This window comes from Felis catus, chromosome A1 (assembly GCF_018350175.1).
Source record: "Felis catus isolate Fca126 chromosome A1, F.catus_Fca126_mat1.0, whole genome shotgun sequence".
NCBI classification, from domain to species: domain Eukaryota; kingdom Metazoa; phylum Chordata; class Mammalia; order Carnivora; family Felidae; genus Felis; species Felis catus.
Window position 1 is genome coordinate 70,380,970 of NC_058368.1, and position 60,948 is coordinate 70,441,917.

General features: G+C 41.7%; 2 long non-coding RNA genes across 3 annotated transcripts in view; one reads left to right on the forward strand and one right to left on the reverse strand.

Annotated features, from left to right (window-relative positions):
• LOC123384796 overlaps positions 1–1,360 on the forward strand; it is a 3,426-nt gene extending 2,066 nt beyond the window's left edge. The window contains exon 3 of the long non-coding RNA XR_006596381.1: positions 578–1,360. This is a non-coding gene — a long non-coding RNA (uncharacterized LOC123384796). The remainder of the gene's footprint in view (positions 1–577) is intronic.
• Positions 1,361–23,379: 22,019 nt separating this feature from the next.
• On the reverse strand, positions 23,380–60,085 carry LOC111560153. Of its 2 annotated transcripts, none has more exons than XR_002741802.2 (3): positions 59,749–60,085; positions 49,247–49,367; positions 23,380–23,479 (listed from the first exon to the last, which is right to left on the reverse strand). It is a non-coding gene; the product is annotated as an uncharacterized LOC111560153 (long non-coding RNA). The 2 variants fall into 2 exon arrangements; XR_002741799.2 differs by lacking the exon at positions 23,380–23,479 and adding an exon at positions 44,418–44,528.
• Between the last annotated feature and the right edge of the window lie 863 nt (positions 60,086–60,948).

The window sequence follows — 60,948 nt, forward strand, 5'->3', positions numbered from 1 at the left end:
TGCCTCTCTCTCTCTCTCTCTCTCAATAATAAATAAATGTTTAAAAAAACAAAACAAAAAAACAGCAAAAGCATGCAAGGTTATGGGGTTTTCTTTTTTTTCTTTCTTCCCCTTTTTGTTTTAAGAGACATATAAATAAAGAAAAGAACAGGGGTGCCTGGGTGGCTCAGTCGGTTAAGCGTCCAACTTTGGCTTAGGTTATGATCTCACAGTTTGTGATTTCGAGACCCACAAGGGGCTCTGTGCTGACAGCTGGGAGCCTGGAGCCTGCTTCAGATTCTGTGTCTCCCTCTCACTCTGCTCCTCCCCTACTCATGCTCCGTCTCAAAAATAAATAAATGTTTTTAAAAAATTTTTAAGAAAAAAAGAAAAGAACATGTCCAGAAAGTGAGGAGTTCCCCAAACCTTCTCCTAATTTCATCCTATATCAGTTCTGAATTCTTTGCTTGCTTACTAATTCAATAGATTCTAGAGCAGGCAGATTTTCATTTAGGAAACAGAGGATGATGTGTAAGGTGCTGACAGTAGTCACTAACAATGTCTAATCAAGTGCAAATTCTTTTTTTTTTTTTTTAAGATTTTATTTTTAAGTAATCTCTACACCCAACCTGGGGCTCAAACTCACAAGCCCAATATCAAGAGACTCATCCTCTATTCACTGAGCCAGCCAAGTGCCCTTCAAGTGCAAGTTCTAATAGAGAAGGAGGCATGGAACATGTGAACTAGGAATATCGATTTTCCCAGCAACCCAGAGCTGAGCCTTTATTTCCTGATGAAGTGTGTCATTAACAAATGGGACATTTCTTATGTTTAAGTTTGAGCAGAAACTTGTTCCTTCTGTTACGCGTTGAATTGTGTCCCCTAAAAAGACATATTGGAGTCCTAACACTGGTACCTGTGAATGTGACCTTAATTTGCAAATAGGATCTTTGTGGATGGCATCAAGTTAAAATGAGGTCATACTGGGGGTGCCTGCCTGGCACAGTTGGTAAGAGCATGGGACTCTTGATCCCAGGGTCTTGAGTTTGAGCCCCACGTTGGGTGTAAAGCCTACTAAAAAAAAAAAGAGGGAGGTCATACTGGCATACTGGATACTGGACCAATGTGACTGGTGCCCTTTTGAGAAGAGAAGAGACACAGACACACAAGCAGAAGGCCCTGTGACAAAAAGAGGCAGCGATTGGAATGATGCATCTACACGCCAAGGAATGCCGAAGATTGTTGGCAACCACCAGAAGCTGGATGGAACAAAGAAGGATTCTTCCCTTGAGCCTTTGGTGGAGCAGAGTGAGCCTACTGACACCTAGACTTTAGATTTCTAGCCTCCTGTGAGAGAATAAATTCTGCTGTGCTAAACTAAGCTACCCAGTTTATGATACTTCACTACAGCAACCTTGGAAACTAACATACTTACCAAAGGCTATTTTTTTTTTAAGTCTCCACCAGAGCGGACTTAGAATTATCTAAGTTTTTACTGCATCAACTCTCATGAGAAGTGTCACACCTTTCTAGGAGAACGAGCATCACCTCCAGGCAAGGGTACTGCATGGATTGGAGATAGGTGGTGTTTAAGGTGTGTTAAGGTATGTTTAAGGTGTTAAGGTGTTTAAGATATAGCCATCTATTTTAGCTTGAGGGAGTAACCCATCACTAGTTTTCCAAAACTATAAGAAGAAAGCTTTCCTTTCTATTGAGGATGATACTAGTAGGTAATGGAGATGAAATATAATTGCAGCCAGTTTTGGAAATGTGCATATAAATGACTGGGCCTCACCCAAGTACTTATAGTTCAAGCATTAGCCATCTTTTACTGATAACTTCTTACTGCATCATTTCCTTGTTAGGTTTGCTTTTAGGATTTGTATGTGTCTTAATGATGCATAATTAGTTTAAAATCTTTTCCAGGTAAATCTTGAAAGAACATATCTGTTTTTAGTGTACATAAAAAGTATCCTGTAAAGAGTTGCCAGTCCTGTGGATTGTAGCATCCAAGGAAGTAGGAAGGGGGCTTTCATTTTTTTATTTTATCCTTGCATTGACTGAATTTTTAAAATTAAGCATCTGTGACTGTTGTACTTTTTTTTTTCTTACTAAAGCTGGACATTTTCTTTTACCAAATATGTTGAACTCTGTTATATACAAGGCACTACTAGAGATCAGTATAATAATAAAATTATGAGGGGCACCTAGGTGGCTCAGTCAGTTAAGCATCTGACTTAAGCTCAGGTCATGATCTCGCCGTTTGTGGGTTCGAGCCCCGCATCAGGCTCTGTGCTGACTGCTCAGAGCCTGGAGCCTGCTTCAGATTCTCTGTGTCCCTCACTCTCTGCCCCTCCCCTGCTCACATTTGGTGTCTCTCTCTCTCTCTCTCTCTCTCTCTCTCTCTCAAAAATAAACATTAAAAAAAATTTTTAGGGGCGTCTGGGTGGCTCAGTTGGTAAAGTGTCTGACATTAGTTCAGGTCATGATCTCACAGTTCATGGGTTTGAGCCCCATATTGGTCTCTGCACTGACAGCTCAGAGCCTGGAACCTGCTTCGGATTCTGTGTTTCCCTCTCTCTCTGCCCCTCGCTTTCTCATGCTGTCTCTCTCTTTCTCTCTCAAGAATAATAAACATTTAAAAAATGTTAAATATTTAAAATTTTTAAAATTATGAAGTTAGTGAAAAGACAGTTTTTTATTGTGTCAAAATGTTCATAATGTACCCTTAAAAGAGTATCGTTCAATATCCTTTCAAATGAAGTCATTATTACCATACCTAGTTGTTTTCTATATTTATTATAATCATTAATTATAATTCAACTGTTTTAGACTATAGCATAGAGCATCATTTCATGTTATGTTTGAACTGTTCTTTTTATAATAAATTGTTGCTTTGCTACAAAACTAATAATAAAGAGGGACTAATAATTTAGCTTGGAAAAAGAGAAGATACCTGTTTTAAAATAGAATTTGGGGGCGCCTGGGTGGCGCAGTCGGTTAAGCATCCGACTTCAGCCAGGTCACGATCTCGCAGTCCGTGAGTTCGAGCCCCGCGTCGGGCTCTGGGCTGATGGCTCAGAGCCTGGAGCCTGCTTCTGATTCTGCGTCTCCCTCTCTCTCTGCCCCTCCCCCGTTCATGCTCTGTCTCTCTCTGTCCCAAAAATAAATAAATGTTGAAAAAAAATTTAAAAAAAAATTATAAAATAGAGTTTGTTGGGGCGCCTGAGTGGCTTAGTGGGTAAGTGTCCGACTGCAGCCCAGGTTATGATCTTGTGGTCCATGAGTTCGAGACCTGCATCAGGCTCTGTGCTGACAACTCAGACCCTGGAGCCTGCTTCAGATTCTGTGTCTCCCTCTCTCTCTGCTCCTCCTCCACTCACACTCTGTCTTGTCTCTCTCTCTCAAAAATAAATAAACATTAAAAAAAAATTTTTTAAATAGAATTTGTTACCAGCCAGATTCATTCTATTCACCTTTCTTTAAAGGACAGCATTGATAGTTTGCCATTATTTTTCTAGGACAGAGAATCCAAATTGCATTTAAAAAAAAAAGATTGCAGAAATCATTTCAAGAGATGATATTATCTGACTTCCATCTAAATCCCCAAATACTCTATTAACACTCTTCAGGGAATAATGTATCAAAATATGGGTTTTCCAAAGTTTGGAAAACTATTAACCATTTATTACCCTGAGATTGTGAGGAAAATGCCAGGTCCTACCCTAGACCTTTATAATAAACAACCAGAAATTAATCTAGTCTAGGTTCAGCACTCTTCTAGCCCAGTCTAAATATGGGGGGTGGGGGGTGGGGGGGGTAACCTGATGATTTCAGAGAAATGGAGACTTTGTCCTCAAGCATTTAGAGCTTCATTTTCTCTCCAGAAATAAAATAGCTCAGAAAAAATGAAGAGTCACAGTTCATTATCAGCTCTTCCCAATTTACTGTACCTCATATTACAGGAAGTGGTGGATAATAAAGCAAAATTCCACTAGAATGAACTTGTCTCATTTCTGAACTTCTGGGACTGGTCTGACTGGTGGGGAAGACTCACAGTGCTGGGGGACCTGGATGCATACCCTACCATGTGTTCATTATTCCAGTGTGGGAGCACTTTACAGACTGGCAACACCAGTAAATATCAAGGCTGCAGCTTCTTACACACTGGAGTTTAATGAAATGGGCTTCCTAGCTCTTTGAAGACAATCAGAGTTGTGAGTTTGGCTCAGTTTTGTCCAATAACACAAAGGATAAACCATGGGAAAACACTAGAGAAGACGGAAGAAAGAAAGAGTGAAGAGGAATTTCCATATATCAAATCAGAAAATACAGATATTTTACATAAGAGATGGGAAAAAGAACCTAGCACAGACCAGTCTGATTAGTAGAGTCATATTTGTCAAACTACCCAAGACGGTGTCCATTTGCAACCAAATACAGTAAAACCTTGGATTGTGAGTAACTTGTTCTGCAAGTGTTCCACAAGATAAGCAAACATTTCTTTTTTTTTTTTTTTTTTTTTTAAAGATTTTTTTTTCAACGTTTTTTATTTATTTTTGGGACAGAGAGAGACAGAGCATGAACGGGGGAGGGGCAGAGAGAGAGGGAGACACAGAATTGGAAACAGGCTCCAGGCTCCGAGCCATCAGCCCAGAGCCTGACGCGGGGCTCGAACTCACGGACCGCGAGATCATGACCTGGCTGAAGTCGGACGCTTAACCGACTGCGCCGCCCAGGCGCCCCTGTAAGCAAACATTTCTGATAAATTTTAACTTGACAAATTAGCCGTGTCTTACAATACGAGTAGTGCATGACGCTGAACATCACATGATCACAACTGAGCCAATGGTTCTTCTCTCTCTCTCTCTGTCTCTCTCCCTCTCTCTGCAGGATTGTGAATGATCATCTCTCATGTTGGATGCTTGGTCTCAGGCCACGGTGTTTGGCAGTAATCAGTGATTTTTCAGAACGTTGGAAGGTGCCCCCAACTGGCGCTAGTGTATTTTTTGTCACTTCAAAGCACTTATGCACAGTCCTTTGCTTTTCCATACAAGAGTAAGCTTAGGAATGCTTTGCTTCACTCTGGGTCAGACTGTCTGCAGATAGAGATCCTTTCCTCTGCTGCCTTATTGCCAGTTACATTAAATACAGTTTGTGACGAGAATTTATTAATACTGTGCTGTAGTCAACATCCATGCAAGCGTGTACAATGGCCCCCGTGCAGAAAAAGATTCCATTGAACCGACAGCAGTGATTCCATTAGTGGTCCATTAGTGGTGAAAGTGGTCCTACCCAATAACCCTCCTCTCTCTTGTCTCCCTCACACCAGCCATGAAGTTTTTCAAAGGTTAAGTACAAGTTAATTTGTTTATTTTTCTTTAAAAAAATGTTTTAGTGATTACAATACTGTAATATAATGCAAATACAAATAATAAAGAAAATACAAAATATAATGTTTATTTATTTTTGAGAGAGAGAGAGAGACAGAGTGTGAGCAGGGGAGGGGCAGAGAGAGAGGGAGACAGAATCTGAAGCAGGCTCCAGGCTCTGAGCTGTCAGCACAGAGCCCGATGCAGGGCTCAAACCCACAAATGGCAAGATGAGGACCTGAGCTAAAGTTGGACACTTAACCCATGAGCCACCCCAGGCACCTCTGTCATCATTTTTATGTGAATACTTTTGGGTTATGGAACGAATCATCTGAGTTTCCATTATTTTTTATGGGGAAATCCACTTTGGTATACAAGTGCTTTGGATTACAAGCATGTTTCCGAAATTAATTATGCTTGCAAACCAAGGTTTTACTATTTTTGTATTCAGCTGATTGCATCCCGTGACCCCAGTAACTATGGTAAGTACAGTGGTGTTGTTCCAAAAGAAAATGTGACCAAATATTTTTATCTTAGCACTTGTTTTTTGTTTTAATTTTATTTTTAAGTAATCTCTATTCCAAACTTGGGGCTCAAACTCACAACCCCAAGATCAAGAGTCACACGCTTCACCAATCGAGCCAGCCCACCACTTGTATTTTTAGTATATGTGCTGCCGAAGCGAGCATTACCACTTGTATTTTTAAATGTTTAAACCACACTTATTGTAAAGTGGTGTCATTCAACATGGTAGTTTCCCGAACAGTAGACCCAGTAACAGCTCTGGCACCTCCCGTAGTTTCTCTTTATAAAATTCTGAACCCACAAATTCTTCCCCGTTATGTAGCACTGTGAGAGTATGGAGTAAAACACTGACTTAGCTCTCAGTGTCACAACCGAACTTCTTGTCCTCGCCTGTCCTCCTCCCCGCAAAAACTGCAGGCTGCTGGAAGTGGTAACCAGCATTTTCTCCTCACTTACCTTGACACCCCAACCTCAATATTTCTGCCACCCAACAAACAGAGAAAAAAATATCCAGCTGCATCAACATCCCTTTTGAATAAATGAAAATTTGTCATTAAAGACGAAGGAATAGTTGAGCTATAATACAGAATGAAAATATAAGGAATTGTTAGTAAAATAATTCTATTGTATTAACTTATGTAGATTGTTTTTTCAAGTCATTGATCTGGGTTAGAGAAAGGGGCAACCATGTGGGATTTCTTGGTTCATATTTTTTCCTTTTATCCTATTTTGACTTTTTAGTCTTCTCAGTCATTGAAATACTGCTTAGATCATTTAGAATGATCTGTCGTTTTCTTACACCAAAATACAAATTGTTTACTCTTTTTATTGTCGTGTGTATGGAATAGTCTTAACATGATAATTAGACATATCATTAGGAAACAACTATTTCTAGAGCACTTTACATTTATCCTCATCTTTTGTTAATTGACACAAATTTATTCAGTCAACAATATTTATTGAGCATCTACTATGGGCTAGGTACAATTCTAAGCACTGAATATATAACACGATTTTTTTCAGATTGAAATTTCTGCCCTTGTGGAGCTTATATTCTAGTGCAGGAGACAGTCAGTATGGAAGTCGAATAAGGAAAAGGTAGAATACTTTGATAAGGGCAAGTACCAAGTAATTATGGGGCACCTGGGTGGCTCAGTCGCTTAAGCGTCCGACTCTTGGTTTCAGCTCAGGTCATGATCTCACAGTTCGTGAGTTCGAGCCCCACACTGGGCTCTGTGCTGACAGCGTGGAGCCTGCTTGGGATTCTCCCTCTGCCCCTCCCCCATTTGGTCTGTCTCTCTCTCAAAAAAAATAAAAAAAAAATTTAAAGCAATAGAGGGACTAAATGATCAACTATTATTAGCTGATAATTATGAATGTTTCAAGAACTTGCCAGAGCAGTTTACTTTACACACAAAGAGGGTCTAGATGGTGAAATGAAACTACCTATCCCAAGGCTAAGGAGATATTTGCATCACCAACTTCTCTCTCTTTTTCTCTTTGAATCATCCGCAGATTTTTGTCCTCTTTTAACTGCTCACCACCGGCAGTTTTGCTTTTATTTGTAAACATTGTTGGATAATCTACAAAGATTAAGTGAAATCAAAAGAGCAAATTGTTTGTCTGTTCATTTCATTTTTTGGTCTGTAACGTGTAGACCAGGATACAATTAATATCCTTTGTAGGGTTTGTGTTTCAAAACTTAAGCTGGTCGTGTCATCATTTAATAAAAGAGAGTTGGTGGCCACCTAAGTGGCTCAGTTGGTTAAGCGCCTGACTTCAGCCCAGGTCATGATCTCACGGCTCCTGAGTTCGAGCCCTGCAGCCAGTGAGTTCGAGCCCCACAGTGGGCTCTGTGCTGACAGCTCAGAGCCTGGAGCCTGCTTCAGATTCTGTGTCTCCCTCGCTCTCTGCCCCACCCCACCCCCGTTTGCACTCTGTCTCTCTCTCTCTCTCTCTCAAAAATGAATAAACATTAAAAAAAAGAAAAAGAATTTAAAATAAAAGAGAGTTGGTGACTGATGTTGAGTGCAACTGTCTTTAATGTCATCGAATATCAACAACTTGCTATTGTAGATATAATCACATAATGACCATATATAATAACAGTAAATGCATAACCATTAGTTTGGATTAAAAGTGCTGCTGTTGAAGCCATTCTGATCTTATCAAATGAATTCCCATAATATTCCTGCAAGATGAGTAAGTTAAAGTTCACGTCACAGATGAAGTGTATCTACACAAATAGGGATGTATCGCTAAGTAACTTCTTATCTCTTCAGACAGGGTAAAACAGGACTTGGGTATCAAAGGCTATATCTGAGGAAGTAACTAGAATTCTGTCCTCAGTTATTTCCATTGTAGGTATGGCTTTTCAATGAACCAATACAGCAGAAATCAGGCAGGAATTCTGCATAAGTTTTAAGAGTCCACCTGAATTGACCAGCTGAAATAGGATCCAAAAGCCAGTTTCCTTTGAAAAAGATTGATTTGGCACAATTTACACAATTTTTAAAAAACATAGTAAGAATAAAAATGCAGAGTTTAAACAGATGGGGAGACATCTTCAACAACAAAATAAGTGACAGTCGGGGAAAATTGAACTTAGAAAAGGATATGTCTCTTAAAAGTACACCACTTCTCACTGAAGAAAAATGTTGATCTCTAAATCCCTTTTTCAGGCTTGGGCTCCAGAAGAACATGAGCCAGGGTAAATAGCGGAAGAGCAAAACCCAAGGGAATCTGGTGTGGCACCCCCTGCATTGCACCCGGAGGAAACCTTAAGGCAGAATCCCCTTTTCACTTGGGAAAAAGCCTCGGTGTCTAAAAGGGCAATGATTCTGTTGAGGACTGGCTACATAATTTGCAGAGCCCAGTGGAAAATGAAAGTGTGGAGCCTCTGTTCAAAAAGAATTTCAGAGTCCAGGGACCCTTCTAAGCACAGTCCTGGAGGCCCCCTTCACCATCCGCCATTAACCTTTAAATGATCCCAGGGCGTAGGGAGATGCTCAGAATTACCATGCAATGGCCAGAGAAGACAATGTTCAATGTTTTAGCAACAGGTGTGGTACCAGCTGTACTAGCTTTCATGTCAGCCAGACGTTACACAAATGGATTTTAAAAGTCTTCCAGCACAGGGAAGAATAAATACATGCGCAGAATAGATCCTCTTGACTAATAGGATAGATAAATGTATGTCTATAAAGTAAATTCTAAAATGGAAATAAACAAGAAACCACAAATCTGAGATCTTGAAAAATTAAAAATAGAACTACCCTATGATCCGTCAACTCCACCTCTGGGTAAATATCCAAAAGAATTGAAAACAGGGTTTCAAAGTGGTATTTGTACCCTGAAGTTCATAGCAGAATTATTCACGATAGCCAAAAGGTGGAAACAACTCAAAGGTCCAGTGATAGACGAATGGATAAACAGAATGTGCTATATCCACACAACAGAATATTCAGCCTTTAAGAAAGAAGGAAATTCTGACACAGGTAACATGAATAAACCTTGAGGACATTATGTTAAATGAACCACTCAAAGAAGGCAAGTATTGTATAATTCCACTTTATGAGATGTGTAGAGTGGTCAAATTCACAGAAACAGAAAGTAGGATGGTAGTTGCCAGGAACTGAAGTGAAGAGTAAGGAATTAACAAGTAATTGTTGAGTAAGCGTTGAACAAGTACAGAGTTTCAGTTTGGAAAGATGAGAAGAGTTCTGGAGATGGATGGTGGTGATGGTGTACAATAGTGTGACTGCACTTAATGCCACTGACCTGTGTGTTTTAAATGTTTAAGATGGTACATTTTATGTTATGTATATGTTGCCACAATTTGTGTGTGTGTGTGTGTGTGTGTGTGTGTGTGTGTGTGTGTGTAAAGCTTACAGAATTTCAAGAAGTACTTTTTTAGAAAAAGAATACAAAATGATAAATATATTGGGCACAAACATGGATATTTAGTAGCAGAAAAATCACACAGATTATAATTTTTAAAGATACTAAGTACCACAAACACCACAAAATTCAGAAAAATAACAACGTTTCAACTTAATTAACTTCCTCCTGCGTCTCTAGAATGCTTTTTTTTTCCTACGCTTTTGTCAGCATACACTCTGATAGTGTCTTCAAAAGACAATGATTTTGTGATATATTTTATAGTGAGGACAGAAGGAAAATTCAGTCTTCTCTTAAGCATCCTTCATTGAAATCCGTTTATCCTTGATGATTTAGAGAAGTCCTTTTCAACTTTGCAATTAGTTGTTAGTCACATCTTAGAACTCTCTTGGATCTCATCAGATTTGGAGGAAGCACTGATGAGTTTCTTCCATATATACTCTATAAGATCTCAGGGTATTTTGAGGGGTTTTTCTGTGTCAATGTCTTTGAACTGACAATCTTCAATAGCCGGCCTGTCATTGGTGACCTCATTATATTGGAGTATTAAGAGTATGCTCTCCTCCTTATCAATGTCAAAATTTCATGTTTGATCCATAAAAATTTACAATTCTTTTCTAATGAGTTCATATAATTCACAGCTCTTCATTAATCCGATTTCCAAACAATCCAAGTGCCATTTATTTCTCTTGATAGAATGTCCCCTCCTCATAGCGAATGACTGGATTCAATACGATCTGAACGTTTTGTGTTAAGCTTTCCTTCTCAATGTCAGAATAACTTCTATTGACTTAATCACTCATCTTAACTGTTTAGGTTCATATTCCATTAATTTTTAGCTGAAATTTTTCTCATTTTTTAAATAAATTAGTTTAAGGAACATAAAATAAGCTACCCTTTATATACATCTAAATAGTTTATAGTTGCTCGTGTGTTTTTATTGAAATGTTCTAAAACATCTTTCTTTTGTTGTTGTTGTTGTTTATTTATTTATTTTGAGAGGGAGTATGCGTGAATGGGGGTGAGTCAGAGAAAGAGAAAGAATCCCAAGCGGCCCAAACCCATAAACCATGAGATTATGACCTGAGCTGAAATCAAGAGTCAGATGCTGAACCACCTGAGCCACCCAGATGCCCCTAAAACATCTTTCTAAATTGAAGTTAATATGGTGTATCCCCAACTCAACATTCCCTTAGCAAATCCCAAAACGACCCGCAAAGGAAGCCGAGGTGGAAAGACATAAGTGGGCTTAACGGGCTGCAGTTAAGTATCCTACTTGCACAAGTTTTGTAAAAACTTAAGACCAGATGAGCACGATGCTAGGACCTTCCCAAGGCCTTGGAAGGGGCAGTGCGCAGAGGGGCCCTGAAGCTTAGGCAAACCCTCTTCTGCCACCAGTCCCAATAGAAGGTGCTTCTAGAAGTAATGTCCAGAGAACAAAGTCAGCAGTTTGCCAATTGTTGTGCCACAGTTGAATTTATCTTGTTTCGTGACAGCCTCCTATCAGACTCCAGTTCCTCCTGCTAGAATTGGGTGTGATGAGGAATTCTTTGTTTCTTCCTATCCCTCCCCCTCCTTCTCTTGCTGGCTGCTTTTCCACTCCTCTTGCATTCTGGGAGATCATGCTCTGGATCCCTGCTGTCGCTGACAGGTTTCATTAGCCTGATGGAAATGTTTCTCCTCCTCAGGCCCTCTTTTGGCAACTGCCGAATTTCTCTCATCCTGTCAGTGTGGCGAGTCTCAGCTCAGGTCCACGCTGACCCCGAGCAGCCGCGGTGATGTCTGTGTGATGCAGTGTGTGGTAGTCAGTGAAAATCCAACCATGGGCCATGCCCTTCAGTTCACGCAAAGAAAGAGTATGTTTTGACCAATGAAAATAACAATACAACTTCAAATGCCCTGCATTGTATCTCTATTCTTTGACTACTCTTTGCTCCTCACATGTCTCTGAAATCACAAGAATAAACTGAAGATTCAGCAGCCTCCGGGCTTTAAAATGTGGTGACAGCCAAGCCGTCAGGTGCATTATCAATGCCTCATAATTACAGCTTTCCGCATATGAAAAATAGAATTACACTTTCAATGCCAGGAATGATAGTTTCAAAAGGCAGTCTGCTCATGGAAGAACATTATTCTCTCCCTAGCTTCCACAGGCCTCCTAAGCCGATGCTCTGAACACTTTCTGGAGAAAAATGAGCACACTGCCTTTTGCTAATGTGAAGTAGCAGGAATCAAACACTATACAACTTGGGGGAAGGCTTCCTGAGTCACATTATCCTCAACTGTAAAAAGGAGAGGATTGCTAAGATCCCTCCGCCTCCAATATTTGAATTCCATACTGCTCTATTGATGCCTCAAGGTTCATCTTTTCTTCCTTCCTTCCTTCCTTCCTTCCTTCCTTCCTTCCTTCCTTCCTCCTTTCTTTTTCTTTCCTTTCTGCCTATGGGCTTGATCTTTCACTTTCTATATTTACATACCACAGTAGGCAAAAAAAATTAAAGACCAAGTTCCATCAGGTGTAGACCTATTTCAACAAAAAGGCTTGGAAATAGGAAATCCCAGCCCATGGTCATAGTCCTAGGCCTCAGTTTTTGTGGAACCTTAAGGCAATAATTACTGCTCAGTCTTTGCTGTAGTCTAAAGCAGGAGTCCCCCAGATTTTTTTGTGAAGGACCAGGTAGTAAGTGTTTTAGGCTTTGTAGGCCACACAGTCTCTGCTGTAACTTTGACATTGTATTGCTAAAACTGCCATAGACAATATGTAAATTAGTGAGCATGGCTGTATTCCAGCAAAACTTTATTTATGTACTCAGATATTTGAATTTTATATAATTTTCATTTGATGTGAAATACTACTTTTCTTTTTAAAAATTTGAAAACATAAAATCCATTCCAAGTTTACAGGCTGTACAAACACACGTGGCAGTACAGATTTCAAATCTAATTTCATCTAAATTAATGTAACCTAAATTACAGCTACTGCTTTTGCAGAAATTGACAAGCTAACCCTAAACTCATATGGAAATTCAAGGGCTCCAGAATAACCAAAATAATCTTGAAAACAACAAAGCAGGAAGATTCATATTTCCCAATTTCAAAACACACTACTACAAAGTTACAGTAAACAAGGCTATGTGGTATTGGCATAGCCAATGGATAAACACATTGGATGGATAAACACATTGCCAAAAAAAAAAAAAAAAAATTACAGACCACTATTCCTAATTAATACAGATGTAAGAAATCTTTAAAAATATCAGTAAAGAGAACCAGAGACACCATGACAAATTGAGGTCTATTCCAAGGGTACAAGACTGGTTCAATATCCAAAAATTGATCACTGTAATCTGTCATATTAACATAATAAAAGAAAAATCACATGATAGTACCAACTGATACAAAAAAAAAGTGGCAAAGTCAACACTTATTCATGATTAAAAAAAAAAAAAACCTCTCAGAAAAATATAAATATAAGGGAGCTTCCTCAACTTGATGAAGAGCATCTACAAAAAAGCTACTGCTAACATTATACGTAGAAGACTGAATGTTGTCTTTATAAAGTTGGGAACAAGGCAAGGATGCCTACTCTTAGCACTTCATTCAACATGGTTCTGGTTGCTCTCGGCCAGTGCAATAAGGCAAGAAAAGGAAATAAAAGTCATATAAATGAAAAAGGAAGAAACAAAACTATCCCTGCCTGCTTTGTATTTCATAATTGTCTTCATATAAAATCACAAGGAACCTACAAATATACTCTTAGAATAAGTAAGTTTGGTAAGGTCTCAGAATGCAAGATAAATATACAAAATCATTTGTATTGCTGTATACCTGCAATGAAAACATAGATACCAAAACTAAAATACAGAACTATTTACAATTGCCCGAAAAAGATATAACACTTAAATATAAATCTAGTAGGACATGTGCAGGTTTATGCTGAAGACTACACAATGCTGGTGAAAGAAACCACCTATCTAAATAAATGTGTTTATAGAATAGAAGACCAAACATAGTAAAGATGTCAGTTCTCCCCAAATTGATATATATGGCTAATAAAATTCCTATTAAAAAAACCAGCAAGAGTTTTTGTACCTATAGATGAGATTATTTTAGAATTTAAATAGAAATGCAAGGGAGGGGTGCCTGGGTGACTCAGTCAATTAAGCATCCAACTGTTGATTTCAGCTCAGGTCATGATCTCACGGCTCATGAAATCAAATCCTGTGTCAAGCTCTGTGCTGATAGCACCAAGCCTACCTGGGATTCTCTCTCTCTCTCTCTCTCTCTCTCTCTCTCTCTTTCTGCCCCTCCCCTGCTCATGTACGTGCTCGTTCTCTCTAAATAAATAAATTAAAAAAAAAGAAAAAGAAAAGAAAAAGAAATGGAAGGAAACCAGAATAACTAAAACTATTTTGAAAAAAGAGGAATAAAACGGGAGGAATCAGCCTACCCAACTTTTAGACTTACATAGCAGCACGATATAGTAATTGAGACTGTGTAGAACTGGGGGAAGAGAGACAAAAAGATCAGTGAAATGGAATCAACCCAGAAATAGGCCCACACAAACATGCCCGACTGATTTTTGACAGAAGTGCAAAAGCAATTCAATGGAAAGATAGTCTTTTCAACAAACAGTACTGGAGCAAGAAGTTGGACACCATCAAAAGTGAACCTCGTTCTCAGTCTCATACCTTATCTAAAATTAACTCAAAATGAATCAAAGACATAAATGTAAAACATAAAACTATTAAAAGCTTAGAAAAAAACATGAGAGAAAATCTTTGGGATCTAAGACTGGGCACAGAGTTCACATACTTGACATCAAAAGTGTGATACATATAAGGAAAATTTCATAAATTGGACTTCACTTGCTGACACTTTCTTGATAGGATCTGGTATCATGAATGTTTTCTGATAATAGCAGGACTCATATTCTCCCTGAAGTTGGACCTTAAATGGCTTACTGACTAAATATCATGGATTTCAGTTGTCCAGTTGTTCAACTAGAAATGACCAATGTCATGTATTTGAAGATAATGACCATCACTGTGAACACTTTGTCAATAATTTTAAGACAGATTTGCATTTCAGAGTTATAAAAATATTAAGGTGGGGGAATGTGCAATTCTGTAGATCCTATTGCTGTTTGGGTCTAGTGTGCCCTTTTCAAAGCATGATGAGTGATATGAATGAATTGAAGGTCCTTTAGGGGATCCGGTAGTAGAATATTTTACCATACCCACATTCAGTTGTTCAGGGAGTGCTCCATCTTGTAAATAGAGAAGGTATGTAGTCTTCCATAAAACACTTACTAATTAACCAATTAACTAATAAAAGTGCTGCTTGAGTCCAAGATACAATTACAAATAATTGTGTGTAACAAATATAAATACAAATAAATGTGTATTTTACATATACATTATCATTATTCACTTACAGGGTTGTGATTTCTTCATTTGGGGTTGCTATTATAGTGAACTTGTTAAAGAGAGAAATACTTTAGTTTTATCTCTTTAAACACACTTGGTTAAAATCAACCCTGGGACCTAGTCCTTTCAATACTCAATTATCTGCAGTTCATCAAGCATTCGTTGACCTTTGAAGCTGGTATGTAATAGATTCTAGCCACTTCCAGAAATGAAGAGAAAAAAAAGATGTACAACCAGCCCTACAGGAGGTGGTAATGGATTTTGCAGAGAGGTGGGACAGTCCTTCCCCTGCTCCTCCTCACCTCTTCAAAACTAGCTCCTGTTGGCCTGAAATGCTGTTTACTTCTTTAAGCAATGCCATTTGCCTGTAAGACATCTCAGTTTCCTAATGCTATAACTTTTACAACTTCTATTTATTAAAAGTTCACTGTGTACCAACCCCTCAGCTGGGTGTTTTACAGGTAAAGTGCACGTAACCCAAAAAAAGGGTTATCGTGATTTAGTTCAAGAAACAGTTTTCTAACTTAGTAACTATTTATGTGCAAGACCCTGGGAGACTAGGATAGTTGTTCTTAAGAGGAGCTATGCCAGGGGCACCTGGGTGGCTCAGTCAGTTGAGCCTACTTAGGTCATGATCTCGCGGTCTGAGTTTGAGCCGCGTTGGGCTCTGTGCTGACAGCTCAGAGCCTGGAGCCTGCTTTGGATTCTGTGTCTCCCTCTCTCTGTGATCCTCCCCCGTTCATGCTCGCGCTGTCTCTCTCTCTCTCTCTCTCTCTCTCTCTCTCTCTCTCTCTCTCTCTCTCTCTCGCTGTCAAAGATAAATAAACATTTTTTAAAAAGTTTAAACAGGAGCTATGCCAGCTCTTGAAGGGCTTTTTGGGAAATCATGGAGTGTTGAGTTTGTTTGTACATTTTGACAGAAGGATTGGGGCTGCCATTGGCATTTTGAAGTCAGGAGCCAGGGATGCTAGGTTCAGAGCTGTGCCACATAGGTGTTAATGTTTGTACCAAACCAAAGCACTCAGCAAGGTTTGTAATTATCTAAGCCCAGACTCTAACTCTATTTTCCATATAAACAGCAAGGTAATTTTTTAATCTTATTTTTTAAATTAACATTAACATGATTTTTGAGGGTATATAGTTTTAAAACATATGTAGGTTTTCATATGCTTATTTGCTATCTGCATGTATCCTCTTTAGTGAAGTGTTCAAGTCTTTTGTGCATGTGTAAGTTGGGTTTTTCATTTTCTTACTGTTGAGTTTTGAGAGTTCTTTATATATTCTGGGTAGAGGTCCTTCATTGGATGTGTGATTAGAAAATATTTTTTCCAATTGTGTAGGTTATCTTTTCATCTCTTAATAGTGTCATTCATAGAATTTTGATGAAGTCTAATTTACTAACTTTTTCTTTAATGGATTATGTTTTTAATGTCATGTAAAAGAACTCTGCCTAACTCCAAATCACAAAGATCATTATACAAGTTCCCTTCTAGGATTTTCATAGTTTTGTGTTTTATATTTAGATTTATAATCCATTTTGAGCTAATTTTTGTATAAGTTGTGAGGTTTAGGCTGAGTCTTTCTCTCTTTCTTTCTTTCTTTGCTTTTCTTTTCTTTCTTTCTTTCTTTCTTTCTTTCTTTCTTTCTTTCTTTCTTTCTTTCTTTCTTTCTTTTTTTTTTTTGCATTTGGATGACCAATTGAACCAATACTACTTACTAAGAAGACGAACTTTTCTCCACTGACTTGCCTTTCCTCCTTTGCTGAAAATCAAATGACCATATTTGTATGAGTCTATTTATAAACTCTCTTTTTTGTTTCATTGTTTTTTCTGCATGTAGTTTTTCCAATGTCAGTTTTCATTTTCAAAATCTTTGCTGTGCTATTTGGATCTGTCCTACGTGTACATCACGTAGTGGCCAGTCTGGGACCTGAGTGGTTTCTACCCCATAGTTCAGTTCTCAAAGTTCTTAGGTCTCAGGTCACATTCATGCATGTGCAGCTAGAGGTGAGCCCAGTAGTTCTGGAACTTTCCTGAAGTGTTCCCTGTCTGCCATGATGCTAGTACTTTCTAGTTCCCTGCAGCTCCCTTTTTTAGTCCTCCATTTTGGAAGCTGGGGCATTAGTTATCCCCCTGTGCTGCACACTTCTCAGAACAGTACCTATCTGCAGGACCAAGAGACAGGAGGGCAAAGGGAGAGAAAGCATTGGAAATTTGCTCCCTGTGGTGGGATCACACCTTCTCTGATTAAAAGAGAAAGGGTTTCCCACACTAAGGTTTTAGATACTTGTAGCCACACACTGCTGCTTTGTGGTTGGGATTGCCTGGGTGCTGGGACTCAAGAGAATGGCGAAAGAAGGAAAAAAGGAAAACAGGGTATTTTCCCCTCCAGTTCTGACTGTTCACAATCCCCCTTCTATTTGCTTCAGCCAGAACTAGATTTTCTTGGAGCTCTTTCCAGGGCCCACCCCCACATTTCAGACTACCTTGAGTCCAGGTAGGAGGAGTACTGGAAGGGGCAAAAATGGGAAACTCACTGGTAGTTTGGTCGTAGTTCAAATTCTGGTCTTTCCCATTCCATCTGCTCCCATTTACCCAGGACCAGAACTCCTAAACACAAGACAGTTTTTATACCGTTTTAAATACATACTGAATTTTTGAGGAATGCACCTAAATGTAAAATCAAGAGATGGTGTATTTGATTTTGTTTCGAACTTTATGAAACCATGTTTATGCTCTCCAAATGTCACCAAAGGCCATCCTACCCATGGCATTTGCACTGCCAGCATCACATGCCTGCATTTGTAGTTTTGTGCTCTGCCTCAAGCATTTCGTGCTTTGCCTAAGGCATTAAACATTAAAATACATGTTATTTTGTTATCAATAACTTAGTTTTTATTTTTCCTTATTTTATAGATGAGGCATGGAGTAACATTTTTGAAATGATGTGCTTTGGCAAATTAAGGAGGTGGGCCTTAAATCTTTTGACATCCTTCTTGTCTAGAGATGCTTTGGCGGCTGGCCAGGTTGTCTCTTCATGTTATTTCAGGGACTCTCCCTGTGTTCTCTCCAGCATGGTGGTCTCAGGGTAGTTGGGCTTCATACATGGCATTTCAGGGCTCCATGAATGCTCCCAGAGCTCCAGAAGGTAGCTACAAGAATTCTCATGACCTAGCACTGGAAGTACCCAAATGCCACATTCTACTAAGCTTGCAACCACGAAGGCCCAGCCTGGATTCAGGGGAAGCTTAGGCAGGAGTTACTCAGAAAGGGCCAGTGCCAGGAATGGCTTGTAGGTAAGATAACGACCTGGAGGACCAGGACTCCCCAGACTCCATCAGGGAACAAACTGCTAGGCATTAATGTGACTCTTGTTGATTCCTAAAACAAATAGAGAGGGAAGTCCCTGTTGGGTGAATCTGCATGTAGTATCCATGGTCTATATTTCTTGTCCTTGAACAGAGTTGCCAGGGATATCCTTTGAATGCCTGTATGCACAGAGCAAATACATATTTATTCAATATCACAGTGCTAAGTATGTGGGTGATAAAGTTAATAATGTCTGCCCTTCAAGGCTACAATGCTGTTATAAAAAATCAATATACAAATATTTACAAATCAAATAGTGAAATAGTGTATAAAAATTGCCATAAAAATAGTGTAAAAAAATTGCCATGTAAAATTGAAGAGCTTCATGAATCCAGAAAAGAGAAGTATCTATTTTCATCTCTAAACTGTGCATCTGTGATGTCAACCCTGACTTTTTTTTTTAAGTTTTGTTTATTTAGGTAATCGCTACACCCCACATGGGGCTCAAATTCATGACCCCAAGATCAAGGGTCGAATGCTATCCTGAGGGAGCCAGCCAGACTCCTCTCATTGGCATCACTTGGGAAACTTTTTAAGCATAATAATCCACCCTCCTCTACCCTACCCTTGCCTCAGATTATGATTTAATTGAAGGGTGGAGCCCAGGCATTAGTATTTATAAAGAGCTTTTCAAGTGATCCTTTTTACATTTTTTAAAAAGATTTTATTTTTAAGTAATCCCTACACCCAACGTGAAGCTCCAACTCACAACCCCGAGGTGAAGAATTGTGTGCTCTACCAACTGAGCCAGCCAGCCATCCTCCTCCAAATGATTCCAATGGGAAGCCAGAACTGACCAGTGCCCAGTGTTTCTCTGCTTTTCTGATAATTGGACTCCAGTGGGTTCCTTTGTAAGCAGTATCATTTCCTCTGGGAGACAGAGAGACAGGTCTGAGAAGGTCTAATATATAAACCAGGAATTTGTAGTTTCAACAATTGCCCAGATGATTCTTGTCATTAGAGAAGTTTAGGTGATAGTGCCGTGTTCCAATTCCTTCCCAGTGCTGAATGCAAATTTCACTCTGAAGCTAACCTCCACCTTAACCTCAAATACAGGGGCCATCCTCCCCTCGAAACCCCATAAAATCCAATGCCAGCCCTGTACTGAATCCTACCCTAATAATTACTGCAATTCTCACCCTAACACCTACTTCAAATTTTAACTCCCAAATCCATTCATTAACACCTCTGAGGAAAACGTTCCATTTTTAGCCCAATTTTCTCATCAAATTCTCCACCTTTATCTCCATCAGCTTGTTCAACCCTACGTGGGAGTCATTTGGTGCCTTAGCTTTAGAGACAAGCAAATCTCTGCTTGAATCCCAGTTCCATGTTCAACAAGTTGTTGAATCTCTCAGTAAGACTCACTTTTCCTTCTCTGTAAAATGGGGATAATAATAACTGCCTTATAGGATTGTTTGGAAGAATTAAGAAAGTAATACCTGGGAGGCATTTAGAGATAATAGATGCAATTAACATTCCCGCAACCTCCCCGATTCTTCCATTCCAGGCCTCTCTGCCTGCTAAACTCCTGCTCTAGAAAATCTAAATAAGATTTATTAGACTGTGTTGTGAAGGTCAAAGAAAAATCTCACCTTTCTCAAAAAGAATGAGGAAAATTATGAAACGGGAATAGTTTGCTGAGATTCCGGTCTCTTTCCCTTCTATCTATCCATAGATGTTCAAAAAGCAAGTTTTAAAAATCTAAACTTAATTTGGAAAGGTTTGCTATAGGCATTAAAGGAATATTAGCGACAGATGCTTCTCTTTTGACCTAATTTATAGATCTACCATAGTTCACTCTGTTTATGTTTTGGAAAACATGTTTTTCCTTTCAAATCATCGTTACCTTTCCTTTAAGAGTTAGGCTTCACCATGAACTCCGGAAGAAATAAAATCATGTGTAGGCAATGATTTTAGCTTTAATATTTTCAATACTTCAGAAAATAGATAAGGACGAGGGCCTTTTTTTAAAGTCAACTCCCTTCTGTGTATTCCTCAGTGAGCACAGGCTGCCTTCTGGAAGTAGGACATAACCTACTTGTATGTTATTAAGACGTCAAAAGTAAAGAAAAAATATGTTTAGCCTAACCTTAAAAATGGTTTCTTTTTTGGTAGAGTGAAATTAATGGAAATGGAGTTCCCAATGAAAATGGAAAACGAAGAAAGGTTGTTTGTAAAAGAAATATATTCTCATTAAACATACAGATTCAGGATCAGTAATATTAAGGAAAAAGAAAGTATTTGCCAAATATATACATTTCTGTTTATATATTTACAATATATAATATATAAATATATATTATATATAAATATATATTGTATAATATATAGTGTATATATTATATATATTGTAAATGTATAATTTATAATATATACAATATATAAAAGATAAATATATTATAAAAGATAAATATATAAATATTATATAATACATATACTTAAACTTAGAGAAGATGTATGTGTATGTAAATTCTCCAGGTAGAAATCTTAAGCTGAGTGTGGAGCCTGTGGTGGGGTTCGATCCCCTGACCCTGGGGTTATGACCTGAGCCGAAATCAAGAGTCAGATCCTTAACCAACTGAGCTACCACGTGATCCTCCAGGTAGAAGTTTTTTTAATTATATTGTTAATGGAAACTATGACTGGAAATTCCCTGCTGAGATATTTAACATGATGAGAAATTCTAGTAAAATGAAGAGAAATGAGGAAAACTACCCGTGAACTGAAAACAAAGATTATTCTCTAGACTGAGAAAATCCCCTTTTTTCTGACTCCTTCTTGACTGGGCAGGAAAAACAATCCTGTCCCTCCCTCTGAGTTCTTTTTTGTGGAATTTTCATTCTTGCTCTTTTTCTGTCTCTGGTGTGGCTTGTTCCTTCTCTTTGGTGTGGGTGCCTGCTGTACTAAGAGCACATTATTTTTAATTTCTCAGAAATCCATAAACATGCAACTAAAATGATATAGAGAATGTTTGGCTCAAAGGGGAGAAGCTCTTTTAGCCAAACTTTCCAATTCCCTCCTGTAACTTCTAGGTAATTCAAATGTCTCCTGTCTGTAGTTGAGTGGTACTATAAAGCAGAGTGAACAATAAAAGGTTTGTGTCAGTTTTAAAAGGAGCAATGTTTCAAATCCTAATTGGGATGTCAGAGTATCATTTGTACAAATTTGCCAGTGACCACAGGCTGACTTGCCATTATGTGCGCATCGCTGTTACTCATTCTTAAAGATGCTGCTCTGAGCAAAACAGCGATGGGAATTCTGTTTGCTTGTTTTGCTTTTGGTTTGGGCTGAATGAGATGACAGCTTTGTACGTCGTTACTGTGCTTTGTCACCTAACATATAGAGCATTTCAGGCTAAAAATTCCTTATGCTTTAAGTTTCCGTTCACATAAAATGAATTAAAGCCCTTCTGGATCCACATGGCAGGTTCATAGGGGAGCAAAATACATTTCTTTCAATGAGACATAACTCGAACGAATGTTGAGTGTGTTTAAAATTCTGTGAGAGGATGAGCATCGCAATGGGGAGAAATCTCAGTGGTGGGTTTGTAACGGCAGACCAAAGGAAAGGAGAAAGACCTTGCTGTTTGAGGCGGTGCCATGAATTGTAAGCCTGAGAAGGGGCATAGAAGGCTGGGGATGAGGAGCTTGGAAGGAAAGTGCAACAGACCCTACCTGTGTCCACAGCAGAGTTGCTTTCCCTGGAAATATCTGGAATAGAACAGGCTAGCTGAAACCGAGGGTGGATATCGGGCACATTCTTGCCATAACCTTCCTGATATCTCACAAAGCACAAGCACCTGCCCAAACCCAAACGGGAGTTTTTATCGGCTGCCATGGACCAGATGCTATATTGACACAAACTTTCTTGGGACTGATCAAAGAATTCCAGAGGGGAACACAAGGACCAGGGGAAAGTTCAAAGGAGGTAAATTTCAGTCCAACCCAGAGAAAAACATCCCCAAACTGGAGTGCTTCGTTCCAAGCTGCCTTACCTTGAAAGTCACCCCAACTCGACCCAGCACCCAGAACTTTATACACATTAAGCCCTCACATGTGTCCCAGCCAAAAGAACTTACAGCCCAGCCCTGTTGGATACGGCCAAGCCTGTGGGCTTGGGCCAGTCTTGGCATCCCCTGCATTGGCCTAGGGAGCCGGCAGGAAACGGTGCAGGCCCAGTGACAGCCCTGATGTCCAGTTTTGCACTTTTCATGCCCCTGGTTAGCCTGCCCTGCTGGCCCTGCTGCCTGGCTCCCCCGACACTCATATTTTCAACTAGCTCTCCCTGGGGAAGGAGGAGGCTCTGGAAACCCTGTCCACCTCAATTGCTTCCTTCCAACCCCCTTGCCCAAGATTTCACTCTGCATCAGGTTTTTCTCCCCGTGTGGAGAAAAGTATGTGGCACAGCCAGCCACATACTTCAGCCTGACCCTCTTGGGAAGACCAGAATTTCCATCATTCCAGTCTCATCCTTTGGGCTCCTGGCCACTAGTCATGGCCTGATGTCATCCAGAGCTGTTGATCCTCTCACCGCTCAGCCTCACCACAATTTGACTCGGATCTTGCACATGTTGCCTCAGACTGGTCACCTCCACAACTCCTGTGTTTCCCCCTATTCTCTTGCAGCCCTCCCTACCTAGGACACTTCTGGGTTCAAGGACTGCATGTCCTGTTCCCTCCTTCAGGTCCAAAGTAGGGAGGCAAAGAGGGGATCGGCATTCTGTCTTTGTGTATGCAGCAGAAACAATTGGTGTTCCCCATGCCAAACCCCTTGGCATTCATTTCCAAAGTCAAAGGCTACTTACCACTGACTCCCCAAAATATCTGCTTGAAGGCTTTTTTTGGCCTTGGGAAGTATGCCCAGGGAAGTTGAAGTGTTGGACAATTAATCGCCTGGAAGCACCCTGAGACAGTGACAAAGAGAGAACTGGTGAATAAGTACCCCAGCTCCCTGGCCCCTTGGGTGGGTTATTTCTGAGCCATGGTTTTCATGTTCCCCAGTGGTACTGAGCTCTATTTGCCCACGGTGGTAAGTTGCTTGGAATTGGATGCTTTGTTGCCTTCCTCCCCTACCCTGTCACACATTGACCATGTCCTGTATTTTCTGGCATCTTCCTCTCTCAAATAAACTACTCGCACTTGAATCTTCTTCTCGGGGGGTTGCCAATGAGCGAGGCACAGTGTCTAGCACACAGTAAGCACTCAGAGCATGGATTAATGAATTCATCTATCAGTTTTGTAGGTGGGGTTTCTGCATTACGAGAGAGGCTGCACTCTGTGACCATGTAAGATGCTTCCAGAAGCGATAATACTCCCAGGGAGAAATAAATCTCTTTGTAACTAGAAGTCCTAGAAAAGGACCTGGGAGATGAAAAGATGTGAAAAAAAAGAGACTTTTCTCCCCTCTGTGCCAGTGTGCTTTCAGATGTGAAGGGGGGCAACGAGGATCACAGGTTGGTTATGAAATCATGCAATTTCTTGAGCCAGCACATTGCGTTTTATGGACACTGCAGCCCAGGGTGCTGTGCAGGGAGTGATTTTCCATCCAGTCTATAGCGTTCACAGCTTCTAGTCACAGCAAGCAGAGCCAGAAATAATAGAAGATACTCAAACCCAAGAGTATTGCATTATAAATAAATAAATATATAATGTCAAAATCATATATGAAATAAAGTTTTAATTACTCTATGACTGGAATTTTCATAACACTCTTTTATGGTTGGTTGGCAGCATGTTCGTATTTCTGTGTTACAAGTGAGGAAATGAGTCACAAAGCTGTAGAGAGAATGTGTTGAAGACTTTCCGGCTGCTGTCTGAGGAGGGCTGGAAGAAAATGTTCCTGAACCCTCTCCTCATATGCTCAGACTGACACGAGCTTTCCAGCATAGGTTCAGATTCTCAAATCTGTCTGATATAGTTTTACGAGGGAACAAAACCTCGTGGCTAGTGAGCTATAGAAGAGCCATTTGTGACGAGGAATTTAATGATATTATATATTGGGGGGGGGGGATGTAAAATGAGAACATGAAAAATCACATATTTTTCCATAACAATTCAGAGTCTAATATGATTGAGCAAAATCAGATTTTTTTTTCATAATAACTAAAATTTAATATAGTGGAACAGGTGCAAAATGAGGTTCCCCCTGCTCCCACCTCCATGGAGCTGTCCTGCTGGGAAGTATCTGAATTCCACATCTTCTCTACCAGAATAGGGGCTTAGGGAGGGGGTGGGTGGGACAGGACAGTCCAGGAGGGGTCTGCCCCTGAAGTCTAGACACGCTCATGGGGCACAGACAGATGCTGGGAGGAAAGAGATCCACGAGCAGAGAGAACATCACCTGCCTGGAGGAGAGTTGGCTGGCAATGGCCCGGGCGGTGATTAGCACCTCAGATGTCCAGAAAAGAAGTCATAGGTGGGTGTTGCGCAGACCACTGATGCATGGCAGCAGGGAGTGGATAATACATGAAACCCAAACAGACCAGCAATAGTGTCTGGCAGCCGCAGGACTGGTTGAAAGGGACAGTCACTTGTCAGGCTACAAAAATAAACTGAGAAGAGTCAAGAGACTCTGGAACTGAGTACTAGGTGAGGGCGAGGAGCTCAGCCTCTAGAACTACCAACGGTCAAGAACACGCAGCAACATGGCAGACTTGATGATCAGGACTCACTGGATCTACTGACAGAGGCTTTAGAAATTCCCCACAGTCAGGCACAGGGTTAGCCCCAGAGCTGACAGTAGGGGACTGAAGTTGTTTCCTGAGCTTGGGTATTAGTCCATTGTGTGTGTGTGTGGCCGGGGGGGGGCAGGTACAAAGGCAGGGGATCTGGCAGACCACACTACAAATAATCCCCAGGAAGGAAAACAGTGATTTCTAAGAAGTAAAGGGAGGAAGTTGCCCTCTCTTTAAAACTTGGGACCTACCCAAGTTCCCCACGGGAGACTGAAAAGAAAAGTAAACTTAATTCCTAAAAAATAGAGTCTTAGGAAAATAAGGGAATGAGAGAAAAAATAATTGGATCCTAAAGAGAGAGTTTCTGGGATGGGTATCTTTGGCTATCATCTATTTTACATTTTTATCATTGTCGTGGACCAAGACATACGATGCAGAGTTACCAAATAAGACAATGACAAAATTCTGGGAAGCTAGCCAAACTCATGACCTTCCCCCACTGGACCTGAGAGGTGCTGTGAGACCCACAGCTAAGTCCTGGAATAAGATTGGAGAAGCCTTCTTGAAGAGGGTTTGGCGTGTGGAGATCTATTCTCCTGTGTTAGGGTTCTTCAGAGAGATGGAATCAATAAGGTGTGTGTGTGTGTGTGTGTGTGTGTGTGTGTGTGTGTGTGTGTACAGAGATTGATTGATTTTAAGGAATTGGTCACACAATTGTGGGTTCTTGTAAGTCCAAAGTCTGCAGGGCAAGCCAGCAGGCTGAAGACCCAGGGAAGAACTGATGTTGCACCTTGAGTCTGAAGGCAGTCTGGAGGCAGAATTTCCTTTCTTGAGGGACTTCATTCTTTTTTCTCTTAAGGCCTTCAACGGATTAGATGAGGCCCACCCACATTATTGAAGGTATTTTGCTTCACTCAAAGTCTACTCATTCAAATGCAATTTCAGGGATGCTTGGGTGGTTCAGTAAGTTAAGTGTCCAACTCTTGATTTTGGCTCAGGTCATGATCTCACGGTTTGTGGGATTGAGCCCAGTGTCAGGCTCTGTGCTGAGCCTGTTTGGGATTCTCACTCTCCCCCCCTCTCTGTCCCTTCTTCTTCTTCATGTACTCTTACTCTGTCTCTCTGTCCCTCCCTCGCTCACATGCTCTTTCTCTGTCTCAAAATAAATAGGTAAAAACTTTTAAAAAAATAAAATAAATGTAATTTCACTTGAAAAACACCTTCAAATCAACCTCTAGGCTGGTGTTTAACCAAATATGTGGGTACCATGGCCTAGCCAAGTTGGCACATAAAATTAACTATCATCGAGGGGTGCCTGGGTGGCTCAGTCAGTTAAGCCTCTGACTTGGTCGGCTCAGATCATGATCTCACAATTTGTGAGTTCGACCCTGCATCGGGCTCTGTGCTGACAGCTCAGTCTGGAGCCTGCTTCAGATTCTGTGTCTCCCTCTCTCTCTGTCCCTCCCCTGCTCCTGCTCTCTCTCTCTGTTCCAAAAATAAATAAACATTAAAAAAATAATAGCATTTAAAAGAAATTAACTATCATAGAACCCCCAAAGGAAGGGTAATTCTGGTCCCTTATGGTATCTTGGTAGGATCCCACTGACCTTCCTGAATTCCAAGAAGCTGGAGATGGAGGGAGGGAGATAATGTGTTTTTATGCAAGGCTAGAACATATAAGCCCATGTAGCTGAGAAGATGAAGGGTCAAGGAGCCTTCCTCCCAGTGTTACAGTGGGGAACGGATGACATATCAGCTCTCACACTGCAGGCATGCAGGGCAGGCACCATCTTGCTTTCATCTTTCGCAGAGTGGCTTCCCTTTAAGTAAGGTGGTAGACAGAATAACACCCCTCCAAATACATTCACATCCCAATCCCGGGAACCTCTGACCATATTACCTTGTGTGGCAAAAGGGACTTTGCAGATATGGTTATGGATCTGGAAAGGGAGATGATCTTGGACTATCCAAGTGGGCCCAATATAATTAGAAAAAAAACCCTTATAAGAGGAAGGCACGGGGCTAGAGCCAGAAAAGGTGACATGACCACAGAAGCAGAGGTTGGAGTGCTGTGTTTTCAAGATGGAGGACGGGGCCACAAGTCAAGTAATGCAGGCAGCTCCAAAAGTTGGAGAAAATATGGAAATGGATTCTTCCCTAGAGCCTCCAGAAGGAATGAAGTTCTACTGACATCTTGATTTTAGGACTTCTGACCTCCAGAACTGTAAGACCATTTGCATGGTCTGACACCATTTGCATGGTGTCAAGCCACAAGGTAATGAGGTAATTTGCTACAGTAGCAATAAGAAGCTAATTTAGTACCTTGAAGGGACCCAGTGGCCACAGAGAAACAACCATCAGAAGACTCGTAATAGGTTTCAGGGAAATAACATTGTTGAAGGAGTCAGACGAAAGCTGAATTAAAATATAAAAAAGCACATAAGAAGATTCAATCACAGCACATGCACACGCACATGAACTTTCTGGAACATTTATTATCAAAAGATATTAAAAACTATTAAAAGATAAAATAGTCACTGTTAAGACCCAAGTTGGTGGTACCGAAGGCAAATAGAAAAAAAAGCTTAAAAGACAGACCAAATACATAAAGGAATGGAAATCGCAAGAGAGAAAAATTAAAAACTTGAAAGACATAAGTAGAAGAAGTAACATAAACAACGGGATTCCAGAAGGATGGAAAGATATGGTTTGCTAGAAAATAGACTCCAACCTTCTGTGATATCGTGCTAATGAGAGTGCGTGCTCCAGGCAGCAGTGGGGAGGGAAGCAGGAAGGAGGCTGGACGGAGGGAGAGTCATCACAAAGGGGTGCATAGGGGCGGCTACAGCTTCATGAGAAGCATGGGCTGAAAGCCTGGACTTGCAGAATGTGTTCAGATGGGGGGAAGGGAGGGGGCATAAACTACTGCATCTCAGAACGTCTTCTGGAAGGAGTAGAATTTACTCTCTGGTTCCTCTTGGCTTCCTGTCTCTCACTAGTCAAAGGTTGGGGATTCCAATGACACGGATATTAGATGGTAAGTTATTGCCCCACAGGTGCCTGAGCCTCTGCTCTCTCTCTTTTTTCTTTTTTTCAGTCTACTTTTTCTCTTTCTTGCTCTCTGATCTTTGAATGCAATATTTCATGCCTGATGCCCATTGAGCCTGTTATCAAACCACCATTTGTTTATATAACTGTCTTATTTGTGCTTCAGCATTTTACATGAAACCAGCCTTACAGAAATGAGTCACAGACCAAATATACAAACGATCAAAATGGCCAATGTCTAAATAAATAAAACAGATTAAAAATTAAAGCTGACCACTAGGAGACCAGCGATAAAATATCCATCATTAAAAATTTAGTCCTTACTGATCTGATTAACATAAACTCATTAAAGTATTAACAAGAGGAGTAGGAGGCGAACTTAAAAGTAACAGATTGATGTATCCAATAACAGTTTGGAAAATCAATTTTTATTGTTGTCTTATTTTCTAGAGCATTTTCAAAGGAAGAGAATAACTTAGGTAAACCGTAACATATTTAAAAGAAAAGAAACTGTGCACGTCCTTTTTTGCCAATTGCTCAGACTGATTATAAGAAGTTCAGTTTTGGGGCGCCTGGGTGGCGCAGTCGGTTAAGCATCCGACTTCAGCCAGGTCACGATCTCGCAGTCCAGGAGTTCGAGCCCCGCGTCAGGCTCTGGGCTGATGGCTCAGAGCCTGGAGCCTGTTTCCGATTCTGTGTCTCCCTCTCTCTCTGCCCCTCCCCCGTTCATGCTCTGTCTCTCTCTGTCCCAAAAATAAATAAACGTTGAAAAAAAAAATTTTTTTTTAAATAAAAAAAAAAAAAGTTCAGTTTTAACCTTTGGTCCTTCTGGCTTTCAAGCCAAAGGACACTCAGGGTGTACACATGTGACACATTGTCTAGGGGAGAATAGACCACAGCCACCAGTGCCTATTTCCTCTAACTCCCTGGAAAATTCAAAATGAAAGTAACTCTGAATAAAGCCCCAGAAGAAGTCAAAGCTTTGGGGCCAAATGCACGGGAAGCTCTTCCAGCCAATACAAACGGGAGGTGGAGGAAGAGGAGAAATGAAGAGGTGCTACGGAGTGTGCTAAGAGGAGAGAGCTATTGAATGTAATTCTTTCCTTTTTATTTTAAGTGTTTATTTATTTATTTTGAGAGAGAGAATCCCAAGCAGGCTCCATGCTGTCCACGCAGAGCCCAACGCAGGGCTCGATCTCACAAACTGTGAGATCATGACCTGAGCCAAAATCAAGAGTCGGACGCTTAATCAACTGAGCCTCCCAGGCGTCCCTAATTCTTTCATTTTTAAAACTATTTGACCCTTTGGTCTCATAGACAAAGCAGGAAAGTGAAATTCTGTGTAAGGGAAGAGAAAAATTGGCACTATGAAGAATATGGAATTTAGCCCAGTATATTTTAACCAATTTAGAAATTCGCTGGAAAGGTTCTATGGGGAGAAGATGTGAAGGACCAGGTGAGAAGGAACAAATTTTGTTTGTTTTCCAGAAAACTGTCAGCTCTAATTCTCATCAAGGAGTCAGGGCCAGCACATACTTTTCAAACCTTAAAATATGTGGGACACCAAGGGCTCCCGAGTGTAGAGGGTGGAGCCCGGAGGAGCAGAGAAGCGGCAAGAGCTAGTCCAACTGAATGAATAGAAGAAGTTAGATATGTCGAGGAAAATAAGGACTGTGCAAAATGACACACTCCTGTGTGTGTGTGTGTGTGTGTAGGTAGGTAGGTACGTGAGAATTTTTGTGCAAAGGTAGAAAGCAGGATAAGGCATGGTTCCCGAAGATCGTGGAAGATTAAGAATCATTGAGGAGCACCAGACTAAGAATTTAACAAACGAGAGTGGAGAAGAGGCCAGCCAATGGGAAGTAGGCTCCAAAATAAGGTAGAAGGCAGATTTCATCCCTCTGGCTAAAATTTGAGGGATGATTCATCTCAAGGTTCCTGACACTGGGGAACACGTCTTCTAAGCCCATATTTGAGACACATACTCTTGATATGAATGGTTGAAAATGGATTTATGCCAGAAAATCCAGGAACTATTATGGCTGCTGAATCAGCGGGGTTTTCACCCTCTGCACTATTGACATTTGGGGTGGGCATCGTGGGAAGGGTTGTCCTGTGCGTTGCAGGATGTTAAGCAAGTGTCCCATGCTCCTATCCACCAGATACCAGTAGCACCATCCTCCCAGGTGTAAGGATCAAATTGCCCTGGTTGAGAGTAACTGCTTTGTCCGTAATATACAGCGGCCCCATTTCACTGCTCGTCCTACTTAGGTTTTACGCCATTTATCGTATTATCTGACCATGCCTTCCTTCTGTAAACTCCCCCTTCTCTTGGCTCAGTGAGGCTTTATTCCCCTCCCTCTTCACTGTCTACTCTTTGTTAACTATCCTTCCATTTTTTTTTAAGTTTATTTATTTTTGAGAGAGAGAGAGCGCACGTGCATGAGTGGGGGAGAGACAGAGAGAGAGGGAGACACAGAATCTGAAGCAGGCTCCAGGCTCTGAGCTGTCAGCACAGAGCCCAATGTGGGGCTTGAACTTACAGACTGTGAGATCATGACCTGAGCCAAAGTCAGACACTTAACCAACTGAGTCACCCAGATGCCCTTCTCCATCTTTTAGTGATTTAATCTGATTTCACGAACTGCTTCCTTCCTCAAAGTACCTAACTCCCAGGCCCACAGGTGATATTCCGAAGCAATGGCTCCTGGTACAGCATGAGCACTTGCTGGGTGACTGGAGCCGTGAAATCAGCTAAATATCCATCGTGCGAATATCCATCTTTGCCCCTGAACTTGCTTCTAAACTACATACACACACTTCTAAATTTCTGCTCAGACTTTGGTGTATCCCTTTGGTGACTGAAGATAAAACTGTTCAGAAATGACTTCTCTCTGCTCTGGACTGTGTTTCCTATTTTCATTGATGGGATCTTCAGTTTTACTGTCCTTGAGGTTAGAAAGCTCTGAAATGGGCGCCCGGGTGTCTCAGTCGGTTAAGGTTCAACTCTTGATTTTGATTCAGGTCATGATCTCACGGTGCATGAGTCTGTGTTGGGCTCTGTGCTGAAGGTGCAGAGCCTGTTTGGGTTTCTTTCTCTCCCTCTCTCTCTGCCTTTCTCTCTCAAAATAAATAAACTTAAAAAAAAAAAAAACAATTCTGAAACAGCTTTGTCTTCTCTCCCTAAACAAGAACTTGGTTCTGTATCAAGATCTACGATTCTGTATCATTCTCTCTGCAATAAGTCCCTTTGATTCTACCTCTGCACTGTCTCTGATATCAGGGCTCCCCTTCCACACCACCAACACAGGTCAGATTCTCTTTCTCTCTCAACTGGAGGCCTTCTCTCCACCTGCCTCCATTTTCCCCATCGACTTACATGTTTTCATAGTGCTTACATTTTAAGAAGAAGAAAATATGGATGAAGCGGATGCTAGACCTAGCGTTAATTCTAGCAAGAGTCAACATTCCCTGGATACATGAAGGGGAAATGTATGGTTGAATATATTTCACCCATCTCAGTAAGAGGTGCATTTTCAGTAAATTTTTTCCAATATTTTGTTATAAAAAATTTCAAGCATATAGAAAAGTTGAAAGAATTTTGCAGTAAATGTGCATATACCCACTGCCTAGATTCCAGAATCATTTTACTAAGCCTATATCACCTATCTATCCATCTGTCCTTTCCTCTACGCATCTATCAATCCAGCTATGTTTCAAAATAAATTGCAGGCCTCTGTGTGTTTTCACCGGAAATACTTCAGCAAACACGCCATAATTAGAACTCAATATTTGTTACCAGTTGTTTCTTTCTCTTTTGAGGCAAAATGAACAAACAATGAGATGCTCAGATCTTAAGGAAACTACTCTGTGTGTTTCAACAAATGCATACACATGTGTAACTCAAATCCCATCAAGTTACAGAGCATTACAATCACCCAGAAAGTTCCCTGACATCATTTCCTTGCTGGCGCCTGTCCCAAATCCACTCCAGAGGCAACCACTGTTCTGATGCTCTTCGACCATAGATTAGTTTTGCCTGTTTTAGAACGTTATATAAATGGGAATCACATAATCTGTGCTATTGTATGTGTAGATTCTTTTAGTCAGAATAAGGCTTTCAAGATGGCAGCCATGTTGTTTCATGAATAAGTAGTTTGTCCCTTTCTATTGTTAAGTTTCTACTGTATAAATATACCACAGTTGGTTTATCCATTCTTCTATCAATGGGCATCTAGCTGTTTCTAGTTTGGGGCAATATTTTCAATAAAACTCTATACTTCATCATTCATCAAAGTTTGTAATATATTTTTGTTGTATTAATTATGGACTAAGAGTAATTATAATATCAACTCAATACAAAAGAAATGTTTATCACTTTCAATTTTATGGTCACAGAAAGTTAAGTTTATATGTACATTTTTTATTGCAAATCATCATGAAAGGGTGAGTAATAAAAACTTTCAAGCATAAAAAATTACATGAGGATAAACTACTAAGGAAGAAGTAGAAAAGAAATAGAAGTCTGAGGAGAAACAAGAAACAATGTGAACTGTTCATCTGTAAAGATGATCTGTGCTTTAGGGGTGCCTGGGTGGCTCAGTCAGTTAAGTGTCCGACTTCAGCTCAGGCCATGATCTAGCAGTCTGTGAGTTCAAGCCCAGCATCAGGCTCTGTGCTGACAGCTCAGAGCCTGGAGCCTGCTTTGGTTTCTGTCTCTGTCTCTCACTGCCCCTCCCCCACTCTTGCTCTGTCCCTCTCTCTCTCAAAATTAAAAAAAAGTTTAAAAAATTGGGGGAAAAAAAGTGATCTGTGTTTTTAAATGAATGATGTGATTATTAAATTGCTATGGCATTTTTTAAGGCTTATTTATTTATTTTGAGAGAGAGAGAGAGAGAGTGTGTGTGTGTGTGTGTGTGTGTGTATGCATGTGTGTGTGTGAGAGAGCAGGGGAGGGGCAGAGGAAGAAGGAGGGAGAGAATCCTAAGCAGGCTCCACACCCAGCACAAAGCCCAACACAGGGCTTGATCTCATGAACTGTGAGATCACGACCTATAAATTGCTATGGCACTTAGATGCCCTGTGTTTGTTTACCCAAAAGAGTAATGTGACAGTTTAAAAGTATTTTCATATTAAAAATTTTAATATTCAGTATTTATAATACTCCAGTAATGGCAAATTTATGATGAAAACAATTAGATGCCAACATAGAATTATGAAGAGGTTCACAATGTTCTCAAATTATTCTCCAAGCCCTATTCAGAATACCAGGAAAAAGAACTGAAGTTTTCCCCAATGCCTGCTGCTTCAGCAGACTTGGGTCCTGGATTTACCTCATCACTCTGCAGCTCCAATTGCCATCTTTGAATCTCACTGGGCCTTGAGAACACTACTGAAAGAGCAGACCTAGGCCGGCCGACTCCATCTTGTTCTGTCCGCTCAAAACTCAGACCACGCCTCCTCCCCTTGAGTAACTTCCCGCTCACCCGTTCAACATGAGTTGGGGCCTAGGCATAGATCTGTGGTCAGGGAGCCATCCTGAGGATGTAGAACAGGTGGAGGAAAGCCTTGAGTTTCCTTGTTTCACCTAGGGGTGGGCTGGGATGAGTCACTGGGGAAAGGAGAGCTCAGATGAAGGTGGAAAGATGGCAAGAAAACCCTACAATCCAGCACTTACTCTCTCTGCACCCCTGAGAAAGAGGCTGGGTGACCTGAGGGCCAGACTCTTCTGATTTGGGGGAGCAGGCCCAAGACCACTGACGCTCTGAGAGCAGGAGCTCAAGGACAGGAGGGGGATGGGCTTTCCTCTTTGTAATCACTCTACTTTAAACCTTTCAAACCATGCCCCGAAACCTGCATGACGGGACTCTGGTCCTTCCCCAGCCAATTGGCTGAGGCCATGACCCTTCCCCAGCCAATCGGCTAAGGCCCTGATCCCTATAAAACCTTTGTGCTCTTGAAACCACTCCCCCCCCCCCCCCCCCCCCCCCCCCCCGTGTCTCACCGCTGCCTCTTGCAGGTAGGGGATTGAGCTCAAGCTAGCTTGAATAAAGGCTCTTTGCTTTTGCATCTGACTCAACTCCCTGGTGGTCTTTGGGGATCACAAATTCTGGGCATAACACTACCAGTCAGGCAGCATCCACAGGGAGGTCTTGGTCATATTCTATGCCTCAGAATTACTGAAACTGAGGTGAGGACTTGGACCAAATACAGTCCAGATGGTCCATCAATGTGGTGTCATGAAACACTCATCTTCTCAGTCTGTGGTCTAGTGGATATGAACTTACATTTCAAAGCCTTGCACTGGGAAGATGGTATCTTTTCCATCATCACCTCTTCCCTTTTGCACCCATGTGGCTTGGAATACACTGAAAGAAATCAGAGATGTCTTTGCACTGGCCATTTTATTTTTCCTCTAAGAAAGCTTCTTTTTGCTGGAAACTAACATGCCACAGATCCCGTTACAGAAAATATTGGTTACAGAATTTTACAGGTTCCTTGTGTATTATATTTAGTTGTGTCCATTTACACAATGTGAAAAGAGCCCATTAATTTGTGAAAAAAATGTAATAAAGTGGTAGGAACTGCATTAACAAAACCACTGATGAATTTTTAATTTGAATATCCTGGAGACTTACTGAAACCTAAGGGTCATCAGTGAACTCAATCCATTGGGAAAGTCAAAGATTAATACCGTGCCCTTGTAAAATGTTTTTACAATTTTTTTCCCCAGAAAACGCTCACTGTTTCGTGTCAGAATTGCAGAGTTCTATGGACCGAATGTGCCTCTCCAAAATTCATATGTCAAAGTATAGATGCCCAATGTGATGGTATTAGCAGGTGGGGCCTTTGGGAGGTGAAGACTCTGTCTCATCACTGGGATTAGTGCCCCTATAAAAGGGACCCCAGAGAGCAACCCACCCCTTCTGCCATGCGATGACACAGGAGGCAGGCATCTATTAACCTGGAAGTGGGTTCTTACGAGTCTCTGTATCTGCTGATGTCTTGACTTTGGACTTCCCAGTCTCCAGAATTATGAGAAATAATAGTTTAAGCCACCCACCCAATCTATGGGGTTTTTTTTTTGTTATAGTAGCGTGAATGGATTAAGGCACAGAGTTTAGCGCACAATTATTCCTAAGTATTTAAACTGTGTTTGTTCCCACCTCAATTAAGTGTAAACTGTTTTTTTAAAGACTTTATTTTTAAGCAATCTCTACACCTAACATGTGGCTTGAACTCACCGCCCCAAGATCAAGAGTTGCATGCTCTTCTGACTGAGCCGGCCAGGTGCCCAAGTTAAACCTTTTTAAAGGCAGAGATGGTCTAATTCTTTTCTGCCCCTCACAGTCATGACCACTGAATTAGATACACAGCAAGTGCTTGATCTGGGGGTGATAGTCAAAATCTTCAACAGCCGGCTGGTTAGAACATTGGCCATAGCGCTGTAGAGATCCCCAGCTGTGCCTAACATTTTTATTGCTGGATCTTAGTGAAATCCAGGGGTTCCAGGGAGGGGACCAAAGTAGTAAAGGGAGTGGCTATTTATCACCCAATACAAAACCATTTATGTTTTAGCAATTGATATGTAGCTACACCATCCAAAGAGCAAACATTTTGTGAAAAGAAAAAATTGTAAAAGTATGAACATTAGTTCCTCTTAACAAGAGTCAACTGAGATCCAAGATGCAAATGTGTGCCCCAAAGTCACCCAGGTTAATAGCAGGACTGGAAATCAGCATCTAGCTTTCTGGACTCCAGATATCACAGGCAGATAATTTGATGGGTTGGATGATGCTGTCGCTCTGCCTGGATCCCTGTCTACCATTACTTTCTTCCCCTCTCTGGGAGTGCTTTCAATTTCAATAAGCAACATGGGCTGTGTTTTTATGGAGAACTACCTTGTAGTTCCTGAATCCCACTAGCCTGCGGTGAAGTCCCTTGGGCGTGGTCTATAACCTGTGACTGGTGGGGTGCTGGCTCAGGACCTCTAGCTCCCTTGACTAGGGTGAGTTCACCATGAAGCATCATTTACACTCCAAAGTCCCCCGGGGCCAGGTGATATCAACACAGCCCATGGAACCTGGCTGAGCACTCTGAGGTCTGCTCCCCTCACCCCTCCCTTAATGGTCTTCTGGGAGCACTTCCTTAACAAGTCCCTCCCATACCAACCCGATGGGAGGAAACCCAACTGTATGTGCTTCCTGGGGCTGCTGCAGCAAGTACTGGGGAGCCCAATGCAGTACAAATGAAATGTGTTCTCTCCCAGTTCCGGAGGCCACAAGTCTGGAATCAAGGGGCCGGGCAAGGTTGTGCTGCCTCTGAAGGCTCTAGGGGAGAATCTGCTCCACACCTTTCTCTTAGCTTCTGGGGTTGCCACAGTCCCTGGTGTGCCTTGGTTTGTAAACACATGACCTCAGGCTCCACCTCTGTCTTCGCATGGGGTTCTCCTGTGTCTGTGTTGTCTCTTCTTCCTATAAGGATACCAGTCATATTGGATTAGGGCCCATCCCCTAATGAGGATGGCTTCATTTTAAGTTGATTGTATCTGCAAAGGCTCTGTTTTCAAATTTGGTGACATTCGTGGGTCGGGAGGCCGGTGTTTGCTTAGGGCGGTGAAGGAAGGATTAGTTTCAGGCCTCTCTCTCTGGGCTTGTAGATGGATGTCTTCTCCCTGTGTCTTTTCATACCATCTTCCTTCTGTGCATGTCTGTCTCTGTGTCCTATTCCGCCCCTCCCATTTTTTAAAATGTTTATTTTTAAATGAGCAGAAGCGGGGGAGTGCCAGAGGAGGACAGAAGATCGGAAGCAGACTCTGTCCACAGCAGTGAGCCCAATGTGGGAGTCGAACCCACAAACCATGAGATCTTGGCCTGAGCTGAAGTCTGATGCGCAACTGACTGAGCCACCCAGGTGTCCCTCCTATTTCCCCTTTTTAGAAGGATACTTCTAAAAAGGGGAAATATCCTTCTAAATAGAAGGATATTTCCCCTTTTTAGAAGTCATATTGGATTACCACCCTAATTTTATTACCGTTGTAAAGACCCTTTCTCCAGATACTGTCACATTCTGAGGTAATGGGAATTAGGACTTCAATATAAGAATTTTGAGGGAACACAATTCAACCCATAATAGGAAGTCAGGATTTCAACGTATGGGGGAGGGGTGCACAACTCAATCTTCAACACTGACCTAAAACATTTTATTACTTCAAGATTTCATGAGAAACAAAACAAATGAGCAAAGGGGGAAAAAGAGAGACAAGCCAAAAAACAGACCAAGCTATAACTAAGCTGTAGCTAAGACCAAGCTATAGCTAAGAAACAGACTCTTAGCTATAGAGAACACACTGATGGTTACCAGGGGGGAGGGGTGGAAGGATGGATGAAATACCTAATGGGGATTAAGGAGTACTTGTGATGAGCACTGGGTGATGCATGGAATTGTTGAATCACTGTATTGTACACCTGAAACTGATATTACACTGATATAAACAAATATTAACTCAAATTAAAAAACTTTTTAAAAAGATTTCATGAAGATCAAGAATATAAACACAGAGGGGCGCCTGGGTGGCGCAGTCGGTTAAGCGTCCGACTTCAGCCAGGTCATGATCTCGCGGTCCGTGAGTTCGAGCCCCGCGTCGGGCTCTGGGCTGATGGCTCAGAGCCTGGAGCCTGTTTCGGATTCTGTGTCTCCCTCTCTCTCTGCCCCTCCCCCGTTCATGCTCTGTCTCTCTCTGTCCCAAAAATAAATAAACGTTGAAAAAAAAATTAAAAAAAAAAAGAATATAAACAGAAAATCATGTGCACTGTATATATTATCCAGCAGTCATATTTCCCAATTGTTATTCAAATGTATTCAAATACAATATTTTTATTTTTCTGAATCATCGACCATAAAATCAGGAACAATATTATGGCCTTATTAATGGGACTTGTGAATTTATAACATTTGTGTTTTTATTTACTACAGTCAAGGTTAGATGCTTATTTCTTTCTTTTTTTCTATCTGAACATTATTCTTTTTTTTTTTTTTTGGTTACATAAGTGATTTTATTTTTTTTATTTTTTTTCTCTTTTTTTTTTCTTCAATATATGAAGTTTATTGTCAAATTGGTTTCCATACAACACCCAGTGCTCATCCCAACAGGTGCCCTCCTCAGTACCCATCACCCACCCTCCCCTCCCTCCCACCCCCCATCAACCCTCAGTTTGTTCTCAGTTTTTAAGAGTCTTAGATGCTTATTTCTGATAAGTATTTGTTTTGAATTGGAAATTATGTACCCTTAAGTGTTGTTTTGTGTGAAACAAATGAGTCATTAATAACACAATAAATAAACTGTACGGTGGGTGAGAATGTGGGCTCCGGCATCCGACTGTGTAGGTTTACATCAGCTCTGTAACCTAGCTCTGCGACCTTAGGCAAGTTAATTAATCTCCCTGAGCTTTTCATTCCTTCATCTATGATAGGGAGATGAGAACAGTAGTGTTATTCTGAAGCACTTCCCACAGTATTTGCTCGTAGTAAATAAACACTGTTATCATTAGCTATTATTTTGTCTGAATATTAGTTTATATGTAATAATTCTGAAAACAGAAAGACATAAAAGAAGTGAAATTTCTTATTATTTCTTTAGGTAAAACCTCATGCTTTTCCAGGAAACATCGCTAATGGTTTCCTTTAAAATGACAGGATACAACTAATTCTTTTCTATTTATCTTTCAGAATTTAACTTTATATTACCAAAATAAGATTATCATTTGAACTCCTTTTATGGGAAAAAAATTTTAACTATATAATAGGGATTTTTTAAAAAAATAGGTAATCCTCTAATGTAGTACAAATTCAAAAGTCATAAAGGAAACATAGTAAAAAGTAAGTCTCCTCTTTCTTACCCCTAATTCTCACGTCTCATTTCGAGAGGCAATCACTGTTACCGTTTTCTTTTTTTTTATTATTTTTTTTAATGTTTATTTATTTTCTAGAGAGAGAGAGAGAGAGTACAGCAGGGGAGAGGCAGAGAGAGAGGGAGACACAGAATCTGAAGCAGGCTCCAGGCTCTGAGCTGTTAGCACAGAGTCTGACACAGGGCTCAAACTACAAACCACGAGATTATGACTTGAGCCAAAGTCAGACACTTAACTGACTGAGCCACCCAGGCTCCCCCCGTTACCCTTGTCTTGTATATCCTTCCAGAAATAATTTATGCATATGCAAGAAATATACGTAATATATGTATATTTCCCCACCCATATATTTTTTTAATTTTTTAACGTTTATTTATTATCGAGAGACAGAGACAGAGCATGAGCATGGGAGGGACAGAGAGACAGGAGGAGACACAGAACCCGAAGCAGGCTCCAGGCTCTGAGCTGTCGGCACAGAGCCCGATGCGGGGCTTGAACTCACAAACCACGAGATCATGACCCCAGCTGAAGTCTGACGCTTAACCAACTAAGCCACACAGGCGCCCCCCCCCCCCCAACCCATATTTTAAAACATAATACTGTATTATGTATGGTCTTCTGCATCTTGATTTTTACAACTTAATAATATTTCTAGGAAATTTTCTCTTATCAATACCAAGTCATTTTGTTTTATTCTTTTTCCCTGTTGCATAGTATTGCACTCCATGGTTGTTCTAGAACTTACTTAACCAGCTCTCTGCCAATGGGCATTTGGCTGGTTTTTTGTTGTTGTTCTTGTTACTGCAATATGTATTTACATGTTTAAGCTCATGTGCAAATATATCTGTAAAATGAATTCCTAGATGTAGAATTTCCAAGTCAAAGAAAGTAAATGCATATGAAAATTCACTATTACTTTTTAAATTGTCCTCCAAAGAGAATGGACCAATTTGCCTTCCCACTCACATTAGTTGTCTCATCAGCATGAGGACATTATTAAATATTTTGAATTTTTCCAATCTTATAAGTGTCAACAGCATCTCATTAATCCTTGAATTTCATTGTTCTTGTTAGGGTGAGATTGAGCATCTTATCATTTATTCATGAATTATTTATATTTCCTTTATTATAAACTGTTCAAATAATTTGCCTATTTTTCTATTCAAATATTTATTTTTATAATTTTTTTAACATTTATTCATTTTTGAGAGACAGAGAGATAGGGCATGAGCGGGGAAGAGCAGAGAGAGAAGGAGACATTTGAAGCAGGATCCAGGTTCTGAGCTGTCAGCACACAGCCCGACACAGGGTTCAAACTCATGAACTGCGAGATCATGATCTGGGTCAAAGTTAGAAACTTAACTGACTGAACCACCACGGCACCCCTCAAATATTTATTTTTAAGGGGCGCCTGGGTGGCTCAGTCGGTTAAGCGTCCGACTTCGGCTCAGGTCATGATCTCGCAGTCCGTGAGTTCCAGCCCGCGTCGGGCTCTGTGCTGACAGCTCAGAGCCTGGAGCCTGTTTCAGATTCTGTGTCTCCCTCTCTCTCTGACACTCCCCCATTCATGCTCTGTCTCTCCCTGTCTCAAAAATAAATAAATGTTAAAAAAAATTTTTTTTTAAATATTTATTTTTAAATAATAAACTGTGTTAACTCTTTATATATTAAGGCACCTAAACTTGGTTTTGTGTGTGAGAGAGAGAGGGATTTTTCCTGTTTAGTCATTTGCCGTTGATTTTGTTATGGTATTTTTTTTCTTGCAGAAATGAAAAAATATATTTTTTGGTTGAATCCCTGAAGGAGGTAGAAGACTACTGCAGTTGTCCCAGTAGGAAAGCCAGGTGGCTCAGGCTGACGTGATGTTGGTGGACGTGGTGATGAGTGGTAGGTATGAGAATGTAGGAATTGTAAGGCTAGAGCTTGGTTGATGTTGTTCCTATAAACATGGCAGCAGGGGCGCCATGAGGTGGGTAAGGCGAGGGAAAGAGATGTTGCCTCTGAGGCTTTGGCCTGAGGGACTAGGTGGACGGTGGTGCCGCTGACTGAGATGGACGAGATTTTAGGGGGAGCAAGTCTCTAACCTGCTTTGGAGACATGCTTCCACATGCCTGGTTTCAGAACGTGATACATATTCAGGTCTTATTCACTCATCTTCTTCTGAGGTTCCTCCCATCAAAGTGAAAAGCTGAGTCAAACTATCCAGTTGGCATGTCTGAAGCAGTCATTACTACGTGGCGTATATTCACAGGTAGTGACTTCGAGAGCAAGAGCACTAACAACACCTGCAGTGTCATCACCTCACCCAGTGTCTGCTCGTCCTCTCTGCTGGGGACTTCAACACACACTATGGGATACACGGAGAAACACTGGCCCATCTCTGTGTCTGGGACTGATTTAAATGAGTTTGACTAGTTTTCCCTGAATTCACAGGTATTTAACCACCGAGTTGAATCAGTTTAGCAACTTGGCTGGTAACCTAATAACAAAAAAAAACCAGACTGGTTTGTACATGTCCAGAGGGCCATGGTCTGTGAGCTCAGTTGGTGGGGGCAGGGGGAGAGGGTTGATTTTTTCGGAGACTCTGAAAACATAAAATTCCACATGGATGATTAACATTTCTATGCCACATAATGGGTGTTGGCACACAATGAATGGGAAGAAAATGTCATTGAAAGGGAAAAAAACTTTGTGATAGAATGATCTCCCCTGGAAATTTAAGCCAATCTCAAAGAAATCTGTTTGCATCTGTCTTCTTCATGTATCCCTTTGACAGTAAAATTAGTGCAGAGCATTACTAGCCATGAGGGAGAGCAGCTGCTGGCTAAGAACTTAGTTCAACGACTGAGATGAATTACCAAGCCTACCTGGTCCCCGGTTGTTCTCATGAAACCTATTTTACTTCTGGATATGCAAATCAAATATGCTGATATTTGAAGTGAGATAAAGTATAGGAGTAACCACATTGATTAACATGAGCAGCAAGCCCTACCTTAGGTAGACCAAGCATGTGATCCCCTGAAAGTTATAATGCAGGGGGGAAGGGGACCTCAGATGGCTGAGAGCCCAGCTGATATCTGATTGCATCTGCATGAGAGAACTTGCAGTTGAGCTCAAACCACAGGGCTGTGGATGGCTCCTCATGTAACAATAGCGACTGAAACATCTGCCATGCAGGTGACATAGGGGGTCAGAGAAAGTAACAAACACACATTGAGCATAAGACTCTCCAGAAGACCAGAGTACAGGAGTACATATGCAGTTGAGATGGAAGAAAGGACAGTTCAATAACAGTTCAAGGTAGCACATGACTCCCAAATATAGGTGTTCAGGGCACAATGAAGTAAGTGAAAGCTGAGAGTCTTCGTGCAGGAAGAGGGACTAGAAGTGTGAATTAAGACAGGGGAGTACACGCAGGCAGCCTGAAGAGTAGAGAGCATGGATATAGGTATGGTTTTAGAAATGTGCCTAATGCTCAAAGATCCAACAGCTTGATGTGGCTGGAAGACAGAATTTTTTTCATACATTTTTTTCAATGTTTATTTATTTTTGAGAGAGAGTGAGACACAGAGAGGGGGAGGAGCAGAGAGAGAGGGAGACACAGAATCTGAAGCAGATTCCAGGCTCTTAGCTGTCAGCACAGAGCCCGATGTGGGGCTCGAACTCACAAACTGTGAGATCATGACTTGAGCCAAAGTCAGACGCGTAACCAACTGAGCCACTCAGGCATCTCAGAACACAGAATTTATGTATGTGTGCAACAGGTGATGACGTCGGAGACGGACCTTGAATAACAGGCTGTCTTTGAAGAGAAAGGTGAGCGCAAGAGTTTTAGGTTGAGGAGATTCTGTGTTTAGATGAGAGGGGAGACCAAGGCGTGAAGGTCTTCAAGGAAAACACCCCTAAACAATACTTTGTAGAGAGACTATAATCCTTTAAATCAGTCATTAATTACTTTTTTAAAAATCCAATTTCCTCAAAAACAACTCCACACTGGGTAGGAAAAGGAAGGAGAGCCATTCAAGGAAGGAGAATCACTTAAGATTAGCTTTGTTAAGGAGGATGGCAATAATCTTGAGGGTTTCATCCTAAAGGAGAAAACTGGGGGTCGAAGGAATCTAATTGGAGCTGAGATCACTGATACCAGATGGTAGGACAGGACCATTCTCATTATTTCCATTACTGTTGAAGCCACTGTCAGGAAGGAGCCACACCCTTCTTAGCCCATACACCAAATTTATGTTTTTGCAGATGTGTCACCGGGGGGGGGGGGGGGGGGTGTTCCGGAAGAAGATGCTGAGATGGAGTTCAGAGGGCAAGATGTTTATGACACCTACTCTAAGGAGAGAAGATCGGGTTAGGCAGAAAGCAAAGAAGTTGAAATGCAGTGTAGACCCATCAAAACCTTGGCCAACCTGGCGGGTGGCTTTGGAGTGAATTTAGGGTTGTCTTGCATTGAGCTGAAATGAGTGGGCCTTTATTCTCACATTGCTCATCACTGGCTGTGCGCTGCCCAGGAAGGACGTGACCTCAGGTGAAGGGAGGTGACCCTCTGCATTTGAGACAGAGTCAAACAGCTGCTTGCTGACTCTGCTCCCCACATCTGGGCATCAAGCCCTTCCTTGAAGTGGTAGAAGGAGGATCTGACTCTCCGTGGCTAGCACAAAGGGGTAACCAAGCTCAAAGTCACATTAATGAGAATCTACTTTTCTTTCATGAACCTAATAAAGTTAGTAATATTGCAGGATTGCTGAGCGAGACAGTCAAGAAAGAATTCTTGAGACGTTTCACCAGGCAGCTTAGTAAGTTTATTTAAGCAGCATGGAGACAGGACTTACGGGCAGAAAGAGCTGTACCCTGGCTGTGTGAGGCTGGTGGTTATATGCTTAGTGCTCAAGTGGGAGAGAACATGCATGGAGTATTTGATCATAAATGTTTCTTCGAATCTCTACTCCTAAAACTACTTCTGGTGCTTACCATTCAGTTTGAAATTAACTATCGATGAAATTTACAGGTCATCTTGAGACCCTTTAAGGATATAGCAACCAGCACTTATCTGATCCTTATTGAAACCCTGCAGGCTACAGGTCAGCCTGCTGGGCTGAAGGTGGAGATATTTCTGCTTCTATCCCTCATCAATAAGACCAATGCTTACTTCGGTCAGTGTGTCTGCTTATTTACTTTAAAAAAGGAAATCAGTCTCATTGATCATTGGCAAAAATGGGGTTCCCAATACAAGAGTCTGGAGCCCACCATCCCCATCCCTCTGCAGCCAGAATCTTCCTCTGGATGGCAAGTGGTGGGTCATGAGGCAGACAGTCCTGAAAGAAGGGTAGGGTATAATAAAAATAAGATTTGGTCTTTGTCCCAGGTTTCTGGCACAGAGCTTCAAAAACCTTTAGAATTTTGAGACATATGTCTTTGTTATGCTAATGATGAAACCAGGGTCAGTGGGGGAGCTTGTTAGCTTCAGAATGGGGGACAGTTGCTGGAAAACCCAACCTTATGATTAGAGTGTTAGAACTTTCAACCCTACCTCCAACCACTGGGGAGAGGAGAGAGGCTGGAGATTGAGTTTAATCACCAATAGCCAATAATTTAATCAATTGTGCCTGTGTAATGAAACCTTGATTTTAAAAACTGAAAACGAAGGTTTAGAGGAGCTTCCTGGATGGTGACCTACTTATGTACCAGTTGGGTGGCATACCCCAACTCTACAGGGACAGAAACTCCTGCACTCTGGACCCCCCAGACCTCACCCTGTAGTCCCCTTCATCTGGCTGTTCATTTGAATCTCCTTTATAATAAAATGGTAATTATAACACTTTCTTGAGTTCTGTGGGTTGTTCTAGTGAATTATCAAACACGAGGGGGGCATTGTTAGAACCCCTGAATTTGCAGCGGAGTTGAACAGAAGTTCAGGTGGCCCCCAAGACCTCAAGCTGGTGTCTGAAGGGGAAGCGGTCTCGTAGAACTGAGCCTTTCTTTTTTTTTTTTTCAACGTTTATTTATTTTTGGGATAGAGAGAGACAGAGCATGAACGGGCGAGGGGCAGAGAGAGAGGGAGACACAGAATCGGAAACAGGCTCCAGGCTCTGAGCCATCAGCCCAGAGCCCGACGCGGGGCTCGAACTCACAGACCGCGAGATCGTGACCTGGCTGAAGTCGGACGCTTAACCAACTGCGCCACCCAGGCGCCCCAGAACTGAGCCTTTCTTAATGTGTTGGGTTTATGCTAACTCTGGGTAGTTAGTGTCAGAAGTGAATTGTAGGACACTCAGATGGTGTTGGGAAACACAACGTGTTGATCAACACGTATCAGGGCACTCTAGCCCCGCCAGGCTGACACAGAAAATTACCCATGACACCTCTCCACACTTCCAGGTCGCACACACCTAAGTGCCAAGTAGACATTTTCAGGGCAGAAAACAGGAAGTGCTGGAAGTCACTGAGGCAGGGAGCTGCCAGTTTACACCTGCCGGAAGCCAGCCGGTTTGTGCTGCAGTGGCTGCAGAGGTCAAAGGGCAGCTGAGATGTCAGACCATGTTCATGAGGTCTGATAACCACATAGTATACTTTCTTCTTCAACGTGGAAGGGAAAAAAAAGGTGTTTGAACCAAAATAAATCACTCCCTTTGTCTAAATTTACATTTAGAAACTAAAAGGGAGTCCATATACCAACAATTGTTACCTAAAATAAGGAAAAACTATGGATTTTCTTTAAATTTTTTTTTATGTTTATTTATTTTTGAGACAGAGAGAGAGAGAGCATGAACAGGGGAGGGTCAGAGAGAGGGAGACACAGAATCTGAAACAGGCTCCAGGCTCTGAGCGGTCAGCACAGAGCCCAACACGGGGCTGGAACTCACGGACCACGAGATCATGACCTGAGCCGAAGTCGGACGCTTAACCGACTGAGCCACCCAGGCGCCCCAAAACTATGGATTTTCTAATGATATTTTGGAGGCAAACTAAAACCAACCACTCATTTTCATAAAACTAGACTACCTGTAAAAGAACACTGAAATTTTTAACCAGTTAAGATCAGCCATTGGATTTGATGTGGAAAAAAAAAAATGTGTTTCCCCTCAGCAAATATTCTTCCAAATTGATATGCAGTGGGAAAATAACAAAAGCAAAACCTCTTACTTTAACATTAAACAGCATACATTTCTCCTTTCTTAGAGATTGGGGAAATCCCAGAATTCTTGGGATAGCTCCCTATGACTGAGGAGTGAAACATTTCTAGAAACTCCAAGTGGTGCTAGCCTATGTTGTTGAAACTTTGATACACACCCAGGTTAAATAACTCCTCATCTGTAATTCTTTTTTGAGGGATGGAGGGGATTTATTTAGACTTTTCAAGAAACTAAACCAATTCATTTAATCAAAGATGTTAAGATTTATGTAACACCATGAGGTTTTTTGGTTTTGTTTTAAAATACTTATTTTTGAGAGAGAGAGCAAGCAGGGGAGGGGCAGAGAGAGAAAGAGAGAGAGAGAATGAGAAGAGAGGGAGAGAGAGAGAATCCCAAGCAGGCTCCACGCTATCAGCGCAGAGCCCAACACATGGGGCTCGAACTTTCGAACTGTGAGATCATGACCTAAGCCAAACTCAAGAGTCAGTTGCTTCACCAAAGGAGCCACTCAGGCCCCCCTGTTGGGTTTTTTGTTTGTTTGTTTTTAAGGAAGGAGATGATTTAAAAGTATTCTGTGCTTGATTCTACTTACATGAGGTACCTAAATAGTCACATTCAGAGAGATAGAAAGCTGAGTGGTGGTCACCAGGGATGCCAAGCTGCTCCCTAATGGGAGGGAGAATAGGGAATTATTGTTTGATGGGTACAGAGTTTGGGCAGATGAACATGTTGGGACGGATGGTGGGGATGACTGCAGAACAATACAGATGTGATTACTGCCACGAAATTCTATACCTAGAAATGGTTCAAACCAGTAAGTTTTATTTTATATATATTTCACTAAATAGAAGAAATATTTTCTGCAGAAACTTAGCTACAATGGGTGAGTAAGAGGTTTACACCACTTCCGTGGCAATGACCAGACAGTGAACTTGGTGACTAGGCCTGACTGGCTATACAAAATCAACAGTTTCAAGGAGTATTGCTGTGGCTTGTCTGATAAAATAGAAATCCATTTTCTGACTTGCTGACAGAATAACTAAGAATGTGATTAAGAGAATGCTTTCAAGGATAAGAGGTCAAAAATGTGGCCTGTGCCCTATGCTAGCAATGGGAAGCACAGGGCAGGAAAAGAATTCTTCTCACAGAGCAGGAATTCACTACATTTTCTCCTTAAAAGCCACTTTTAAAACATAGGATTATCATGATCTAATGAGAAAAAATACTGGGTTTTTTTGTTGTTGTTATGGGTACAATCCATTCCTTGATTTTATTAATTGTCCTCCCTTATGTGTTATCATTTAACTAATATACACTGATTCTTTTAACTACCAATGTACTTTTTTTTTTTTTTAAAGTAAACTCTACACCCAGCATGGGGCATGAACTCACAACCCTGAAATCAAGAGTCAAGTGCTCTACCAACTGAACCAGCCAAGCCCCCACAACCAATGTACTTTAAATCAAAGCCTTTTTTAGACTTTTTTTTAGAAAGTTTATTTATGGGGGGAGGGAGGGACAGAGAGAGAAGGAGAGAGAGAGAATCCCAAGCAGACTCTGCCCTGTCAGCACAGAGCCTGACGCGGGGTTTGAACCCACGAACCCATAAGATCATGACCTGAGCCGAAATCAAGAGTTGGATGCTCAACTGACTAAGCCACCAGATGCCCCTAAATCAGCCGTTTTTAATAAAAAAAAATGTAAAATTCCTAAACATGAGTCTACTTAAATGGGAAAGTTTATATTGTATTTCCTCTGATACTTTACTTAATTTTAATTTTGGAACTTACACATTACAAATCAGTGAATTATGATGTTATACGTAAAGTAGCCAAATATAAAGTAGTTATAAAATAGCCAAGTAAACTGAAAATAAATGTAAGTATTATTTATATAGAAATATCTACATGATAATTACATGATATAATAATACATGAAAAGTTCTTAAGACAGAGTCTAGCACGTAGCTGAGTGTTTTAACTAAAAGTTTTTGTTGACAAATATTGATATCTTTAATTTGCTTCATTTTAAGTCCATGAAGTATGTAATAACTGCTTAGTGTGTTTTTACTAGGTAAAAGGCATATTATAGGCTGTATGAGGGAACAGAAAGTTGAAGGAGATACATACAATATTGAGAGAATCATCACTTCTTCTGGGGATGGGGAGAAGACAATTAACATAAGTAACGAAGTAACTGACATAAGAAAGGATACCCAAGTGTTATGGAGATTCAGATAGATCAGGGGGAATTTCGCAGAGGAAGAGGCATTTTTTCCCCGGACCTTGAAGAATAGAAGGATTTCCACTGGTGAATGTGAGAGAGGGTGGTGAGGAAGGAGGAGGGAGAGCACAGAGGCAGCGGGGGAGGAGTGAGCGTAGAAACAGGGTATCGGATGTATTCGGAACACCAGACACAGCAGGAGAGTTCTTGGAGGTCAGCCTGGAGAGGCTGGTTGGGGTCAGAGCACAGAGATCTCAGATTCTGAGAGAAAGGGACCCCTTGAAGCTGCAGGTACACAAAAGAACATGGCTAGAGGAAGTTTTAAGAAGATGAATCTACAAGCATTCTGCTCCTGCTGTGTTGAAAGAAAGGAAAATGATTGGCTCTCATTTCATAGGTGGGCACTGGCTTGCCTGAGCATAGAGCCAACCCTTGCTTTTCAGACTTGAAGTGCACTGTTTTTGCATGCTTTCCAGCACTTTAAGAGATCTTGCCCATACTGCTGTATCTGTATGGATCTGCAGGTGAGGTGCCCTCAGTGGCTCCCGGGTGGGCTTCCTGATGGACTTCTACAAGTGGCTAGGAGCTTAGAGGGATCCACATCCCTCTGTGGCCCTCACAGAGCCCAGGCTGCTGTTGTCCCAGCCCCTGCCCCTGCCCCAAGTCATGCAGCCTACCTCAGTTTTCTGGATGCGGCGAGAAAGGAGTGGGTCTCTCCACACAGCTGAGGGAGCCAGCTGTCACATACTATCACTTTCCCCCGTGGCAGAAGCTGCCATCCAGCTGAAGAAGTCTCTCCTGAGAGAGAGAGACAGACTTTGTGAGACAAGCAATGTTGGTAAAATAAAACTGTTCCTCTTACCATTTTCATGGTGTCCACTCCTGATTTTTTTTTCCCCTTCAGTGATGTGCTGGAGCTTCTCTGCTAAACTCCCGAAACTCCTGGACTTCCCAAAAGGCAACGTCATGCGTGGGCAACTGTCAAAATTGGTGTTCCTCAGGGGGGCAGCAGTGGAAAACTCATTCCACCATGTTGCTGCCATCACTTTGCAGATCTCCTTTCAAAGAATAAAGATTAATTCTGGGAAGATTTCTTTGTTCATTCACACCTCGCAGAGGATTTTTTTTTAATGCTTATTTATTTTTGAGACAGCACATGCACAAGTCAGTGAGGGGCAAAGAGAGAGGGAGACCGAGGCTCCAAAGCAGGCTCCACACTGACAGCAGGGAGCCTGATGCAGGGCTCAAACTCGTGAACCATGAGATTATGACCTGGGACGAAGTCGGATACTCAAACCCAGCCACCCAGGTGCTCTGAGAATTATTTTTTTTATACTTTCTGAGTCTGTAAAATCGAAACAATTCAAGGCATTTTCTTCAGAATCAAAACTCAAATTGATGGATGTCAGTCATATGATGAATAAATTCAATCTTTTGAGGATCGGCTTATACCAGGGTGACTGAGTAGAACTGAATTTCTGTGCTGTTTCTGAAGGAAATTCCAAAAGTGGTGGCCCAAAGAACATTTTTGAAAACAGCATTACTCAAATTCAATATATGACCTCTTATAGAATCTGCTTTGAGATTCAGTCCTTTTTTTTTTTTTTTTTTTTTTGGTTTTTCTCAAATTTAACACGTTTGTTTTCAAAACAGAGTTTTATTCTTTCACCAAAAGTTTGTATCGGAGGCTGCTAGTGCTCACGGATCTCAAACTAATCCTCTCCTTCCCGGTCACACAGCTAGACTGCGCTTCCCAAGTCCCCGCTGTCTAGAGGTAGTCTATGCAACTCGTTGTGGCCAGCAGAATGTGGTCCCTAATCCATCTTCAGATTTTCTAAGAGTCTCTCTCCCCTTGTCTGTTGGTTGGATGCAGAGAATCTTCTGAGGACTCTCGGGGTCCAGAAGACAAGAGCCGCAGAGTCCTTGAGTGACCATGTGGAACAGCCTCCTGGCCCACACCTGCCCATCATGGGTGGGTTGCGACTCTTCTGTGCTGAAGCCAGTCAGCTTTGTCGATTACATGTTATGGCAGTGAGCCTCCCCTGACTAATGTCCATCACGCCTCTTGGAATCTGAGGGAGCTCCTGAGACTTTCCAGGTGATATGTATTTTGTCTCTGAACCCCGAATGTCCAGACCACTGGACACACTGCTGTTTTTGGCTTTATTTAAGACTAGTGTTGTGTTTCGTTAGCGCCCCAAGCAAGTCACTCCTCTTGATTCAGTTTCTGTTTCACACTCTGTGAGCGTCATTCAGTCCAACCACCTCTGCCAGAGATTTCTGTGAGGACGGTTTGCTGTTGCCGGGAAGAAGCTTTGACTGTTCAGGGCCCCTTTGTCACCCACCTTCGACAGCTCTGTCAACAGGCCCTAGAGCTTCACTGCCTCCCTGCGAAGTGTCAGAGTCTTTCCCACATTGTCTTGAATGTGCGCTTAGATATTGTGAGCTGTCAGCACCCAGTAAAGCTTGACCCGTGGTGCCAGAACTTTCGATAACAGAAACAGCCCACTAAGTTCTTAGAGAATGAGAAATCTATTTTAATATCAGCCTCAAGCTCCCTTTTTGTGTCCTCAGGGAGAGCTATGTACAAATACATTCTATTTGTGTTGTGGAACGAGTCAGAGTGCAAACCAGTAATTTGACCAAAGTGACCAAGTTCTTGTGTCTTAGGTTCAAAAACCCTCAATAGACATAGTAAGCGAATAAATTTATCTGGCGGCTCAAATGTGCCACATAGGTGTTTTTATGGTTTTGCTACCTATATTTACTGGCTTAGCAATAATGTAAGGTGGATAGAGGTCTGGATATTGTCTTTACATCTCCTGGAGGGGCTTTGACATGAAGACCATGCCTGCTAGATAACCCCGTGCGTAAATGTGGAATGTGATTCTGGCAGTTGTGGTGAATAAAAATGTTCTGTAGTATTATTCAAAGACCATAGTATTTTGCCTCCAGCAAAAATGTTTATGATTGTATAAAAATCAGAGCAGCCCATGGGCTTGTAGTCTGCCTGAAAAGAAATTATTGAGAACCACTAATCTAATAACCCTGTTGTTGTTGTTTTTTTTTTAGATTTAATATTCAAACACCTTTGAAGGTGCCTTCATTTAAATTGCTTGTGGCTTTCTCAGAACTACATCCCTTTTGTATGAAAAGCTGAATGACAGCTGTCATGGCCTGAAGTCATTGACGAGATGTTACAGTTCAATCTCCTCCAGTGACAGTCACACACCTAATAATGCATAGAACTGGAGACAATGCTAAGCATTCTGAGCAAACAATTTTAAGATGCCTCTGAAGGAAGAGAGATGATTGCTGATATTCACAAATATGGGGGAAAACCATCCCTCTGAGGATTAAATTGATGCTAGGAGAACATGATCCGTACAAATGATCCTCACAGACTATGCAGTGCTGTATTAAATGATTATCATTGTTTCTTTTACTGCAAATGTTTACTGTGCATCTATAATGCACCAGGCACTGTGCCTAGACATTTGGATGCATCAGCAAACAGTTCAAAGCCCATGACATATATACCTGAGTGCTGGACAGACAGTATAGGATAGATTTCTAATATAAGGTCTGGAGGTAACTGATGATGTGTTGATATAAAATAAAGCAAGGTCAGTATAGAGAGAGTTACAGGTAATGCTATTTGCCTCGTATGGTCAGGGAAGGCCTCTCTGAGGAGGTGACGTTGATGGGAACCCTGGGAAATGGGAAGGAGTGAGCCATGTGGAGATATGAAAGAAGAGGGTGAGGATGGGAACTTGGGAGTGTTCAGCATCCATGGCTGTGTTATTCATAGCCATTGACTTGGATGAGATTATCTAGAGAGAGAATATTGAGAGAAATTTAGACAGACAAGAGGAGAGGGGTACTCCCGGGTCACTCCATCAGTTAGAGAGTGCAGAGAGGAAGAAGAGCCAGCAGTGAAGACCAAGAAGCAATGAGTTGGGTGGAAGGAAGATGGGGAGTGTGTGATGTCCCGAAGCCAAGTGAAGAAAGTGTTTTCAGAAAGAAGCTTGAGCTGGTGGTTATCATACAGAAACAAATATTATAATTAAATTCCCATCTCACTTAACCTACAAAAATAGGTTCCACTTGGATTAAAGACCCACATGTTCGGACCTGGGTGGCTAAGTCGGTTAAATGTCTCTTTTTTTTAAAATCTTTTTTTAATGTTTATTTTTGAGAGAGAGAGAGAGAGAGAGAGGCAGACTGCAAGTGGTGGAGGGGCAGAGAAAGAGAGGGAGACACAGAATCCAGAAACAGGATCCAGGCTCAAGCTGTCAGCACAGAGATTGACACGGGGTTCGAACCCACAAACTATGAGATCGTGACCTGAGCCGGTCGCTCAACCGACTGAGCCATCCAGGCACCCCTTAAATGTCTGACTCTTGATCTCAGCTCAAGTCTTGATCTCAGGGTTGTGAGTTCAAGCCATGCTGGGCATGGAGCCTACTTTAAAAAAAAAAAAAAAAAGACCTACATGTGAAGAGCAAACCTTAAAAATTTTTTGAAGGAAGTATAGACAAATAATTTTATGACCTCAGCAATGAAAGAATGTCTTTGTAAAAAAGACATGAAGAGCACATTCCATGGAGGAGGAAAATGAATAAATTTTACATTTCTATTCATTGAAAACCAATATTAAAAAGTAAAAAGACAAATTATGAACTGGGAGGAGATATTTGCAATGTATATAAGGACCAAAAAGCCTCTTAATAATTCAGAATGTATTTTTAAAAACTCCTACAGATTACTAAGACAATGACACATAACCCAATAGAAAAATGGGCAGAGCCAAAGTTGGATGCTCAACCGACTGAGCCATCCAGGTGCCCCGATTTTTTTTTTTAAGAAGATGGGAGTGAATGTCCAACGTTGCTAAGAGGTCAACTGTGCTAAGGACAAAGGACTGACCATTGGATCTTGCCAGGTATGTGTCACTAATGACTCGACTGAGCACAATTCCAGTGAGTCGTGGGTCGAAAGCCTGCCTGGAATGGATTGGAATAAAGAGAGGACGGGAGGTGAGGAAATGCGCACAGCAAGGGCCAGCCTGAGATTCTTCATCATGGGGAACAGAAAATAGTGGGAAAGCAGGAAAAGAATAAAAAGGTATATATTCTTGAGCAAAATATTTTTAAAGCATCTAATAAGAAGTGAAAATAGTTCTTTCAGGAGAGACTATTAAGAACCACATCTATTCTTGCATAGTTGACAGATAAGAAGATACAATTCAAAAGTGAAGGAGCTGGTCTTAGATGAGAGTGTGAGAATTGTATATTCATATTATTGATGCAATAACAGTACTACCAAGGCTGGGTGGGTGGTGGTCTTCATGCAAGAGAGCAGAGCACACAGACGTACGTGATCTTTTTTTTTTAATGTTTTTTTTTTTAGTTTATTTATTTATGTATTTTGAGAGAGACAGAGTGAGTGGAGGATGGGCAGAGAGGGGGGAGGAGAGAGAGAGAATCCCATGCAGGCTTCATGCTCAGTATAGAGCCTGACGTAGGCCTTGAACCCACAAAACCGTAAGATCATGACCTGAGCTGAAATCAAGAGTCAGACGCTCCACCAACTGAAGCACGCAGGTGCCCCTAGAGTTTATTTCTAAGACAGACTGTATTTACATTCCTGGTATTTCCTGTGTTTAGTTACCTGTTCATCTCTGCTGGCACCCACCAATGTCTTGCTAGGTCCAGCCTGTCTCTGCAGTAACGGAATCCAACCTTACTGGGCACAAACCCAAACTATGTGCTATGCACTAGATAAAGTCACCTGACAAGGTGAGAGACCCCCCCACCCCCCACCACCAAAAGTTAGACCTAGATCAGCCCCGGTGATGCACCAGCTTCTGATTCTAGGACTAACTTCTGGAGGCATTGGTCCTTCCTTCCATAGGGGATGGGAGGTCCAAATAGGAGACGATACAGAATGTGAAAGTTGACAGAAGCAAAGGAGGTCCCAAGTAGGAAAAACCGGTGAGAAAAGGAAGGTCTGAGAAAACATATCCAAAGAAGGAAATGAGAGATGCTGCTGAAAACAGCAGTTACAGGAAACAGAGCCCAGAGGAAATTCAGGAAAGGAGCGCATTGCTCATCTAAGTAGAATGAACACTATACTAATGGCATTAGGTGTGTGAAATTATACACTGGCTGACTCTTTTATTTTTATTTTTTAAGTTTATTTGTATGTATGTATGCATGTATGTATGTAATCTCTACACCCAACACAGAGCTCGAACTCATACCCCGGAGATCAAGAGTTACATTCTCTTTTGACTGAGCCAACCAGGCACCCCTGGATCTTTCATGTTTAGTATCTAATCCACTGTACTTAAATCTAGCTGGTAGGGGCACCTGGGTGGCTCAATCGGTTAAGCATCCGACTTCGGCTCAGGTCATGATCTCACGGTTCATGAGTTCGAGCCCCACATCAGGCTCTGTGCTGACAGCTCAGAGCCTGGAGCCTGCTTCGCATTCTGTGTCTCCCTCTCTCTCTCTGCCCCTCCCCGACGCGTGCTCTGTCTCTGTCTCTCTCAAAAATAAATAAACATTAAAAAAAATTTTTTTTAAATCTAGCTGGTAGGTAAGTAGCTTCTTCTAAGTGGTTCTTCAAGAACCACTCCCTAAAACAAACCATGCTACATTTTCCAAACCAGTTTTGGGGGCACTGGAGATATTTGCTGGTTTTACGATACTTCAAAAGGATTGTCTTATTATAGTTCTTGCGATTGGATCTTTTATCGCTGCTGTTTCAAATTCATCTGACCAGAATCCGTTCCAGTGTCCTAAAAGGAAACAAGGTCAGTCTGTGTGAAAATTTTTGTTCTAAACATTTCAAAGTTTCTATTCTTGTTCCGTCAGTGGGGAGTTGAAGTGTGGGGACGTGTGGGCTGGGTTTTGTTTTTTTTTTATTCATTTCATAGGTCAGAAACTGTAGTATTTTCTGCCTCCGAGCCAAGGGAGGAAAGAAAAATGTGACACGAGTTTGGCCCCCGCTACCTCCACTGAGTGGCAGGGTCACTTAATGGCACCAAAGTGTATCTGGTCATGTTCCTTTAAAGTGTCCTCTGGTCGTGATTTTTTTGGAATAGAGACGAGGTAAATATGGACAGGGGTGAGGGTGGTAACGGCGTCCTCAGGGCAGAGAAAGTTCTGAGAGCAGAATTCCCAGCAGAAAACCGGACTGGACAGCTTTGCCACAGCCCAGCTTGCAGCAGGGCAAAAGCACCCCTCCGTGAATTCAGGTTAATTGCTGCTAAAATTATACTGGATTTTTTCTTTCCTTCTTCTTCTTCTTCTTCTTCTTCTTCTTCTTCTTCTTCTTCTTCTTTTTGTACTCTTTATTGTCACAAGAAAAAAAATCTAGGAAATTTTATAAAAACACATTCTGTCAAAAAAGGAAGTTCTTTGCACTTGTCCTCAGCAAATCTTTAGGGCAGTGAGTTTTCTCCACTAGCAGACTCAGACCTACCCAGTTTCTGAACCAATATTTATGAGGGCAGGAGTACATCTGTGTATCTTTCCTCACTCCCAACATCATCACCAGCAGGTTGAGTCAAGAAGGTGTTGGTCTTTTTGGGGTGCCTGGGTGGCGCAGTCGGTTGAGCCTCCGACTTCAGCCAGGTCATGATCTCGCGGTCCGTGAGTTCAAGCCCCGCGTCAGGCTCTGGGCTGATGGCTCAGAGCCTGGAGCCTGTTTCCGATTCTGTGTCTCCCTCTCTCTCTGCCCCTCCCCCGTTCATGCTCTGTCTCTCTCTGTCCCAAAAATAAATAAAAAACGTTGAAAAAAAAAAAAAAAAAGAAGGTGTTGGTCTTTTAAAGCCCTGCTCCCTCCTGGGTGGAGTATGGGCCCCGTTACAGGCTACATTGTGTTCCCTCAAAATGTTTGGGTTGAAGCTCTACCTTCCAGGAGCTCAGAATGTGGCTGTATTTGGAGACAGGGCTTTTAAAGATGTAATTAAGTCTGAATAAGGTCATGAAGGTAGGTCCTAATCCCAACAAGATTTGAGTCTTTGTAAGAACAGGAGATTATGACACAGGCACACACAGGGGAAGACCACGTCAAGATACAGGGAGAAAACAGTCATTGACAAACCAAGGAGGGAGGCCCCAGAAGAAACCAATCCTACTGTCCTCTTAATCTTTGGCTTCCAGCTTCCAGAACTGGGAGGAAATAAATTTTTGTTGTTTCACATCACCTAGTCTGTGGTACTTTGCTACGGTGGCCCTAACAAACAGAGACAAACTCCACACACTCATTCCCACCAAATACCAGCTCTTCTCTCCTCCTCATTCAACAAGCCAGTGTGAGTCGACCACGGCCAGGATGGCTCTCTGTCCTGCACCCATCCCTTATACTAGGACTTGGCATACTTTGTCTGGAGAGGGCCAGAGAGGAACTATTTTAGACTTGGAATGCCAAGAGGCAAAAGAGAGAGAAGATGATGTGGTTGCTAATATAAATGTAAAATGTTACACTTACACTTGTACACAAATGTTCATAGCAGCGTTAGTCCCAACAGCCAAAAGGTGAAAACAACCCAAAGGTTCATCAATATTCATCAATAAGACAAATGGATAAACAAAATGTGGTATATGCACACAATGGACTAGTATTCAGCCTTCCTTAAGAGGAAGGAAATTCTGACATATGCTACAACATGGATAAATCTTGAAAATATTACGCTAAGGCCACAATAAGCCATAAGCTTATTATGTCATAAGCCAGACACAAAAAGACAAATATTGTGTCATTCCACTTCTATGAGGTACTTAAGATAGGCAAATTTGTAGACAGACAGTAGAGCAGTGGTTACTAGGGGCTGGAGGGAGGAGGAAATGGAGAGTTAGTGTTTAATGGGTATAAGAGTTTCTGTTGAGGATGATGAAAAGGTTCCAGAAATGCAGAGTAGTATTTGTTACACAGCATTGTGAACATACTTAATGCCACTGAACTGTACACATAAAAATAGTTAAACTGTGAATTTCATGTTAGGTATAGTTTACTACCACCACTACAACAACAAAAAAAGGTTATTCCCCTTCCCCTTCCCCCAAATGTAACGATTTAAAAATATTAAATACAGGGGCACCTGGATGGCTCAGTCGGTTAAGCTCCTGACTTCAGATCAGGTTTTGATCTCATGGTTCATGGGGCTGACAGCTCAGAGCCTGGAGCCTGCTTCAGATTCTGTGTCTCCCTCTCTCTCTGCCCCTCCCCCATTCACACTTGCTCTCTCGCTCTCTCTCTCTCTCTCTCTCTCTCAAAAATTAAAAAAAAAATGAATAAAAATATTAAATACAAGGCTAAGGGTGGGGTGCATGTGGATCGGAGGGGAGGCAGACTGGCCCCCAGATCATAGCGTGACTACTCCTGCCCTAACCTGTTCAGCTGGTGTCTCACCTCTATTCTCTATTTCTTGATGGTAAGCAAGAGGTCTGCTCTAAACAGACAGATCACCTGTAGCTGTCAATATCTGGATTCCCCAATGTGAGGTGCTCTGGGTCATGGTTTTACTTTTCTCCATCACCCTGTGTTGCTGAATGCATGCAGACATCTCTGGATGCTTTAGGGCCTCATCCACTAAAGCTATGGATGGAGATGTGTGAAGTCTTTGCTTGGGAAATGAGTCCTCCATGGAGGATACAAACAAATTAAAAAGCATGATTCTGGTTTTATTATAATGGGACCACACTTAATATCCGAAATGAGAAAACAAAGCTGAAGTCATTGCTTACATAACAAGGGAGAGCTATGCTGGCTAGACTCTGTCTCCCTGTGCAGAATACAGTGTTGACTTACAATGGGTTTTGGGAACATGAGTCAGGGATTGGGACACTTTCAGAGGCGTAAGTGGATTAACATCATCCGGAGAAGTGTGGTCACTGGCTGAGTTATTATTGATTGGTTGGCACTCGGTGTGTTTATTAAAGTGAGTCCATCTCTGATTGACTTATTTTCAAAAGATAGGGGTTGAACTAATTGGTCAGCTTGTAAATGCATGTTCACCGAGGCAAGTTGTCATTGATCGATCGAGTGGATATAACACCAGTTCTGATGGCTACTTGTTACCATGCCTGCAGAACAATCAGGTTTTCCCTAGGTTGGTAGGAACTTTTAAATTCTCATGTTTAATCTGTGTCGCTGTCTTTCCGGCCATTAAATATCTTTGTTATCCTCCATGGCAAAGACTGCCAGTTGCCTACCTAATAGCCATTCTCCCCTCCTGCCTTACTAATAGAGCCCTGCTTTAGTTCACGGTAGCAGTGTTCCCAGACAAACTTGCATATTAGGTGGACGATGTGTCACAGTCCTAACCAGTGAGATGTGAGCAGAATCATTGGGTGCTGCTTTCAGCCAGATGTGAGCAGTGAGATGTGAGCAGAATCATTGGGCGACCTTCAAAGGAAAGCAGAATCAGTAGGTATGCCCCTTTTCTCCTTCCTGCCTGGAAGGAAGGCAAATGTCTGAGGGGCAGAAGCCATCTTGGCTCCATGGAAACCAAAGTGACACCCTAATGATGGCAGATAGAAAGAGAGAAAGAGATCCTGAACGTGGTGAAGCTATCATATCAGCTCTGGACTTGCAGCTGTGCAAAAAAACAAAATGAAAATCAAAAACAAAACCCAAACCTCTATTTGGTAGCTACCGTGAGCTGAATTTTCTGTTGTGTGTAGCCAAGCCTATTTCCAACTGATAAGCCTGCCGTTCTGGGTTTTTTTGATCTGTCCCCTCACAATCATACCAATGGCACCCGTACATACTCATTGCACAGCAGAGTTCTCAGCCCACCACGGGATACACTGTCAATATATAATTGTCGAATGTGCAATTCCCAAAGGAAGTTTTTTGTGCCTTGTGATAGGAAGCAATAAGTACAAAACGTCATCTACGAAGTAATCTTGCCAAAAAGATTTAAAGTGAATCCGATCATGAAGAAACTATTCAACAAATTCAGCCTTGGAGACAATCTAAAACAACTCACCTGAACTCTTCCAGAAAGTTCCAGGAGACAAAACAATAAACAATAAGGTGGGGGATTATTCTGGATTTAAAAAGACCAGACAACATCACAACCAAATGCAATGTGTGGAACCTCAGCTGAATCCTGGATCCAACAACAAAAGATATTGGGGTCACTCAAGATACCTGGACTTACCTGCCTGAAATCCTGAAGGCACCCAATAGTGGCCTGTGTGGTGTAGAAAAGGCATTTCTCAAGGGATAGATACCCCATGCACAATCCCATGCAGACCACTCAGATCAAGAGAGAAGCTTGGAGAGCTGTTGGTTTGAAAACACTTTGTATGGCTGGGATATAAAAATCCAGGAGGTTTTGTGGGGCTTTTTTTGTTTGTTTTTGGTGTTTTTTTTTTTTTTTTAAGTTTTGTTTGTGCAAGTAATCTCTACACCCCTTGTGCTGCTCAAACTCAGGACACCAAGATCAATACTAGCATGCTCCTTGGACTGAGCCTGCCAGGCACCCCAAACCAGCAGTTTTCTTTACAGTTCCAAGGATCAATACAACCAGAGAGGCTTAAGAAAACTCTAAAATCTATCAGAGAGGTTCCTGCAGGGAATGATGGAACCTTGTGACCAACCTAAGACAATCCCCCCACAAGCCTCAGGGGCGGGCAGGGCTGTTCCTGGGAGGTGAGGACCTGGGGAGCCTCATCAGGCATGCAGCCTAACTCAGCCACTTGCCGTACACAGCCAGTGTGGTGTCAGGGCCGAAAGGAGGGGCGTGCCCTGCCCGGATCTCTACACCACACCGGAAGCATAAAATAACTGCTGTGAAATGACTTGTTACCCAGGGCGAGAGAAACCGGTGCTCGGACCCGGACCCAAGCAGTGTTGGTGAGACAAGGCCAGACCAGAGTCCACTAGGGGGCGGTAGAGTGCAGCGATGAGGGCACAGGCTCTGTCTAGGAGCCCTGGATCAGTCCTGGCTTCTCCACTCAGCAGTTAGGTGACCTAAAGCTAGTCACCTCTCTGAGCTTTCGTTTCCTCATCAGTAATATGGGGATGAGAACAGAGTGTGTTCTGGTTAACACATGTGGCATATTGTAAATGCTGGGTTAATATTAGCTAGAATTATCATCCACTGATAGAGGGGGGAGGGCTGCCTCTGCACCTGTGCATCTCAGGGTATGTGTGCAGCGGGGCAAATGGGGACACGGGCTCACTGGAACTTCCGGGCGAGGCCTGGAAACTGCTGCTCACGAAGTTGAGTTGAAGAATGAATCACCAAGTAGAGACATGTGACACACCAGGCCAAGGGCCACCTACCCATTCCTTCCAGCTGTAACCTTGTTTTCGGTCTTTCGAAAAAAGATTTCACTGTGGTAAAATACACATA